Source organism: Zootoca vivipara, chromosome 12, assembly GCF_965207765.1.
Source record: "Zootoca vivipara chromosome 12, rZooViv2.hap1.1, whole genome shotgun sequence".
NCBI classification, from domain to species: domain Eukaryota; kingdom Metazoa; phylum Chordata; class Lepidosauria; order Squamata; family Lacertidae; genus Zootoca; species Zootoca vivipara.
In genome coordinates, this window is record NC_142595.1 from 9,238,440 (window position 1) to 9,309,239 (window position 70,800).

The window sequence follows — 70,800 nt, forward strand, 5'->3', positions numbered from 1 at the left end:
CTTTCCATTACTTTCAATGGGAAAGTTGGCTTCAGGTTAAGTACGCTTCAGGTTAAGTACAGACTTCCGGAACCAATTGTGTACTTAAAACGAGGTACCACTGTTTACAAACTGACTCATGGACCATTCGGCTTCCCAGGTGCATCAATAGCAATTGTAATACTAAATAAATTTGAGTCCTTGGAGAATTGAGAAAATCAGATGAAAAGATTCCAAGAGCTCTGGCCAGGTAGTAGATTAATTTTTTAGAAAGTTTTAAGTTGAGAATGATAAGACAAATTCCAGTAGCAATCCAGTTTTTAGAAATCCAGGACAAGGCCCTGTTTCGGTTTATTCTTCATCAGCTCTAGTTTCATAGTTTCAAGGTCAAAGCGTGCCACTCTTGGAATCTTTTCATTTGATTTTTCTCAATAACAATTGGCCAGGTGCCGCAACAAAGGATGGCATTGCGATTCGGTTGGGAAATGGTCACAAATTGGGTCTTTTTTCCAAATAAAAAATAAAAAAGAGGACAGCAAATCCATTGCCAGAACAAATGAGTGTGAGGATAAGCCAGATGGAGAACAGTCTGTTAAATAGGGAAGAGAACAGTTATGTAAATGATTTTAAAAAAATGTTCTGCTTGATTTTATACTAGTAGGGTTTCCAGTAACAGGAGGAAAGTAGGTAGTTTTGGGATTCTAAATTATCAATTGTATTCAGGGGGTCTTGCTTCCAGATAACTGCAAAGGCCTGGAGCATCAACAGCTTATTTCCTAGTACTGTAGTGGGTTCAAATTTGTTATAAGAAACAGACATTAAAGGCGCCCAATATGAAGATGGCATTCTTCTCATATTTTCCCAATTTGCAAGGATTGTCTCAGTAAGTGGACACATTTTTCCATTATATTTTTCACCCCCCCAAAAAACCCCAAATCATGCCCCCTCCTTATGGAAGTAGAGCACTGGGTGGTCTATATTCAAGGGCCAAACTACATGCTATATACTAACAGCGCAGTGTGCAGCTTTGCCTTCTAATTTCCTTGAATTTCTAGAGGAACAGGGGCATTTGGGAAGGTGCAGCAGAGAAATGGGGTTCATTCCTTCCCATCAACAGCTCCTCCCTGAAATGTCCAGATACCCCAAGCTACAAGTGATGGGGAGGAGACCCTATTCTTGCTCACTCCAGGTCTGACTCCAGTTTCTATTGGAGTGGACAGGATACAGCCTTCAGGAGAGATCTTCAGACTCGGTAACAGAAAGCCAGCACATGCATTTCATAATTCTCCTCTCCTCTTCCCATTCTTTTTAGAGGTATAGTCTGTTAAAAGTACGAGCCGTTGTTTCAAACTAAACTTCCAGTGTTGACAGAAAGACAGTGTTTGTGCAGCATGTGAATTCAGGGAAACCTTTTGTGGCAAGAGATCGTACCTTTGAGGGAAACAGGCCCTCTTGACTTGATGTGATGTGAGTCACTTGGAAAAGATGCTTGTATTTATACCTCCCAACAGCCCTAGTCTTCATCTCTTCGATTCAGTTGCCAGCATAGGAAGTGTAGGCAGTGGAAGCTTTTTTTTCATCCTTTTTTCAAATGAGCACTGGGAGAAATATCAGATTATAACCAACTCTGTTGCAGAGGAGGTGGATTAATCATGCACACTCGCTGAAAGAGACTCTCTTTTTTTCCAGCAAGCCAGAGAACAGCCAGTTGCTGAAATCAGTTTTTTTCTAAAAATGTAATGCCATCGTTACCAAAGAGAGACAAGATAAAGGTGAGTACCCTTGGCATGAGCTTCCTTCATTGTCATTGTGTTGTTGCATTTACTTTCCCATCTAGGGCTGATTTTATCTGGAAGTGTATGGTTAATGTGTATTTTCTTTCTTTCAAATTCCGTCTGATTTTTACCATAAAAGCTTAATGGCAAAGGAGGAAGTCAGTTTGTAACAGGAACATTGTACATTACAGAAATTTGTGTATATGTGTTGTTTCGATTTATGTGCTGAAAAACAGAAGACGAGCAGAGGTGTGCATTTTTTAAATCGAATATCCAAAAATATTGGGCATTTTGGCTGCTTCGAAAGTATATGGAAGTTTTGCAAACTTTCAACTTCAAAGGCTGTCATACGAGTCAGAAAAGAACAACAAAAAAAGAGCAAAGCTTTGAAGCATACATACCCTCAAAAGTCCAGCAGGTTGGGTGGCTGGTTATTTTGTTTTTTGCATTGCTCTCTGTCACTAATGTAGCCAGCAGTACATTTCGTTCTAAGGTCAGAATTGTGTATTTCTTTTCCATTCAAATCTTGGAGCCAATCCTCCACGCTCCCCTGATCTGAAAGATAATCAACAATCTACTGCTTAGAAACACCCATTTTGATAGCCAAATTTTGAAATGGGTTTTTTTGGGGGGTGGATTTGGTTCTGTTATTATTGTCAAGTATTATTCGGTGTTTTGCCTGCTTTCCCTACTCGGATGATGCTGTCCTCAAAGTGGAACGTTCGTGGTGCCTTAGGCATCAGAGTTGGTGGTATTAAAGCATCATCTCCTTACCCACTACAACAGCAACAAAATGGGAAAACAGGGGTTTCCTTGCTCATCATGACCAGTTCCTACGGAGGAGGTGTGCCACATACAGTTGACTGATTGCTGTAATTTGAAGCTTCTTTTATTTGGCCTTCTTTGCTGGCACCTTTAAATGCTAGCTTGCACCTTTAACTAATGAATGGAGCGGCTCATTCACCACAAAAGTATTTCATCCGTTGTCCTGTGCACACTATGAATGTCGTTGTTGTTGTTGTTTAGTCATTTAGTCGTGTCCAACTCTTCGTTGCAGGGACATTAGGGACATTAATGCTGGCTACATTAGTGACAGAGAGCAATACAAAAAACAAAATAACCAACGAAGTTGCAGGGACCCAGGTGGCGCTGTGGTTAAACCACTGAGCCTAGGGCTTGCTGATCAGAAGGTCGGCGGTTCGAATCCCCGCGACGGGGTGAGCTCCCGTTGCTTGGTCCCAGCTCCTGCCAACCTAGCAGTTCGAAAGCACGTCAAAATGCAAGTAGATAAATAGGAACCACTACAGCGGGAAGGTAAACGGTGTTTCCATGTGCTGCTCTGGTTTGCCAGAAGCGGCTTTGTCATGCTGGCCACATGACCTGGAAGCTATACGCCGGCTTCCTCGGCCAATAATGCGAGATGAGCGTGCAACCCCAGAGTTGGTCACGACTGGACCTAATGGTCAGGGGTCCCTTTACCTTTACCTTTAACTCTTCGTGACCCCATGGACCAGAGCACGCCAGGCACTCCTGTCTTCCACTGCCTCCTGCAGTTTGGTCAAATGAATAGATTTCTATGAATAAAAAGGTAAAGGACCCCTGGCAGGTTCAGTCGCAGACAACTCTGGGGTTGCAGTGCTCAACTCGCTTTACAGGCCGAGGGAGTCAGAAATTTGTCCGCAGACAGTTTTCCCGGGCCATGTGGCCAGCATGACTGAGCTGCTTCTGGTGAAACCAGAGCAGCGCACGGAAACGCCGTTTACCTTCCTGCCACAGCAGCACCTATTTATCTACTTGCTTTTTTGGCGTGCTTTTGAACTGCTAGGTGGGACAGAGCAACGGGAGCTCACCCAGTTGTGGGGATTCGAACCCCCAACCCTCTAATTGGCAAGCCCAAGAGGCTCAGTGGTTTAGACCACAGCGCCACCTGTGTCCCCCTTTCTATGATTAGATAACAGCAAGTTGCTCAATATATCAAATCACCTCTGTTAGTGAATTAAACAGTCCCCCCTGCCCCCTCTTTTCACAGATTTGGCTCCGATGTCCTTGGTTTCTTTGGCTTTAAGCCCAACTAGAAGAGATGGATATAAATATCTCTTTACTATCCAATATCTGTTCAGCCACCTTGTCCTTGGTAAAAGTAGCCACCAATCAGACAGAAGCAGGCATTGGATTCCAGCAGGTGGCAATCGGACTGATACTCACATTTATAGATTTGGCAACTCTTTTGGGAAATACAGTGGTGTTTATCTGCCCCTTGGTGGAGAAGAGGCTCCGGACAGTCACCTCTATGTTTATCATGTCCTTAGCAATGGCAGATTTTCTTGTGGCTTGCCTGGTGATGCCATTTAGGTAAGAAATCTGACAAAGGTAAGCTGCTTCCTGGGGTATGGGGTTTAAATAGTTGCACATTGCTATTCCCTGTGCCATTGATACTGAAAGCAAAGAACAGATGGTTAGAAATCAGCTGAAAATACTTTACCATCACACAGCATCAGGAAAGGGCTGGGCATCTTCTAGAATGCCTCCAGCTCACACAAGGTCAACAAAAAATCTGGCCATGTTCCTGTGTGTGCCACTGACCATGTTCCAGAATCCACAGTTAGTATGAAAGCCATTTCTTTGCAGACAAACCAAGGTGGAATGTTTTCCCTGGAGATGGAAAGCTTGAAAATCATTGTCTTGGAAAAAAAAACCCAACTCAATATTTAACTGATTGTAGAGCATGCTGAGAGAACTGGCACAAAAAGGAATGCCATTGGACAGCCCTGATGCTAGTATTCCTGAAGGAGCGTCTCCACCATCGTTCAGCTTGGACACTGAGGTCCAGCGCCGAGGGCCTTCTGGCGGTTCCCTCCCTGCGAGAAGTGAGGCTACAGGGAACCAGGCAGAGTGCCTTCTCAATAGTGGCACCCTCTCATTGATAGTGGCAACCTCAATAGTGGCCCTCCCATCAGACGTCAAGGAAATACAGTCGTACCTTGGAAGTCTAAAGGAATCCGTTCCAGAAGTCCGTTTGACTTCCAAAACGTTCAAAAACAAAAGTGTGGCTTCGGATTGCCTGCAGGAAGCTCCTGCAGCCAATCAGAAGCCACGGAAGCCCCGTCGGATGTTCAGCTTCCAAAAATTGTTCAAAAACCGGAATACTCACATCTGGGTTTCGATCATTCGGGAGCTAAGGCGTTCAAGATCCAAGGTACAACTGTAAACAACTGAAGGAGCGTCTCCACCCCCATCGTTCTGCCCGACACTGAGGTCCAGCGCCGAGGGCCTTCTGGCGGTTCCTTCGCTACGAGAAGCCAAGTTACAGGGAACCAGGCAGAGGGCCTTCTAGGTAGTGGCACCCACCCTGTGGAATGCCCTCCCACTAGAGGTCAAAGAGAACAACAATTACCAGACCTTTAGAAGGCATCTCAAGGCAGCCCTGTTTAGAGAAGCCCTGTTTAATGTTTGATGGATTTCTGTATTTTAATATTTTGTTGGAAGCCACCCAGAGTGGCTGGGGGAACCCAGCCAGATGGGCAGGGTATAAATAATAAACTATTATTATTATTATTATTATTATTATTATCATCATCAGACTTTCAGAAAACATCTGAAGGCAGCCCTGTTTAGGGAAGGTTTTAACGTTTGATGTTTTAGTGTGTTTTTAATATTTTGTTGGGAGCCACCCAGAGTGGCTGGGGAAATCCAACCAGATGGGCGGGGTATGAATAATAAAAAATTATTATTATTATTGGACCTATGTTCGGTATTCTCCCTGCATAGGATGAAGTTGTGATGTGAAGGCTGGGAGGAAAACAGCAAAGCGGCCCCAGCCATTGACTTCATCTCTTTGTCTCTCCTTTCAGCATCGTTTATGAAGTGACCGGCATGTGGATGTTTGGGAAAGAGTTCTGCAAAGTCTGGATCTCATTTGACGTCATGTTCTGCACGGCTTCCATCGTCACCTTGTGTTTCATCAGCCTAGACAGATACTGCTCTGTCGTAACACCCTATCGTTATTCAAAGAGGATGTCGCGGCAAAGGCAAGTAGGTTTTCTTCCCCTTGTTGGAGCAGAGTTGCCGAAGCCTCTTTGGAACATGGACAAAGTTTCCGTTGCAAAACCTGATTTGCAGGTTTTAAGGATTGAGAAATGAAAATGCCATTGTTGCTCTTCCCCGTTTCCCCTTTTTAAATACGTAGTCATAAAGTAAGCCATGGCAGGGCTTTTAAGCATTCGAGAAATATAAGACATACCCCGAAAATAAGCCATACTTCCGCGCCGCGGAAACCAACCCCCACAGGCACCTCCACTCGCAGAGTAAATCCATGCGGCCGGCACTGCAGGAGCGCGATCAGCTGTGAAGCGGCGCTCCAAGAGCTCCGCTTAACAGCTGATTGCGCTCCCGCCTTGCTGGCTACATCCCCGCGCTCCGCCTTCTCATCCACCGTCGTCCCTGCCGCTTCCGTGCTTGCTGCCACCGCAGGGCTCACTGCTTCTTCCTTGCCTGGCCCGGCCAAGGAGCTTGGAGAGCCCTGCAGCAGCGGCGGGCGGAGCGCCTGAGCCAGCGGCCTCCGCCTGGCCCGGCCAAGGACTCCTGCTGCCCTGCCACCCGGAACCGGTGGCTGCTGCAGTGCCGAGCACTCAAGAGAGCCCAGCAGCGCCCTGAGCCAGTGCCCTGAGCTGTAAAAAACGTACCAGTAATAAAAAAAATAAGACATCCCACCGAAAGTAAGCCACCCTGTGTTTTTTTGAGGAAAAGAAGTTATAAGACGGTGTCTTAAAAAAGGGGAAACACGGTTGTAACTCGGGAGGAAGTGAAAACCTGAGAGCCATTTCATTAATATATTTTGGCCTCAAAATATAAGCTGTCGTCAAATATACATATATGTAACTGTTTTATGTATGATGTTGTAAATAGCTTCAGGATTCCTCATGGGATGCATAATAATAATAATAATAATAATAATAATAATAATAATAATAATGTGCAGTCTTATGTCTGAGAGTGAATTGCATATATCTGACCTTCATTGCCAGCTGGAAGCTTGTATGGCCAGCCATGGGATCTTAAAAGGGTTCTGTGGTTGAGAAAAGGAGGCTGCATTATCACATAACTGGTTCAAAAACATTAGATCAGGCACCCTCAAACTGTGGCCCTCCAGATGTTTTGGCCTACAACTCCCATGATCCCTAGCTAACAGGACCAGTGGTCGGGGAAGATGGGAATTGTAGTCCAAAACATCTGGAGGGCCGAAGTTTGGGGATGCCTGCATTAGATCTTCTACAAAAATTGAATCCTAAAGCTAGTGAGCGATCTGCAACCCAAGAAGTTTGTGCTTCGAATCTTTTCTCTTCCGAGAAACAAACAGGTAGCTTCAGACAAACTGCTAAGCCTCAGTCTCCCTTCTGCTATACTTACGCAAAATGGACTCATGTCCAACCGCATATATGTGCAGCAGCAGGAAATATATAGATGCAAACCAGGAAATGGTGGGAAAGCTGCAGAGTCTTTGTGGCTTGCAAGGAGATGACCCCTCCTCCCCCGGAGCTCGAAGAGGACTCCAGGGAGGGCGGAGGAAGCCCCAAAGAGGCGGGAGGCGCAGAGGGGCTTTAGTTTACGCTGCTGAGCTTTCCCTGTCTAGCAAGCAATGTGCGGGGTGACACGACAGAAGCAGTCACTTTTCTGGATGGCCTCCAGGCTAGTTGATAAGTGTTATGTGGAGGGTGGGAAAGCAGGGGGGGGGGATGCGAGTTTAGAGGCTTTTTAGAGGGTGCTCCTCCCATCTCTTTGGGGATTCCTCCATCCTACCTGAAGTCCTCTTCGAGCTCCGGGGGAGGAGGGGTCATCTCCTTTTAGAGGGTGCTCCCCACTTGGGGGAAGGGACACAAGTAGTGCTGTGGGTTAAACCACAGAGCCTAGGGCTTGCTGATCAGAAGGTTGGCGGTTCGAATCCCTGTGACGGGGTGAGCTCCCGTTGCTCGGTCCCAGCTCCTGCCAACCTAGCAGTTCGAAAGCACATTGAAGTGCAAGTAAATAAATAGGTACTGCTACAGCAGGAAGGTAAACAGCGTTTCCGTGTGCTGCTCTGGTTCGCCAGAAGCGGCTTTGTCATGCTGGCCACATGACCTGGAAGCTGTACGCCGTCTCCCTCGGCCAATAATGCGAGATGAGCGCCGCAACCCCAGAGTCAGTCACAACTGGACCTAATGGTCAGGGGTCCCTTTTACCTTTTACCCTACTTGGGGAGATTTTCACTTATGTGCGCAGGGGCCCAGAACGCGACCTCTGCATAAGTGGCGGGACGCCTTGTATAGGATAAGTAAAGGCAGCGACAACTTTACTATGATAATGTGAACAACCTTGAACATTCTAAATCAGTCTGTATATGACAAGTATTCTAATGATAATAAAGCAACATTTTCTTTTTGGCCATCCTGGAGAAGAATGCATCTAAAATCCTGATCTTTCCTCATTTTCCATCCGCAACACGTCCAAAAGAATGGGCTCATCTTCAGCATTTGCACACCAGTTACAGCCAGTGGGATGTAGCAGCAGGTATCCCGAGTATTATTTTCTTTTCATTCACAGGTGCATCATAATGACCTGCGCTGTCTGGATATATTCTTTCCTGATTTCCTTTTTGCCCGTCATGAAAGGCTGGAATGAGATACCCGGCGTGGATTTTGACGCAAGCAGAGAGTGCGTCTTCGTCACCAACTGGGCTTTTGCCATTGTAGCTTCAGCTCTGGCCTTCTTCATCCCCTTTGCCATCATGTGCAGTATGTATGTGTTCATCTACCGTGCGTCGAGGCTCAAGGCCTCCCGCATCGTTTCTCAGACCCTCGACCTTCACTACCACCCACAGAGTAAACGCCAGAACAGCCTGCAGCTGGAAAACAAGGCAACTCGCACCATCAGCATCCTCATATCCGTCTTCATACTGTGTTGGCTGCCGTATTTTGTCTTCAATGTATGGCTAGCCAGCCGAGGGGCCAATTCCACCAGCAAAGTCCTTGTTGCCACCTTCAAGATCATCACCTGGCTGGGCTATTGCAATTCCACAATCAACCCAATGCTCTATGCTTTCCTCAACCGGGACTTTCAGCGGGCTTTGAAGAAAGTGCTGACCTGCAGGCGCAAGTCTCAAGTGGGCACGGGTGAGGACATCGTTTCGATAGTTACATTCGCAAAGACAGCTCAAGACCCCAGAGTTCAAGGGGAAAGAAGATCTGTGTTCTGCAGCTCTGAATAACAAGGGCAGACATGATGGTTGCGCCTCCTGCTGCACCCTTTGCAAGTCTTCGCACATGCAGGTACGAGGAGAGTCGCTGGAATCCTTCACCATCCAGTTCGGGAACCCTAGATATAAAACGGATTTTGGGCTGAACTTGTATTGCAAAATATAAAGCATGGCGAAGTTTTTTTCTTGTGCAGCAGGTGAAGGGGAAATAGCTAGGATATGCCAACAAAAGAATCCATTGATTATTCTAGCCGGGGCTGGATTCAAGCCCTTTCAGTGCCAAATGTAGCAGAGCACCAGTTAGATCCATTAAGCTACAGGCCTGGGTTTTAGCTTTCTATAAGACACAGCAATTTGCCACGACTACTGTTATTCCCTTTGGCTCGGTTTCTCCGCCGCTATTTCTGATGCTGTCTCCAGCTTGAATAACCACTTGAATCAATGGCTAGGTAGAGTTGATATTCCTTTTTGTCTGTTCTTGTTCCTCGCTAGTGTCCTTCTTAAACCTCTAAAGGGACAACTGCAGTAAACTTTGAGAATCGATGGTCTAGGACAGGCATCCCCAAACTGCGGCCCTCCAGATGTTTTGGCCTACAACTCCCATGATCCCTAGCTAACAGGACCAGTGATCAGGGATGATGGGAATTGTAGTCCAAAACATCTGGAGGGCTGAAGTTTGGGGGTGCCTGGTCTAGGATTAACCACAAAAATCAAGACCTTTCTGGTCAACCCCCTGGTCTTAGTAGGCATGGTGGGCGTTCAGCAGAGACCACATAACTTGCATTATACTTCGTAAATGGCAGCAGAAATCAGAATATCCTGTCTAGGATCCAAAAGGTCATGTGTGCTACGGGAATGTTTTCAGTTCTTCTTCCTATTGCAGCCTGCAAAAAAGAGGTAGGTATGGCTTGGGTAACCCTCCAGAGTTAGGTACAATGTGATGGATGCGATTCATCTGTGAGACAGAGAAATATTTGGCAAAGATGCATGGCTCTTTGGATCGCAGCCAATGGAAAACGGCAAAAGGAGTTACACTGGTTATTATTTAAGGGGGGGGGGAAACAACTGCATCTAAATAAAAAAAGGCTTTATTAAATCAGACTTGAAAGAAGTCACAGTAATTAAATGCACCTAACAATTGTTCCAAGTGCATACTGTACACCACCAACCCAAATGGATTGATCTTGCCATTTTATAAATAAAAATTAACATATTTACAGTGAGAAAAGGGTGTTATTAAGCAATAACATCCTAGTAAAGAAATGTGTCAGAATGATTACTACGAGCCTGCAAGGTTACAGTGGATGAGACATCCAGGAAATACAAAAAAAATATGAATAAATGCTTAATTTGTTATTGTTGTAATTCGAACCCAGGTTCAACCAGATTTTTTATTACTAAATCTTCTTCCATCTTCATCTAAACACTTTTCAATAACTTCTACTGTGTAGAAACAAATCACAATTTGCTCTAGAACTGGCTACCAATAGTAAAACTATTATTACTTTATCCTCCAGGGACAAAATATAGAGGTTTTTTTATATTTTAAGCTTGTTTTAAAGGTCTTCATGTCTTAAATGAATGTAATCAGGACCTAGATATCAGAGTTAGAGAGACCACTTGGTTCTATAAAAATACAGAATTTAATTCTATTTACATCACAGGCATCCTTTCCAAATTCCCTAGAAAATATTAACACAATCCAAACACCAAAGGGTGTATCGCAGCTAAGGTAGGCCAAGTTATGGTGTGAAAGTCATCTGAAAAGCGCAAAACAGAAACTATTAGCTTCATCCCATGATAATTTTGTGCATAAAACTGAAATGAGAAAATAAAGCTCTGAGCAGGAATATTCCAGTGACATTGCTCGACGCTGGATTATCCTGCCGGGTGACCACTCTGAGATCTGTCCAGTGTGCTCATAATAATTGTGCCATCTCGTTTACTCCGCTATCTTGAATGCTTCATTCCGGATGTACTCATTGTCCGTGATCTTTGCCTGAGCACTGGTGTTGCTGGGAACTCGAGGTCTTCAAATAAAGGGTTTTCGATGATGTCTGCAGCCTCTGGTCTTTCCGTGGGACTGGGAGACAGCATGTGCTTTACCATTGCGTACTAAATGGAAAAATAGGGAAAATCTGTGAGATTTCAGGCTCTAGTCTGCCTCCCGACTACAAAAGAAATGCAGAGACTCTCTGCACTGCATTTGAGAAGCCATTTGGGCTCATTGTAACCCCAATCTTTTATTTTCAAACTCCAGCGATTAAATACATATTTTACTTATTACTTACTTCTCTTAGAGGTACTAAGACTCCTTTTTTCCTTTGCAAAACTCTTAATACGAGATTTTTTTAAAAGGAAGAATTTTCTCAATGAAATGAATTATAATTAACTTAAGTTTTTGCCCAACAGAATGGTATCTGATATTTCTATCTCTGAAGCTAAGATAGAAAACTTGATAGAAAACTGCTTGTGGAACCCACACAAACTGATTTAATTAATATTAAGGAGAGTTGATGCTTCTAACTTTTGGGTTATTTGGGTGTTGTGTGGACACAGTGGTGCCTAGCCCATGTTAAATTAATATCGTGGATTTCTCCACTTATTTCTATAGGCAGCATTTAAACATATTTTATTTTATTTTATGTCCACTTGCCTTTTTCCTACAGAAGTTTTGTACCTTAAGGTCAACCTGAGTCTACTGAGAATTCCTCTCTTGTGTGTGGCTGGTGCAGTTTGGACTACATAAGCATGTGACTGGGAATACTTAATGGGTAATTAAAATGACTGGATTGCTTGTGCATAGCAAATAAAAGGGCGGGCAAAATACATTCCTTTTAATGTGGTGCCAGTCTTAAATAAACGATTTCACGACACACAGTACTAGCATTAGGAGAGCAAGCATAAACCAGAAATGAATCACAAATAAGATGCAATGGAATCCCTTTCAATATTAATTATCTTATGGACTTCTTTCATTAACATCAATTGGCGTCATGATAAAAATCGTTCCTCTTTGAAATCACAATAAGGCATGTGAATTTTCTAATGAAGTTATGCACCGCCATTATTTCTTTCAGCTTGTTAAAATGTTATCCCCCAAGGGGAAAAAAATTCCACAGCTTAAAACTATAACCCAAGCAAAGCTTGAAAATAAACTACACGACCGGACCAAAGTTATATTAAAACTTACCTCCTGTGGATATTTCTGAATGAAAAGTGGAGGGAAAGTCAAGTTCCTTACTTCGCTCAATGTCTGTTAACAAGAATTTTTTTTTAAAGCCTTTGTATTGTCATTTGAAACAATGTTCTTTACAAGCCATACACTTGCTTTATCTTTAAGCCCTGAACTGTACTTCTTTAGATAACAAAAGCAGAAATCACATTTTCCACAGTGCACAGAATCACGCAGATCCTAAACTATGTAAGCTGCCCCGCATTTCTAGCAGCGCCGAGGGCCTTCTGGCAGTTCCCTTACTGCGAGAAGTGAGGTTACAGGGAACCAGGCAGAGGGCCTTCTCGGTAGTGGCGCCAGCCCTGTGGAATGCCCTCCCATCAGATGTCAAGAAAATAAACAACTATCTGACTTTTTAGAAGACACCTGAAGTTTTTAATGTTTGATGTTTTATTGTGTTTTTAATACCCTGTTGGGAGCCACCCAGAGTGGCTGGGGAGGCCCAGCCAGGTGGGTAGGGTATAAATAATAATAATAATAATAATAATAATAATAATAATAATAATAATAATATAGCACCTCTGTTATTTATCCCATCACACACTAAGTTTTAGATTGAAAACCATCAGAGTAGGGCCTGTCAGTTGGAATTTTGTAATTCTGTGTGCAAAAGGGTCTGCCCTGCTACTGAAATAGCAAATATTTCACAGTATGGAGAAATTATAGAAATCATGAACATTTCTATCTGCATAGTTGTGTTAAAATACTCCAGTTATTTTATGTCTTCCTAGATACACAAAAAAGTAAGGTGGCACCACACTTTGCAGTTCATTTGACCGTCAATAGCTGCCATGGATGCTGTAGTTCAGATTCCTGCATTATAAGGGGTTGGACCAGATGAGCCCTGGGGTGCCCCCAACTCTACAATTCTATGATTCTATGGATGGCCAGCCCAGAAGAGCTGTTTAATGAAGGGGGGGATCCAGACTCTTAATGAAGGTGGATCCAGTCTCTCCCCACCCCCACCCACCAATTTAATGCTTTTGGGTATAGTACACACTTCAGATTCCATGGAAGCTCGTATCCCTTTTATATGTAACATTTGGGGTTTCCCTTTAGTGGGCAAACATATTTTAAAAAGAAGAATTTACAAAATCAAGACCAGCAATTACCAGAGCAAAGGCCCATTGTTATGCTCCTTATTTTGGGGTGGTGATGGTGGAGATATCATTACACATAAGCATTTAAAATGCACCGTGAGGAAAATTATGAAAAGTCACATCTTGCTTCTGATGCAAGAAAGCTTCCCAAAATAGGTATTGCAACCATCATTCCCTTTATATTGTACAAGCTTTCAAAAGTGTGCAAGTCTTAGCATACAAAAAACTGATATGAAAACCAGCCCCAGCTTGGGCTCAGTTTGAGCACTTGGCGTAGTCTACAATCTACATGGCAACATACTTTTACGGGTGTCCCTGGCTACGGTGTCTCCTGAACACCCGAGCTGTATTTCGTTTGCTTCTCCAGCGATATTATAAACCCACAACTCCATGCCAATGATTCTGTAGTATTCTGCACACCCAACCTTTATCTTATTGCTAAGCTAAAATCTACTTTCTCACTGGGAAGCGAGAAGGATAGCTTCTAGCAGGAGGTACCTACCCTGACTCTCTCCATTTGAGTGCTGAAAGGGTAAAGGAGCTCAAATAAGATCAGTCCCAAAGAAAATATATCCACTTTGTGTGAATAAGCGTTTCCATAGACCTAGAGAATTCAAGATAAAAAAAGTGATGGTCAATCAACTGGATCTTTTGAACTCATATAGGCCACAATTATTCCTCTGCCCAAACCCAACAAAATACTGGAGCGAACTGTGTAGCAGCCAAGATCTAATCATTTTTATCTGGTTTTAATCAACGTTAATGGATAATAATTTCATTGTAAGACACCACAATTACTTGAAGAGCCTGAAAATGGTACAGACTTACTATGCCTGTAACTCAAAAATCTACTTCATAATAGCTGCCAACTAATACCTGCCACAAAATTGAGGAATGTGGGAAACCCCTTCACACATATACACCAACCCATAAATGGTGTGTATTTTCGAATAAAATGTTATTCACAACAGTAACCCGTCCCTCCAATAAACTGTAACCAAGTGGCACCAACTGAGAAGAGGTAGGTATAGGGATGTTCAGGGGTATAAGGAGAAGGGGACGACAGAGGATGAGATGGTTGGACAGTGTTCTCGAAGCTATGAACATGAGTCTGACCAAACTGCGGGAGACAGTGGAAGACAGGAGTGCCTGGCGTGCTGTGGTCCATGGGGTCACGAAGAGTCGGACATGACTAAACAACTGTCTGAAAACACGTAATGACACCCAGAAATATTTTAAAACATCATTCTACATCTACAAAAAGTTGAAGTTATATGATTCTCCAGTGCACAGAATTTTCAAAAACCAGCCGCCAATGAATGTAATGAAAGGCATATGTAATATTTAAAGCCTGAAAAAGTTGCACACACACCACACACTCTCTCAGCAATCCTCACTACAACCTTGTAACATGGATCAGAAATATTTATTATTATTATTGAATTTATAGACCTCCTTATACCTAGAGGTCCCTATTCCCACACTGTAGAGGAGTGCTGAGACTGGGGGGAAAAGAGTGGTTTGTCCAATGTCACTTAGTCAGCTTGTACCCAAGACAAGATTTTTTAAAAACGAACTGGTTCACAGTTCATATTTACAGCCAATAAGCTGCTCTAGCATCTATTTTAAAAATTCAAGTGGCATTTATCTCTGCTGATTAAAACCAAGGCATAGAGCGCACCTGTTCTGGGCTCATGTAGAGCTTGGTCCCAACTTGCCCCGTGTGCCTGTCATAAGCTGGCATTGGTGTTAGAACAGAGTTGTCTTCTTCGTCTTGGTCCATTTCAGTCACGAGCCCGAAATCCCCAACTTTTACTATGTCATCCATTGTGAAAAATATGTTGGAGGGCTGGAAGAAAAACAGATCCAGTAAGCACGCGGAGGACCGAGTCAATATATTAAGCAAGACCTAGCTTACTGTCCACATCTAGTAGGTCCTGTTCAATTGTGTCAATACATTTTCCTAATTTGCTGAGCCCTACAACATTTGTGGAAGATAGCCTTTGTTTACCCAAAATGTAAAACACACATGTGATGATCTGAAAGCCTTCCTGAAGATTCTGTTGACTTTGTTGCTGGACAACAGCTTCAAAATAAAATAGAAGGAGTGGTGGCCATACCTGCCAAGTTGCTGTCAGAGAAAAAAGGGACCGGGCGGAAGTAGCAGACCGGAAGTAGCGCTGCCGCCATTTTGGAACTGGGCGGAGCATGCTCAGAAGTGACTTTTGATGCTGCTTTGCCCAGTTCCAAAATGGCCGCCGCGCCAGAAGTCGCACTGCAGCCATTTTGGAACTGGGCAGAGTAGCATCAAAAGTCGCTTCTGAGCATGCTCCGCCCAGTTCCAAAATGGCCACCGCACCAGAATAAACCGGGGGGGGGGAAATCCGTTTTTTCAGCTAGGAACAGCTGGAAAAACGGGGATTTCCCGGGGAGTATGGGAAACTTGGCAGCTATGGTGGTGGCACACTTTACAGGTGTAAAACAGAAGCAGAATGTCCCACAGTGGCAGCATTATGCTAAAGGATAGTATTTTGATGGGGAAGTGATGTGAGAAGCACACACATTTCTCCCTCTTCCTCCTGATTGCCGTTTGCTCTGTGACTGAAACTCCTTGGTTTCATAGGCCAGACTGTTCCTGCGCTAAAGCTCACATAAGTGCAACCAATCCCTCGAAGGAACTTTCCCTTCTCTTTTGAAAGCATATCCGCCACCTTTCTGCATTATGTCAACCCCCAAGGTGGTTCACATGAAGAAGCTGCCACTGCAGCTGGGGGCAGCATGGGGGAGATCAGGGGGAAAGTTATCCGAGTTGCCAAAGCCATTGCTGATCCCTTTGAGATGGCATAGCCGTCTCTTCAGTGGAGGGCAATGTTCCTTGGAGGCAACAGGAAAGGCTGCAGAAACCAAAGGAATCAACAAGGCTCTCAACTGGAGAGTGATTGGATGATCACCGCTGCTCCCTCTTAAGCTGCAGTGTTTTTGGTAGAAGTGTTTTGCCTTGGTTTGCTTTCTGACACCTGAATGCCATCTGCTGCAGTGGGTACATGACGAATGGACAGAAACCAAGAACATGGTGAACTCATCATCACCCTTACACATTCTTAATATTTTCCCCAAGTACTAGATTAAGGCCTTAGTAAGTGCATATGCCATTCCCAGAAATAAATACTCTAGTGCCCAGTAAAATGGGGAACCTGTTATTACAAGTTTTGGGATTATAGTCAACTTAGTTCTACTCAGAGAAGGCCCACCAAGTAAAGGCATGCATTGGATGCGTCGACTCTGAATTTGACTAAGCTCCCTCTTAAATCAGACTGCCTCGAAAATACGCCTTCTCAGATTCTTTTCAGTTTATAGACATGCTAGAGGATGAAGGGGCATGTGAAGATATCAAAGGGGAACAACTGAAAGCTTAATCTGCATGTGTAACACGCATCTACAACTAATGAACAGGAAGGATGCTCTGACGCAGGTACCGGTAGAATGCACAAGAAGAAATAATCATATGGAGAAAGAAATCTGAATTGATGTAACCAACTGCTTAAGATCCTATCAAGCACATTTCAAAGAGAACAATGGTTTCTTAACGTCATGTCAGAACAGCAGTTCCTTGTAAAGCTGTATCTTAAATCAAACGGAGTGAAGTTGCACAAGGAAGATGCAGCAACTACTGTGGGAGCATTGTGTTACGGTTCCCAGTTTGGACTCTGGGTCAGCCACACTAATCCCTCATTTGAGGTGGCGCTGTGGGCTAAACCACTGAGCCTAGGGCTTGCTGATCAGAAGGTCGGCAGTTCGAATCCCTGTGACGGGGTGAGCTCCCGTTGCTCGGTCCCAGCTCCTGCCAACCTAGCTGTTCGAAAGCACATCAAAATGCAAGTAGATAAATAGCAACCGCTATAGCGGGAAGGTAAACGGCGTTTCCACGTGCTGCTCTGGTTTGCCAGAAGCGGCTTTGTCATGCTGGCCACATGACCTGGAAGCTATACGCCGGCTCCCTCGGCCAATAATGCGAGATGAGTGTGCAACCCCAGAGTCGGTCACGACTGGACCTAATGGTCAGGGGTCCCTTTACCTTTACCTTAAAGGGCAAAGAGCAATGAACACAATTCATAGGGTTCCCAAGCATGCACATGCAGACTCCTAACTAGCTTGTGCTAAGGAACTGAAAGTTTATAGTCATGGTGTTGTTTTTTGGTACAAACCTTGAGGTCCCGATGCATTAACCCTTTCCCATGCAGAAACTGAACAGCTTCCGCTATCTGTAGAAAGATCAGCAGGCAATCTGTCCTGTCTCTCTCCTCTATCGTACATCTTCTGTTCATCCAGTCTTTGAGGTTTTCTTTCCTACAGAGCTGCATCTGAATGTAAAGGTACACTTTTGGAGTGGTAGGCACGGCTTTTTGTGCAGAGTTCTTAGAGAAGTCTAAACTTAAGGTCGTTGGTCTTGGTGGAGAAACAGACAAAGGGCTTGCTGAAGATGACTTCCTATTACTGGATCCTTTTGTGTTTGTTGCTTTATCCTCACAGTGGCTATTGTCAAGTGAGTCATCCTTGTCACTTTCTTTACTAGAAGTATTATCACAACCGGAGTCTTCAAAGACAATAGACGAAGAGGTCCTCTCCCTCACTCTCACTGTTGGCATGGCTGGAAGACAAAGTTCAAAGGAGTGTCCAGGATCATTTTCATCAACAGTACTACCCTCCATATCACAGTCGGCAAGGAAGCTGTCTTGCATGTTTGACACAGGATCTGCCAACTGGCTCAGGTCTCCGTTATCAATGGCAGAGAATTCCAAAGGGGAGAACTGGCTCTCTGATGAATCCGATTGGCCACAAGGTATCCCAACAGAAAGCAAGGTCTTCCTTTCTACAGATGTAGTAATAACTTCAATGTGTTCCTTTGCAGAGAATGGCTCAGTTCTAATTTTAAATGATGGCACTTCCATTGGGCTGGGAGAACTGAGTGGCCAATCAGTACTTAATTTAAAAAAAAAGGAGAACAGAACATTACAAAACTTTTGGTCATTTAAAAATGCATTACCTCAAGAACAGTATCAGCATAGCTTTGGGTTTTCTTTCTCAAAATAGAAGTATAAGCAAGTTAAACTAACATAAAGAAAACTGTCACCACCTACTGGGAACCACCATCAAGTATTTTTTTGCCATTGTTTTTTCAACCATCAGTGTTTTACCTTTTTTACCTATGGACAGTGTAACAAGGAATGTCCCTCTGAACGCTTTGGATACTCTCCTGTAAGGTAGCACTCCTACCACCAAATGTTCCGGAAAAGCACATCACTGATTGGGCAGGACACAGTATCAGGTTTCATCCTCGCCCCTTTTCTAATCTCCCCCTATTAAAGAATCTAGGGCAGGTAATTCTTTAACAAGCAATATAATCGAATTTTTAACTTACCTTATGCAAAAACTAATTTGAGGTAGCCCATGTTTGCTTACCCCTGGCCATCAATCTGTTCTAGGTTCCCCCTGGAAGTCAATTCCTCGTGAGCCTTTCCTAAGTCTACAGTGTCCTGTATTCACTTTCTTCCCAAAACTATTGGAAATAAGGTTACTTACCTGTAACGCACATTCTTCAAGTGGCCTTCTGCAAAGGTACACATACAGAAATTGCACCTCCACAGAGTAGCATCTTGGAATTATCTAAAGCTAAAAATGGTGGGAGATTGTTACCCTTCCCCTAGAGAAAGAAGTTCACTACATTACGCCTGTGCCTTGATGGGCAAGTGAGTGCCTTCCCATTCTTGAGTACCCACTTCTGGAGTGTGAAGACCAACTGAAAAAGAGAGCCTGCAGGGGGAAGGAGTAACTGAACAGAAGACAGTCAAGGAATCTTCCTGGCAAGTAAGCAACCTGTCTTGCCTTGTTTGAAGTTTCTTACAGGCACACATATGGGAGAGTAGCTTGCTGGTGGTAAGTGAATACTAATCAGCTGAAAACACTACAGGGACCACCATTCCAAACACATGCATATAGAATGGACCAAAAGGGTGCTGTCTTGCCAAATGTTTGAACGTCCAAAGTGTGGAATGTCCACTCCACATTCATTCTTAGCATCAGAGAAGAACGATTCAAAAAGTGATGCCCAGTTGCACTTGAGCAAAGAGCCTGCAACATTCTGCCAAAATGATAGCAACCAAAAAAGTGGTTTTGTGAGACATAACTGCAGTTCACAGGTAGCCATAGGCTAAAACAGGCAGCTGTAAGTTAAGTCCAAGCTCCGTAAAGGGATGGGCACACGGGAAGGAGAATGGAAGTTACAGAATAATTTCAGAAAATACTTAAGGGATGAGACCAGACTGAGAAGTAATCAACTGAACAGCAATAAGTAGAAAAGTGAAGAGGCAGGGAGGAGACAGCCAGGTCCAGGGCATGTTCCAAAATCAACAGGGATAATGAAAGGCAATGCATCCTGTGCAGCTATATGTGATTTCTGAGTACCTAGCTTCCACAAGGTTCAAAAGTACCATAGTCCGAGTTTAAATAAGGACTGAAAGCTTCCACTGAACAAAGAAGTAGTAGCCCAGGTGCAAATGAGCACCATGAGTTGACATGCAATGTTTTGGTAGGCCAAAGATACTAGCTTTTTTTATATACTTCTTGTTATGTCCAGATGATGGGACCCAGGTGGCGCTGTGGGTTAAACCACTGAGCCTAGGGCTTGCTGATCAGAAGGTCGGCGGTTCGAATCCCTGTGACGGGGTGAGCTCCCGTTACTTGGTCTCAGCTCCTGCCAACCTAGCAGTTCAAAAGCACGGCGAAGTGCAAGTAGATAAATAGGTACCGCTACAGCGGGAAGGTAAACGGCGTTTCCATGTGCTGCTCTGGTTTGCCAGAAGCGGCTTTGTCATGCTGGCCACATGACCTGGAAGCTGTACGCTGGCTCCCTCGGCCAATAATGCGAGATGAGCGCGCAACCCCAGAGTCGGTCACGACTGGACCTAATGGTCAGGGGTCCCTTTACCTTTACCTATGTGCAGATGATGCTACTCGGTAGCTTTGGAGCACTTTGAGATACATGGATCCAAAGTCCCGGTAACCAAGGAAGCAAAAAATGCTCTTAGTGCAAGAAGGAGTATATTCTCCTACATTCAGAGGCATGATGCCCAATGCAGGCATGTCTTAAATATTTTTCCTGTCTTCTCTTTATTAATCATCACTTCATTTGACATTCATTCAATGTTCTTCTTGTCATTCCATCTGCGCTCGGGCTCAGATAGTGTGTTAGTGGGTTGTGCAACTGACTCAGCTTGCCCCTCTCCCTCTGAGTCAGTGTCCAAGCCACTGTCAGTTGTCTAGGTCACAGCTAAGTCCAGGCTTTGACTACATAGTTTTTTTTACAATATTCCTTCAAGCCCAAACAATGCACGGAGCTTACAAGGGTCAATGATGCAGATAAAATTCCCATTTGAGGATGCAGGCTGTGCTGAAGAAGTCTCAGAACCCGGAAGTCCTCAAACCTCAGAAAGCAGAAATGCCAGCATCAGGGTCAGGAGACAATCGCTGTCCAAAAGCCAGCAGATTGTTGGCAAACAGCACATTGCAGGTTTTTAAAGCCCATTTCCACAAAGCAGCTCTAAAGTGCGGGGCACTATTTCATCAAGCCTGCTTAGTAAACTTGAGGCAGAAAATGCACAATACCACCTTCTGCTCCTCTCCCAAGAAGAAAGGCATGTTGTTCCTGGGGATGGAGGACCTTCCATCACACAGCAATGAGAGTTTTAAAAGGTGTCATAGTACATTCAAGGCCAGGCAGTTCTCATGGCTACTGAAGGCTAAGAAATAACTACCGGGGGGGAAAGCCCACAAAAGCTCAAGAGAAAATTCTCCGCGATGCTCCTCCGAAACTTCTCTTAAAGGGAGGGGGGTGTACTTTCTCCCACCTTTTTAAGCTCTAGAAGTGTCTGATTATTGTATTAACATCTCACTTTTCTTCCATCGTGGATTTCAAAGTGGGGGTTCTCAGGTAAACCTCCCACCCAGGAACTAGCTATAAGCAGACCCAAGCCTGCTTAGCTTCTACAGGGGGGCTAAATCATTTGCCTGAGGCCATGTCCTGTTTCCTGTGCAGATGCAGATCCTGTATGTGTACTTGCATAAGGACCATAAAGAAAAAACAGAGGTTTTGAAACAAAGCAGTAAGATGAGCCAGCCGAGAGGCTGTCCAAGTACATGCATGTTATATTTTAAAGCAGGCACCCCCAAACTGCGGCCCTCCAGATGTTTTGGCCTACAACTCCCATGATCCCGAGCTAACAGGACCAGTGGTCAGGGAAGATGGGAATTGTAGTCCAAAACATCTGGAGGGCCGAAGTTTGGGGATGCCTGTTTTAAAAGCTAGTGTGAAACAAATCCAGTACATAGAGACAGCTAAACAAGGACTCATGGAACAATGCACAATTTTTATACAAACCAGAAGTTACAGTGCAGAAATATATAGCTTTCTCATTTCTTGCAGTTCAGGGAAGTACAGTATAATACTTTCCCGAGACTTTCCAGGAACTGAAAGTGATACCTTTCATCTTTTAGCCACAGTTTGTCCATTCTTTCCTGCCAGCTTTCAGGTGGCGCTTCCAGCCATGCATTGAAATACCGAACAATACAAGGGTGTTCAAGTTTTGCTAATGCTTTTACTTCACGCATCACCTTCTCACGAGCCAATTCCCTGAAATTGAGAGAGTCGTAATGTAAAAGAAAGAAGAAGTCAGTTCTCTGTGGGAGATGAACCGGGACAACTTTTAACTGTCATGGTTATTTTAATTTATAAAAGACAAAATTCTGCTTTGAGTTTCATGCTCTGGTGTGTGGGCACCACTTTGTAATCAACAGGTAAGTGCGGCAACTTATTAACAACACAGCTTTTTCTGCTTTGTTGGGATGAGAAAAAGTACCTAAGAAAATGTTCGACAATGCCCTGGGAACTCTTTTGGTATGCAAGACATGTCCTAGGATGAGACCAAGTAGGACTGTCATGTGGACCACAGTGCCACCTAGAGATGCATCACATAAACTAGGAAATAAAAGACATTTACTCACCTATTTGGAAGACGAATTCTTTTAATAGCGTAGTTGCAGTCATCCACTTTATTTCTGGCTTCAAACACTACTCCAAATCCTCCACGGCCTAGACACTGAATTGGCTCAAAGTCGGTTAGATATCTGCAAAAGAAATAAATAAACATGCTTATGGTTAAGATCTGATTATGATGATGATGATTAGCAGTTCATCTAAAATACAGACATACCTCGAGTTGCGTTTGCTTCATGTTGCGGTTTTTCAGGTTACGAACGCAACAAACCTGGAAATGTTTACTTCCAGGTTCGCCGCTTCGCGCATGCGCAGGAGCTATCTGCGCGCTTCGTGTCACGCACAGAAGCAGCGCTCTACTTAATGGACTTTTTGGGGTGCAAATGGCACCCCGGAACGGATCGCGGCCGTACGTAGAGGTATCACTGTACTAGAGACGTATTTTGGTTTACTTTTCCACACAACAGTGGCTTAAGTACATTCAGACAAATATTCCTCTTAAAATATAGGAAGATCCCTTACAACGTATCAGACCATTAGTATGTCCAGCTGGGTACTGTTGAAGGGAGATGAGCGCCGCACCCCATACGGCAGTCACATCTGACTGGACTTAACCGTCCAGGGGTCCTTTACCTTTACCTGCCGACAATGACTCAGAGAACCTCTCCAGGGTTTCATACAGGAGTCCTCCCCAGCCCTAACTGGAGATACCAGGGATTGAATCTGGGACCTTCTGCACACAATGCATGTGCTCTTATCACTGAGCTACAACCTACCACATTGTACTCCAATGTAACACCTTCTGGCAACGAGAGCATTTTATTTATTTATTTAAGGAAACCCTTTTCATGCAAATGGCCTCTCTTAAGTAAGTAAGCCTCCAACAGCACCCACCCCACGTTTCAGAGCCACGACAGCAGAGAGGCATACAACATACACTTTCCCCACTTATTTCCTCTTCAAAACTGTACCTTGTGCTCCGTAGGAGGCTCCTTTAAAAGCTCCCCTGAGTTTGAGGGATGGCTTGTTGAGTTTTCTGGAGAACTGCTTTTGGAAAGAGGGACTCGGAAAGAACGCAAGTCCGTTACACTCTGAACGGCGCACGGAAGAGAGGGGTAGAAAAGTAATTGCTTTTACCTTGACACATATCCAGAGTTCTGAAAGTCACCCCAGCTGTTATCTTTAGCCTGTCCAACAGCAGGTTCATATTTACTGTCGGTCTGACACTGAGTTTCAGACTCCTTCCGCTGCTGAGAGAGGAACAGATTGTTTATAACTGAGGCAGCTCAATACTAACTTTATTGACAAGGATGGAAGGACAAAATTTAACACAAAAAAAATTGGGGGAGGGGAGAGAGAAAGGACATGATTTTCAGAAGCTAACATTCGGAGGGTGTTTTTAGTAACTCCCTGCATGACATGGCAGGGAGTTGCTTTGAGGACAGACAGAGCAATAGTTTGCCAACATCATTTTCCCACACCCTTCTAAGACTAGATGAGCTTTTTCCACTCCGGAGTGACACAGCAGAGGACTGTTGAAGCCTTGAAAGCCTTGAAATAATTAAAAGTAACTAAGCTGCAAGATGGGACAGGCACTGAGGGAGTGGTATCATCTTTCACAATCTCGGGGAATCGTAACTGCACATTGCCATGTGCTTCATGCCTGGAATGACATTACATCATTTATAAAGGTAAAGGGACCCCTGACCATTAGGTCCAGTCGTGACCGACTCTGGGGTTGCGCGCTCATCTCGCGTTATTGGCCGAGGGAGCCGGCGTGCAGCTTCCAGGTCATGTGGCCAGCATGACAAAGCCGCTTCTGGCGAACCAGAGCAGCACACGGAAACGCCATTTACCTTCCCGCTGTAGCGGTTCCTATTTATCTACTTGCATTTTGACGTGCTTTCGAACTGCTAGGTTGGCAGGAGCTGGGACCGAGCAACAGGAGCTCACCCTGTGGCGGGGATTCGAACCGCCGACCTTCTGATCAGCAAGCCCTAGGCTCAGTGGTTTAACCCACAGTGCCACCTGGGTCCCATCATTTACAAACTGCCTCAGACTCTAGATGCTATACAACCATTTGTCGGATAATTAGAAAAGAGGAAGATAAAAAGTTCACTGCATCTAGAACTGCGAAAACATGATCATTGCAAGTCAACTGCAACATGGAAGCTTCAAAGGGAAGATCTGGCTCTAGATAGAACTACCTGGTTGTATAAATTTCTATTAAAAGTAATGATCGGGACAAGTGCCTGAGACAATCTAGTAGTCCGTTCTTACGACAACCTATTGATTTATACGAAACCAAAGCAAGCTTGCATCAAGTTCGCAAGCGCTGCATTTCATTACTTGAATAAAGGTCATCTAAAACACGAAAAGCCTCAAAAGGGAAAACATGCAGCTACACTTCAAGAATCGATTCACTCTTACTTACTCGATTGCGAACCTGCGGGTGGAAAAGTCTACGCACAATAAAAGTGGTGGCCACAATGCATAATATGATGGTGCTAATGATTTCTTTCCACCAGTGGAGAAGTAGAACCGGATCTTTTTTGCGGGTGTTTTGTGGATAGTTCATGTCAGCAAATCTCACGGTGATCTGGGTGCTTCGCCTGTGCCTCTCTCGGGTGTAGTAGGGCAAAAAATAACCGTTATCTGTATTTTTTTAAAAAAATGAACAAAAGGTATAAGAATGTTTTCGTAAATCTACAAACCATCAGGTAGTACTAATCTTTCGATAAATAACATTTCCCCTTTCACGTTGTTGACCAGTGCAAAACCCATGTAGTGGCCAAAGACACTGGCTAGAACCTAAAGAATATGTCCAACTTTAGAATTTTGATATTTTGTCCTTTGAACAGTGACTCTCAGTCTATACCATACTAGAAGATTTTTGAAATCTCATAGAAAGCTACCAAGTCAAGCCATTGGTCCATCTGGCTCAGTATAGTCTACATCAGGCATCCCCAAACTGCGGCCCTCCAGATGTTTTGGCCTACAACTCCCATGATCCCTAGCTAATAGGACCAGTGGTCAGGGAACATGGGAATTGTAGTCCAAAACATCTGGAGGGCTGAAGTTTGGGGGTGCCTGGTCTACATCAAGTGTGGGGAAACTTTGGCTCTCTGTATGTTTCTGAGCTACAACCAGCTAGCATGATGGGAATTGTAGTTCTGCAACATGTGGAGGGCTAACAGTTCCCCACACTTGGTCTACGCTAAACGGCAGCGGCTTTCCAGAATTTCAGGTCTCTCCCAGCCCTAGCTGGAGATACCAGGGATTTAACCTGTGGACTTTCCTCGTGGCTCTCCTTTCGAGGTGGGTTTTGCAATGCAACATGGAGGCTGCTCTTCAAGAACGACGCAGAAAGCCCCCTTGGGCTGAGGTTCTCTATAGGGCAGACAAACTCTTCCAGTATTCAGAAGACAGCCATCTCAATTTATTTAGAGGCTAACCATTGGAGTTCCACAGATACAATGATTTATTTTAACTAGGTTTTGTCACTGTAAGTATAAAAAGGGGCTAGGGTTTTCACCTATCAAAACCATGGATGAAAACAAAGCATAGCTCACACACACCATAGGGATACTGCAGGACGGAAAGGGCACCATTACTGTATTCTTCATGAGAAAACTTGTCATTGCTGAGACATTTATCAAACTCATCTGATCCCACCAGCACAGGAGTTCTAGAAGGAGAATCTAGAAACAAAGCATAATTTTCAGAATGAGTCTGTTTCACACATTACATTTGAATGAGCATTCCTGGATGCATAAAACCAATACAGTGCTTCTAGAAATGGCTACCATCATCTAGAGCAGGGGGGTGAGGAACCTTTTCGGCCTGGTGGGCCAGATCTTCATCTCCCTCCACACTGAGGACCAACTTAGACAGGTACCACATCATGATGACAGGTGACTGACAAGTGGGTGGTCCTTCTCCCCCCCCCCCGGAAAGTTGACCTGATGGTGGAGAGACAGTCAGCTTTGCAGGCACATTCCCCACTGGCAAAATACTAGTAAAGCAGCACCAAGCAGGACTGAACCCCACCAGTCAGCTGACTGATTGACAGGTGGGTGTATTTGGGGGGGTTTTTGGTGGGGGGAGGGAGGGGAATGGCCTTGCAGGCCAAATTTGGATCCCCTGGCAGACAAATATTGGCCTGCCGTCTGGAAGTCCCTTACCCCTGTTCTATAAATTTCAAGTTTTTCGTTTGCTGGGGGGGAAATGTACACCTGGACAATTGTTAAAACGCCTCAGCTGGAAAACTCAATAAGCAGTGATAGTTTTTCCATAGAAAATCTTCCATTTTTAGAAATGCCTTATGTACTAAAATTACTAACCTAATGAATAAATATAATGCCAGCTAAGCTGGCTCTTTGGAATGATCAGTATACAGTCTAATATATATAAAAAATAAAGTTGCAATTAACTTTTTTCAGATGGCTATCGTTAGAATGAATTAACAAATAAATAAATAAACAAATGCAAAGCACAGGTTTGTAGGCATGTTAAAATTCCCAGTACTTTTCCCGTGCTTTCGTTCCCTTCCACCACTCAAAATGTACACAAGGTTAGAAAATATTATGCCATGGTGTGCCATGTCTTAAAATATTTACAAGTATTCCGACAAATGTAGCTTCTATGTAAAGCAAGTGTGGGGAGCATGTGAATCTCTAGATGTTGCTGGACTACAACTCCCATCATTCTTGGCCATTGGCCAAGCTTGCTGGGGCTGATGGGAATTGTCGTAGTAGAGCAATGTCTGGAGGGCCAAAGGTTCCCACACTTGATGTAAAGCTTTGAATTAGTTTCAACGAAACACTTAAACACTTAAATCGGAAATCTGAAGAAGTGTGCATGCACACGAAAGCTCATACCAAAATAAAAACTTAGTTGGTCTTTAAGGTGCTACTGAAGGAATTTTGTTATTTTACTTAAATCGGAGTGCAGTTTCATGACACCCCACCATCAGTAATCAGACACCTCAAGTCAACTATGTTCGAGATATACGTTTGAAAATATTATGGCCTATCACCTTCCAATCTGAAAAAAAAGATAATCCTAGGAACATCACTTACGAATCAATGGTTTCCACTTGATTACAGGCAAAGGGATAACAGCATTATCATTTCTGGACTCCAAAGCTTTAGGGTTGGTTGGGAACTTATCAGAAATTCTTACTGATGACTGAAGGTACAGCTGGCCTTTGTACATTCCTGCATAACAGACCACAGATCATTATTTATCTCAGGAAATACTATTTTATTTGTGTGCACCTTTAAGAATAGAGGGGAAGAGAATACAAATGCCTAAGCCGTGAATTCTAGAGCAATGCAAAAGATGCACTGCCTACATTGTAAGATGATATTATTACATCTACCTACCTAGGAATCTGAAACATGTCCTGTAAATTAAACTAATTAAGAAATGGAATCATTTGCGTAACCTAGCAACTATTTAACATCCTGGCTCTATGCAGCTTTTAAGCAATAAAATCTGCAGAAGTATAAAACTGAAGTAACCTCTGGAGATTCCACTTGCCTTAGTTTGTTAAATCCCCCCCCAAAAAAAAATTCCCACAACTGTAAGCCCCCAAGGTGGGGCCTGTCTTACGTTATCAACATGGGGCGATGCCCCTGTTACCTCAAGTAAAATAGAATGATTCTGCATTGCGAGTACTTTAAACTTCATAAGTTGTCCATTATTTCAGACAACTGCTCCAACGACCAAGTGGCTAAAATCAAATTTGTGAGCAGCAATGAAGAGTTTGCTGGAGATCCTTAGTAAGTCACCCTAGGGATACACATGGCATCGTGTTATTTCTATAGCACTACCTTTCTAGTTCATTCCTTTTGCCCGAGGAGAAATTTGGTGTGGCTCCCCCCCCCCATGCGTAGGGAAGGCAATAAGTTGAAAGAAAGCCCTGCCACCTGAGTCCAACTGGAAGGAACCACCCTATCCAGGATGTCATCCTCTTCCAAAGAACGACAATCGGTGAGCTCACAACTTCATGACTCGTGAGCTCAGAGGATTGGTTCATTAATTAAAAGAAAAGCCAGAGAGAAAAAAACCTTTAAAATACAAGTAAAAACTACTGCAATAGTCCATGGTTCAGCCGAAGGCCAAATGAACTTTGACAGATGGTCAAGAAGTTAGTCACAACAAAATCTAGCAGTCTCATTTATTAATTTTCAGGAATGTCCACATCGTAGTGGAAGGTTGGAAGCACAGACAAATATTTCTGAAATGGGATAACCCACAATTCATCAGAAAGAATGAAAGCCACCCACTGTAGGGGTAGGGGGAACTCTGGAAAATAAGGGCCAGCGAAGGACAGATACTTTATAAGACTTCAAGTCTACGGCAAACATTAAGTCTTATCAGCAATTCACCGACAACAGAGAAAAGGCCTACTCTAATCAAACTACTCTCTATTCGTGGATTTAGTTAAAATCGTACTATTTGTGTATGTAATGGGACAGTACTTTACATTGCTTAGTAACTCCAGCTGCAATAATAAGCTAAGGCAGTACCTCACCCCCAATGCTTACTAGAAATGAGATCCCACTGAATGAAAAAGAATTTACTTCTGAGTAAACATGCACAGGATCAGGATGAAAATGCACTGTTCATATTGATGCATGGCTTTTGTGTCAAGAATAATGCACTGATGCAACAAATATTCCCCTGCCAACGCAAAACACACAATACTTTAGATTTCTACCATGTTGTTCTTTGGCTTTTGCTGAAACGCTTAATTATACCCACCTAAAAAGAAAAGAAAAATCAAGAATCTGCCTACTAAGGTTTGGACAATGCAAAGATTATGTCTCGTGCTGAAAGTTGATGCTGTACCTAAATAGACACTGGACTCTGTAGCTCCTCGAGCAGCTTCCACTATGTCTTCTTCATCTTCTAAGACATCATTATTGGAGGTGTGGCTTGTGTCATCAAAGAGGCTAATTGGAATTACCTTGCCATCCTTAACCAGCCAGGCAGAAGCAACAGGGGTGCAAAACTGCAGATAAAGTATGAATATTAAAAATCACTTCAATGCATTTTCTCTGTAATACCAAATCTTTTAAGAACACAGCTTTTCATGAACTCAAAAAGTAAACATATTTATAAACATTTTTTTAAAAGCCTCAAATTCCAGAAAGATGCAAGGTATTTTTTTTGGCAATGCTGTAATATTTCTAGAAAGTGTCAATATGTTATCATCTTTAGTACCTGGTGTTCCCATTCCAGATGTCCTCCCTGCTTATTAAATGCCATCACCTTCCAGTCAGCTACTGAGACCTTTATCACTGTATCCTTCATTACAGCCTCCTGCTCTTCCACATCTGAAATTATTTTGGAATCTTCTTTGTTTAGATTTGGTTTTAAATTGCCTTCAAGAAATCCCATTCTCTTTTCAGTGTCTGGAACATAGCGCAGTTCAAAGTGACCAACACTAAAATTCCACCTTTAAGTTAAAAAAAAGAGAAGATGACGACTGTGACTGCAAATCAATCCAGTTTTTAAAATATGTAAAAGGAGACAACATTGTATTTCTAAAGTAATGCAAGTCTATTTTGCACTGTAGTAATAAAGCATCTTCTAACACAGTACACAAGCTTTTCACTCCACACACATCTTTCCCACAGACTGGATGGTTGATAAAGAAGGGGAAAGCAGTACTTTTGCGCCAAAGGTAAAGGACCCCTGACAGTTAAGTCCAGTTGTGAACAACTCTGGGATTGCGGCGCTCATCTCACTTTACTGGCCGAGGGAGCCGGCGTTTGTCCGCAGACCGTTTTTCCAGGTCATGTGGGCAGGATGACTAAGCCACTTCCGGCAAAACCAGAGCAGTGCACGGAAATGCTGTTTACCTTCCCACCGGAGCGGTACCTATTTATCTACTTGCACTTTGTGCTTTCGAACTGCCAGGTTGGCAGGAGCAGGGACCGAACAACAGGAGCTCACCCCATAGCGGGTATTCGAACTACCGACCTTCTGATCGGCAAGCCCAAGGTCAAAGCACGTTTGAAAACAAACAGCTTGTCTGCAGAGGGGAAAATGCTTTGTTCACCAGCTTGCCATATTGTGAATAGTTACAGCAACCTCCTTTGACAAGTGTTAGTCACCTGACATCATCATCAAGATTCAGCTCCCTACCCCTGCCTTAGGGCATCTATGTAGGCAGCATATCCCTCCACTTCCTCCCCAGCACCTTCTGCTACAGAAATTTTTTACAAATCTTGTATACTATGCGTGTCCGTACTTCTCATTGCCGCTGCGGGGCCCAACAGCACGAACAGTTTTCTGAGTTCGATGTAAAAGGAGAATATCTTCCTGTTCCATCTCGTCTTCATCCCAGCGACGACAGCCCATTGCAGAACATATGTACTTCACCTGGACAAGAAAGAGAAGTCTTAAAAGGATCAGCCATAGTTTTTCCAATATACCCTTGTATTTATTAATCATGCAAATAGTGTGACTCCACTCCATTTTGCTCTCACCTTCCCATTACAGTGGACGCTCAGGTTGCGAACATGATCCGTGCGGGAGGCACGTTCGCAATCCGCAGCGTTCGCAACCCACGTCTGTGCACGCTCGGGTCGCAATTTAATGCTTCTGCGCATGCGCCGAAACTCGGAAGTAACCCGTTCTAGTACTTCAGGGTTCGGTGCAGAGTGCAACCTGAAAAAACACAACCTGAAGCGGCTGTAACCCGAGGTATGACTGTATATTTGTACCCAGAGATGTACAAATGGATTCCATACACAAAACAATACTGAGGAAAAGTCGCAAACTAATATAAAAATTCACTAAAATAATACTTAGCATTAAAAACATGCTATTATTGTTTATTGTTGCCATGTTTTTAATGCACGGAAGCTGGAGAGAGCTACTATTTTAATGCTATCATTGGGTTTCTATTGTACTGGATGTGCAATGTGCTCTATATGGGGCTGCCCTTGAAGGCAACTCAGAAATTTCAATTGGTCCAAATTGCAACAGCCAATTACTGGCTGGGGTTCCTTTAGATTGCACATAATCCTGTTTAAAAACAGCTGCATTGATTGCCAGCACAATTCAAGGCGCTCAAGCTACCTTTTTAAAGCCCTAAATAATTTAGACCCCAAATATTTGAAAAACTGCCTTCTTCCCTACAGACCCTCTTGGCTGTTAAGATTGGCAGTGGGTGGTTGTAGTCTGGGAGAATGCATTCTCTGTAGTAGCCCTGAGCTTGTGGAGCACCCTGTCGACAGTGGTGTGTCTGGCAACTTCATTGTACAGTTTCAATGAATGCTGAGGACATACCTCTTTTCCCTTGCATTTGAAACCAGTGATGTCAATTTTAAGGAGTCACTATATTTTTCTGGCTGTAGGTCATTTTAAGCTGCTTTTAATGTTGTATTTTAAATTGTTGTAACCTGTCCTGAGGCCCAAGGATGAAAGGCAGGTAATAAATTTAAACAACCATCCTGCCCCCTGGTGGCTTATTGAATTAAAGGGCTGTAAAGAGTTTTAGTAAAATAAAATAATAATAATAATAATAATAATAATAATAATAATAATAATAATAATACAGCTTGGAAGCAGAATAGAAATTTGTAAAAATAAGCCAACCTCTGTAAGCCCTACGGTAGAAAACTTGCAAGGTGGGCCAATGTTATTACTCTATATTACACTTACAGGTGAAACTCGGAAATTTAGAATATCATCAAAAAGTGCATTTATTTCAGTAATGCAACTTAAAAGGTGAAACCAATATATGATAGATGCATGACATGCAAAGCAAGATATGTCAAGCCTTTATTTGTTGTAACTGTAATTATTTGTCGTTAGGCGGGTCAATTATAAACGGAATGTAATTAATGAAATGTCATAGCGATGTTTATTTTTGTATTATTGTAACTATTTGTTTTATTACTGTGGAATTTTCCCAAAGAAAGCATTTGTAAAAAATTAAAAGAAAAAGAAAAAATAATAAATTGCATTACTGAAATAAATGCACTTTTCGACGATATTCTAATTTTCCGAGTTTCACCTGCAGTGCTGAAATTCAGAGAGAGAATAGCTTGCCTAAATCCACCTAGTATGTGAGATTAAAACTGAGGCCTTATGTGAAATATGAAAAGAGTAAGTTGGATCCAGACATCTGCCAGCAAAAGGAGGTGTAAGCCGGCTTTCCCACCTCCTCTTGCCTTCTCCCTCAACTCCTGCTGAGTGGAGTGAGCTGTGGTACTGTACAGGGAAACTGCTCAACCCCACTTCCTTGTGCAAGATCCCTGAGCAAGATCCAGCCACTCAGCCCTCCTCTCCTGCTCAGAGGATTCTGGTGGGAGCCCTGCCTGGTATGATACTAGGGAAGCACAAGGGCAAGAAATGCTACTACAATAACCCTGGTTCCATACAGGTTACTCCATAAGAAATTATGTAATCAATCATCTTTAAGCAGTAACTAAGCAAGTGCATAAGTAGCCTCATCAATTTCAGTGAAGCTTACTTTGCTCAATCTGGGCTAAGGGAGAGTGTCTTTCTGGGAAATTGGTAAATTTCCATATAAATACAGCTTCTATTAGAGTATGCAGCTGATAGCCAGAAGTAAAATGGGTCAGTGCTATCTGGCGCTGAGCGCATGATGTATTTTGATGTCCTCTCTTGCAAATATGTAAAAAAAAGCCTATCGTCAGTAAGAACCTTTTTACCTTTCCTGAATATGAGCTCAGCCCATATGTTGTCAAGGACTTTCCTCCAACCAGGACAACATCATCTCCAAATTTGTAGGATGATTCGAGAAGAGATTCCACAGTGAAAGGGACAGCTTCCATGCTTTCTCTGTCACGATCCCATTGAAAAAGGTCTCCATCCAAGGAGGGAATTATCATCTTATTCCCAAATACCTACAAAGCATTAGAACAGAAATACATATAATGGCAACCAGGACACAAACATACTTTGTATCAAACGGGGGGCACAATCCAATAATAATTTGTAGCTTAATCTTCATAGTTTGTCTTTTATATGTCTACTGCAAATGTCTACTATACATTTTACATGTCTACTGTAAATAGTGAATATTTATTTTTAGCTACTGTACTTCCTCCACCTTTAGCTTGGCATGGATGGAAATGCCAGTTTGTGTGTTGTGGACTAGAATCTGCAACAGCTTTAAATGCATAGTTATTCTCAAAATTTATTTAGATACCACTCAACAAGTGTTCTTTAGGCAGTTTGCAGTAACAGTTAACACTATGTAGCAAACAAATAAAGCAAACATAAAATCTAAAGCAGAATAAATAAAAAAAGCAACAGAATAAAACCAATGGAAAACTAGAAATGGAAAAAACGATAGAGCAGAATCACAATGCCCTAAACATCTTTTAGGACTGAAAAGCCCACCCACAAGACAAAATAGGTGCTAGGTGACCCTCTCTGTCACCATTCATTTTGCAGAGGCACCCAGAGGAGGAGGGAATATGTATTTATTTATATTTATTTATTTATTGAGTCCCCGTTGATGGGACTCAAGGCAGCTTAAGAAGAATCCCTAAAGGTTTTCTTAGGAACAGCAGAGTCCAATGTCATATCATGCGGCTTTTGAAAGGCGAATGACCAGCTTGCCGTTTCCCTAAAGGAAGGAATCACTCTTCTCTCACTTCCTTCCCTGCAAACGTAAGTGCAGTGCTGCAAAAAAACCCAAGCCTAAGTGAATTCACAGGCTGACATGTAGACAGTAGACAGGAAGAGCGATCCCTAATTACAGTTAAATTTGTAGGTTATAAATAAATGCGAATAACTATACAGAAAAGTGACCTAATTCATCAGAGTACTCTGTGGGCAAGACAGGGTTAAAGTTTCAAAATCTAAGGTAGCAGGAGTTAGGGTTGTTCTGACCACTTATTTTCTGTACCTTTGCAAACTAGATATCAGGTGATCTACTTATTTGGCATTTTTGGCCACAAACCAATGAATCAGCAGGTGTACATTAACCAACTAAATCAACATTCCAGCACTAGACAATGTTTATCCCCAAGTGGAAAAATCAATGTCTTCTAAAGAAGCAGTGTAGGAGAACTGGAATTCTGTAGATGAAACCAAGAAAGAAGAAGCTAAGGAGTTTCAGTTGGGATATGCCCAATGCCCATCTTGGACTATTTATAGGGTTTATGCCTAAAAGCAGTCAAGAACACACTGATTATACATACTGTACTCCATGTTAGGCTGCCTATGCATAGCCTGCACATAAAGACAGCAGTCTGCTTATAGTTGCCACTGCAGATCATGTTCAAAGCTTTCTGTAGCATTCAGTAACAGGAAGTGTATCTGTATGGTATTCTGGGATGGCAGATACGAAACAGCTGTACAGATATTACAGCTAAGAGTATATAAATAGAAATTAGTGAAAAATCACATTATGCATGAGAACAAAGAACCAACACTTTTTGAGAATACAGTGGCACCTCTGGTTGTGAGCGGGATCCGTTCCGGAGGCCCGTCCGCAACATGAAAAGGCCGCATCCTGAAGCACCAAATCTGCACACGCGCGTGACGCAACTTGGCGCTTCTGCGCAAAGCGCAATTTAGCATTTCTGCACATGCGTGCACACCAAACCCGGAAGTAACCCGTTCCGGGACTTCCAGGTTCGGCACAGGACGCAACCTGAAAAGACGTATAGAAATTAAAAAAAAACTGCTTATACTGCTTTAGAACATTCTAAATAGGGATATTCCTGCCATGTATAATTTTAAAAGTTCACCTGGAATCTCCCAGCTGAGAACCCAGATTATTAAACTGGAGGGCTCAAAGGTCTTGAGGAAGGATTGTGCTAGCAGAAATCAATGCCAGTGGAGACAATTCAGTGTTCAAGAAGTAAAGTGAAGTTAAAACCAGACTCTTCTGGTTGATGTATGCATAAGTCAAGTGATGAGATCACCACATGCTCCAGAAAGATTGGGAGCATGGGCTCCCAGTGGAATTAGGAAGAGGTTCAACTAATGTGTACTATCATGCGGAAGTAGAAAGGGAAATTTCATGGGAGGCAGTAAGAATCAGCAAAGGCATGTAAGTTAGGTAAAGAAATGACATCACCCCCCTCTTCCTTTTTGCTTAAAGCATTATCTCATCTAATGCAAGAATGAGTCATCCAGGCAGTCATGTCCAATTATCTTGATACAAAGGATGTAGGGTATCACAAGGTACTTACACATGCCTTGTGAACTGTCAAGTTAAGTCATCATTTGTTCAACTTCACTGAACAGAAATCATTATAATTCTGTCTTATATTTTATGCAGATAGTCAAGTGCCTTTCTGTTTTGATATGAAATGAGGCTGCCCCAAAATAAGAAAGCTGTTCTACATACTCAGGGAATTCTTTGTGCATGCACAATGATAAATATTTGTCTTTGGTTTTTAAAATCTGAAGATCCAAGAACGTAGATGGCAGTTTAAGCAGAGATTTTAAAAAGTCACTCACACCACTATCTAAGATACGTAGATGGAACTTCCCAGTTCCTTTAGTAGCCAGTCCCGAGCAGCATGGCCAGTTTAGAGGGATGATGGAAACTGTAGCCCAGCAACTTCAAGAGGGCACCACCTTGGCTACCCCTGCTTTAAACACTGTTAACAATTGCTGGAAGAGGCCACGATCAGTGTCAGAAACTCTGATATATAAGCTAATTGGCAAATGGTGCCTTAAACCTTGGTTACAGTCGCTACAATGGAATGCCTAGGAGCCTTTACTGCAGCAAACTTTATTATTAAACCTCAAAGCAGTTTACAAACACTTTAAAACATCAAATAAAACAATACAGAACAAATTCAAGCTTCAAGGAAAATATTTCAGATGCTTCTCTAAGTGAGATTTTGCTTTCCCCATATTTATTTACCTACTGAATTTATATAGCTGCCCCATAGCAGAAGGACTCCAGGAAGGCAGTGTGGTGTAGTGGTTAGTGTGTCAGACTAGAACCTGGCAGATCAACATTCAAACCCCTACTCACTCATGAAGATCATAGGGTGATGTTGGGCCAGTCACAGCCCCCTAACCTACCTAGCCTCCAGAGCAGGAGAAAACAAGTATGTTCCATCCTCCATGTGACAGCCCTTTAGATATTTGATGACTATCTTATCTCTGCTCAGTCTCCTCTTTCCCCTCAACTGTGCCTCATAAGGCTTGATTTCCAGATTCTTGATCATCTTGGTTGCTCTCCTCTGCACACATCCTAGCTTGTCAATATCCTTCTTAAATAGTGCTGCCCAGAACTGGACACAGTGCTCCAGGTGTGGTCGGACCATGGCAGAATAGAGGACTATTATTTTCCTTGTTCAATACACTATTGAACTGCAGCTTAGAATAGCATTAGTTTTGTTTTGTTGGGTTCTTGTTTGTTGTTTTGTTTTGTTGGGTTCTTGTTGTTTGCTGCTGCACCACACTGTTAACTTGTTTTAAGCTTGTTGTCTACTAAGACCCTTAGATCCTTTACACATGTACTACTGGGCAAACCAGGGGTCCTCCATGTTACATTTGTGCAGTGGGTTCTTCTTCCCTATGTGCAGAACCTTATATTTGTCCCTATTTAAATTTGTTTTGTTAGTTTGAGAGCAGTTCTCCAATCTGTTATGGCAGGGGTCCCCAGACTACGGCCCAGGGGTCACATACGGCCCCCGAGACTCTTTTATGCGGCCCCCAGGGACCCCCGCCACCCGCTGCCGCCGCCCGCTCTTACCGGCGCGGTGTATTTCCGGATCGGAGGAGGCTTCTGCACATGCGCACAAACTATTTCCGGCGCTTTCCAGGTCAGGAGTGTACCAGAAATAGTGTTCGCGCATGCGCATGGGCACGCACAGCAGCGCGCTCCCGCGCCCCCCACCCTCTGGCCCACCACGCAATTAATGCGGCGGGCATCCGGCCCAAAGCCAGGTAAGTTTGGGGACCCCTGTGTTATGGTCATATTGAATGCTGATCCTGTCTTCAGTGGCATTGACTACCCCTCCCAGTTTGGTGCCATCTGCAAATTTGACGAGCATCCTCAATACATTCATCAGTGTCATTTATAAAGATGTTGAACAATAATGGGTCCCTGCCGCACCCCATGTGTCACATTTCCCCCAGGATGATGAGGAACTGTTACTGAGCACTCTTTGGGTTTGGTCAGTCAACCAGCTACAAATGCACCTAAGAGTTATCTCGTCCAGTCCACATTTTACCAGCTTCTCCGCAAGAATAATACCCCACTACTCACCAGTTTAAAAGGCCATGGGTTATTTAATTAGCCAAAGGCTTGGGAGAAGAGGAATGTTTTCATCTGGTGCCTAAAGATATGTAAGGAAGGCACCAGGTGAGCCTCCCTGGGGAAAATATGCTACAAATCGAGAGCCACCACAGAAAAGGAGCAGCAACAAAGGGCAGAAACGCGTATAGAAAACAAGTAACGCAATCCCAGTGAACCAAAGTCTACAATAACTCTTTGTTAGAAATGTATTTCAAGCACTTGCAACCGTCTTTCACCTCTACTCCAGCTGGAGTAAATAAAACAATGAACAGAAAGAGGTGTGGCAATACAGGAAGATGTAATAGTCTGTAGCTATAGTATCTATGATAAGATAACTAGTCTGAACAAGCAAGGATTCAGAATTAAAAACAAGGTTTGGAAGGTGAGAACGCAACTCACTTTCCCACTTTGATCTGCAAAATGTTGCAATCACTAACTGAAGGTCTTTTACCTCATTATCAACTAATCTTAACTGAAAGATTAAGTACAAGAATTATTAATAATTTTTTAAGGTGTGGGAATAAGAATTAAGCAAAGGAAAAATTCTTCTCTCCCTTTCTTTAAGTTCAGACCAGCTGTAATAAACTTGGGTAATTATTTTGATATACTGTAGTACAACTTCATATGACTGCATTTCTAATCAAAAGTTAAACTAAAGTTGCATTTCAGCTGACTGAACAACCTTTAAGAAAATGCTCAGAGGGAAATACCACTGATTTCAATACAACTCCCATGTAAAAATATATGGTCCTGCAAGAATATTTTATAGTCAAAATTCGAAGACATGAAGTGTTTTGGGAGTACATATTTTGACTGTTTCTTTGCTGCCAAATGGGTATAGGAATGCAGCCTAAAGATATTCCCTTCCATAGGACTCTCAATGCTACTCAAATTAAGATACTAACTAGCTTATTGGAGGATTGTCAACCAGTGTGACTTTCAGTCCTGACAGTCTCTTAATGTTCAGGACCCTAGAGAGGCACAGGGAAAAGCACTTTGACCTTTTTAATGCTGCCATTAATGGCCCTATTTGTTCTATTAATGGTCAGAAAAGGGAAGATTTGCAAAAGCAACTGAAGGAACTGCCACATTGGCATTCTATCTAAGGAAGAAAAGTATTCTTTATTCATTTATACGCTGCCTTTTGGTCAAGAAACCCAACAGATTTACAATTTAAAGTATCAGAGTCAACAAGTAATATCCCCCCATGTCAACTTTAGGAATTGATGGAACAGGCTCTCTCCCCTAGAGTTCCTCACAGTCTTACTCAGAAGTAAGTCCAACACAATTCATTGGTGCTTACTTCCATGTATTTTTGTAAAAAAATTATTGGATATAAAATAAAAGAGTCAGATTAGGACAGGATCAAATCCATAATATCCCCACATTCTGTGTTTGGTACCAGAAAAACAATGCAAGTATTTAATATATGAGTTTATATGGACATATTTGTGTGGAAAAGAGTACTATAGTTTTAAAAATTAGAACACTGATATCCAAGTAAATGCTAGTGAAGTTGATAACGTTTTTTTCTGGTTTAAGAGTCCTTACAACAGATGCAAGAGTCAAGAGAGCTTTTTACAAATCTTAACTTAAATGAAAACAAAAAAAAGATATTAAACTAGTAATAAACAAACTAACATTTTAGAATCATGCAACAATGTATTTATCTTACCTCTGGTTTACTGAGGCTAGATGAGACAAGAGAACCTGATCCCACATCCAGATCCCACTGCTTTCTACCACTGTTCTCTGGGTCTAGAGCAGCAATCCGTCCATCCAAAGTGCTTATGATTATTAATGATCTGTAAATGGAAAACACATTCACAAGACAGAACCAGAAATTACACTATTTCAGGGTTCATGTTTTTAAGACCCCAGACCCACGTAATGCCAACTTGTGACAGGAAACCAATATCAACCCCCCCCCCCAAAAAAGAACCAAAAATAGTTTGACCCACTCTTAATAGCGCTCCCTTTTTGACCATTCCCCTCTTGGCTTATTAAAACATGCTGGTAATGACTAGTTGGGTCCTATGTGGGATCAATGTATTCTTGTGTGAGGGACTGGTCTCAGGAATCTTGGACAGGCAGCAATAGGACTACTACTGAAGAAACCGACCTTGGAGCTGTTGCTTTGTGGCAACTATTGCCCAGTCATAAACACCCAATTTGAGGGGAAGATAATTAAGAGGATCATGGCAGGAAAGTTACAAGCACTCTTGGATCAAACAGATTACCCAGACCAATTTAAGTCTGAGTTGAAGTCTGGTTATGGAACTGTATCAGATTTGGTCTCTCCGAGAGGTGTCCTTTATCAGGACGACAGCAGGAATGTGACCCTATTATGTCATCTTGGCTGCAAGTCCTTGAAGATCTGCTCCCTGTCTTGCTAGCCTTTCCCCAACTAACCTGGGAGGGTGGAGCCCTGACTGACTCCAGCTACAAAAGCTGTTGGACACTCTTGGGCTGTTTTAGAGTGTTTTGCTGAGGGGAGGGGGTGTTGTTGATATAATTTTTTGTAACTTTATATCTTCTTATGATTTATGTTGAAATTGTTTCAATTTGGTTGTCTACTTTTTAATGTGTTTTATCTATTGCCTGTGGCTTTTGTTATGTTTGCAGTTAGGTAACTATTGTCATGTTTTAACCATGTAAAGGGAGCATACAAATAAAATTACTATTATGATAGCTCAGCCACTTTTGATACCACTGCCCATGGTATCTTGATGAACCGGCTCTGTGATGGGTACCGAGGGCACAGTTTTACCATGATTTCAACTTCAGGGTTGGTGTAATAGAATGTCGCTAGGTATTCAGCCCTCTAACAGTTGTGCTGTGGGGTGCCAATTTAGTACCTAAATAAAACCATTGGGAGGAATCATTAATTTCCACTTTTTCTGCAACAAGGAGAGGAGCTGTGCAAGACCTGGGTCAGTTTCTGAAGTCTGATGACTAGATGAAGGCCAATGCAGTTTGAATCCTGGCAAGACAAAGGAGCTGTGGGTGAGCAGTTTCTTAATCTATTCTCGATAATTGGTCAAGTCCCTGCTTCAGTACTCCCACTGAAGGAGCAGGTTGGTAGTCTGGGGGTTCCCATGGTTTCATTTCTATCACTACAGTCCCAGGTGATGAGAGTGCCTTGGAGTGCCCTTTTCAGCTTTGGCTGGGTCATTTCTGGACTGTAATAGCCTGGACACTGCAATATGTGTCATGTGGTGCTCCCTCCAAAGCTTGCCTGGAAGCCGCAGTTCAACTCTTCACTGGGGAAGGTATTGCCATCTTGTTATGCTGCTGCTGAAAAACTCCGCTAGCTGCCAATTAGCTACCAGACCTCCTACAGGTACTCTTACATCAGGAGGTTTATTCTATGTACCACGTAGAACTTGGTGTGTGGCAACACCTACCCTTTGGAACTCTCTTGTGTTGCATATCAGGCAGCTGCTGTCTCTACCAACTTTTCAGCAGCTATTGCAGACCTTTCTCTAACAAGATTTTTAAGTTGAGATTTTTATCCAAGCCTGCACAAGCACTGGATTAGAAATGGTTTTTCTTGTTAAAATTGGCTTAGGACATTTCATAGGAAGCAATTCTTAAATGAAGTCAAATAATAAATAAACATTTCCTTCCCCATTCGCGACATATTTGTATTGGCACTGGAATAATCTCTTGTCTTTTCAAACCCTGGGGAGCGGGGACAAGAGCAAAGGCACAGCAAGATTAGTAGCAAGACTGCAACCAAAGTAAAGTGGTACCTCTACTTACGAATAACTATACTTACGAATGCTTCTACTTACGAATGGAGCTCTGCCCGCCATCTTGGATGCGGTTTAGATAGGATTTTTTCTACTTACGAATTTTTAGATAGGGTTGCTTCTACTAACGAATTTTTTCTCCCAATGCATTCCTATGGGATTCGACTTACAATTTTTTTCGACTTACAAATGTGTGTTTGGAACGCATTAAATTCGTAAGTAGAGGTACCACTGTAGGATATAAGGTACTTTCACAGTACAATGCGAGTGGAACTACAGTAGATCCAGAGCCTCACAATTGTTAAGCAGTTGCCATGTACCTTACACAAAGCACGTCCTGAATCTCACTGCTGCATGACATCCCTTCAACAAATGAGCCCAACTCACAAGCAGAGTTTCATCTCAGCTAAATTTTAGAGTTTTAGACAAAGTTTCTTATTTTTAAAAGATAACTTTTAATTATATCCCTGAACTCCAGTGTGTTCATAGTCCTCTTGAGCATCTCTCTGGAAAACTCTCACTAGTTTAATATTAGTGAAATTTCTTTCATAAGCCATACCTTTAGACAAACAATTCTTTCCAGAGTCAAAAGGTAGTGCTTTTGTTTGAACAATTATAGTCACAAGACAAGCCCAGCCTTATCATGTTCAAGGCTGATGCCATGTTTATTCAGAACAGAAATAACTACCTCAAGCAGGAGTTAATTATTGCTATGTATTGTACACTGGTTTCATATTAAGAATGTCAAACAGATATAGGAAGCTGGAACACATTAATAGCTGTATTATAGCGATTCTACACCACGACCCCATAATACTAAAAAATTACTAAATTGTGTATTGTGTACAGTTGTACCATGGTTCTCGAATGGAATCTGTTCCAGAAGTCCATTCGAGTTCCGAAAACGTTCAAAAACCAAGGTGCGGCTTCCGATTGGCTGCAGGAGCTTCCTGCACTGAATCGGAAGCCGCGCCGGACGTTCGGCTTCCAAAAAACGTTCACAAACCGAAACACTCACTTCTGGGTTTGCAGCATTTGGGATCCAAAACGTTCGAGTAACAAGGCGTTCGAGAACCAAGGTATGACTGTACACATCTCAGATGTTAACAAACAGGGTGAGTGAAGTATTTCAGATCTGACAATATATAATCTTATCTACGGATTCCAAATACTTGCAGATATTTGCCTACTTGGACTTTATAAGGCATTTGACATTTGTTACCTATCAGTTTTCAGACATGTTTTTTCTAATATTATCACTGTACTATTATATTTTTACTATTTCTACACCACCTTGTATTTCTTATGTAAGTGCCATTTATAAATATTTAAATATAATACACATATTCAATGTGCATTTCTGCACCTAGAGGGTACTGCCATCTTAATGAATAGACTATACAGGGCCATCATTTATTATGAACTCCAGCCTCCCCTCTTTCTATGACCTCTCATGCAGTTAAGAGATACTGACCTGCCCCCTCCCTTGTAGTCAGCCTTTTCACCTCAGATGACTACAGCACAAACATCCTGCTGCAAAACAGCATTATATACATATCTACTCAGAAGTCCCATTGCCTTCAAAAAGACTTACTGTACGAGGTTGCAGCCTAAGCCTTTCATATGGTTGAAGCTGCAATCCTATGCTTACTTACCCAAGAGTGAGCTCCACTAAACAAACGATATAATATTTATGAGTAAACATGCACAGGATTCCATGAAGCAAGCTGGTGTGGAGCGTCACCCTGAAAGGAGGAGAAGCTAGCGGCAATACAAGTGATGTTGGTTGGGGGCTGCATCTCCTGCTGCCTGACCCCCAACAGCAGCCACCACTCACCGCACCATCATGCCTCCCCACACTCAGGTGGAGCTGGTGCCCCCACAGCCACTTCCTGCTCAGCAGCCAGCAACCACTGCCAGGGGCTTACTGCTCACCACTGCAGACACTTGCTGCCTCCTGCTCCTCAATCCAAGCAGCTGCAGCAGAGCACTTATGTGTGGTAGTTCACTCCCCTACTCCCCCCCCCCCGGGTCATCTTCCTCCTCCTTGCCCTTTTCAGGGCAGCCCAGGGGTGAGTAGAGGAGTGTGCCACTGCAGACAGGGCCGAGGAGCAGGAGGCAGCAAACACCCAGCAACAGTGATGAGTGCCCAGTGCTGAGCAGCAGCAAGGAGCAGGAGGTGGTGGGCAGCGCCAGGGGTTTTGCTAATAGGATTGTTTTATAAATGTCATGAATATGCAATATGGTACAGTTTTCTGTGTTAAGGTATACAGTGGTACCTCGACTTACGAAGACGATCCGTTCCACGGCCGTCTTCGAAGTCAAAGTCTTTGGTTGCCAAAGTGCCGCTTCTGCGCATGCGCAGGCGCAGAACGCACACATGGCGAAAAGACTTCCGGGGTTGTCGACTTCGGAAGTCGAAACCTTCGGAAGTCGAATTGTTGTCGAGGTACCACTGTAAATAATTTTAATGCCTGTTAAAGCCATAAAATAAGATTAAGTCTGACCAGCAAGTATTGTTTGTACAGCACTTTGATTTTTCACAAACCACTTTTTCTGTGGCTTCAAATTTTATAAAAATGTTATATCTCTAGCCTTAGCTGGTTTGTGGAGCCAGCAGAGTCACCAGGCTACTACTAAAGCCCAGGGGATGCCTCTGACCCAGAGTTCATGCTGGGCTTGCTGGGGGTAAAAAAGCTAATGCATAGGAGACTGAGGCCCTTGGGTTGAGAAATCTCAAGTACCTTAAAATCAATTATGGTATAGCACAGGGGCAGGGTGTGTGTGTCAGGCCTCCAGAACACTCATTTCCCCTTGCCCCCTTAAACTTCTCTCAACCCTATTGCTTTCACCACATCTGCTTTTGGGTCTGTCCCACTGTCCTATCTTTTGGCCACTGAATTCACTTTCAAAGTGCTTTGTGGGTGTTCAATGGTGTGGATGGTAATGTTGTACAAATGTAAGGAAATGGAGCTTTGGGATGGGAAAGGGTTAAATTTGATTTTTGGACATACTGAACTTAAGACAAAGAAGAATCCAAGCAGATCAAAAGAAGCAGATGTGAGTGCCAGATTGTGCAGTATGAATAATATTCTGAGACAGAGAGGTGGACAGCATATATGCTGTACTGAAAGCAGATGGATGACAATTTAATGGTAGTTGCTTCAAACGTAATTCTGCATAGGAATGAGCTATAAGGACTTTTTAGTGGCTGCGCAGTGGCTTCCATACACAAGATTCTTCAAATCACAGCACTACCAGAGGCATGCAAATATTACAGTCACAGAGGACTGTGATCATGGTTTAAACATTTTAATGCCTCTGGAAGTTTCAGCACAAGCATGGACTTTCCAAAGTCTACCTTTGGGCTAAGTGATGGTTAAAGTAACATTAACTTCAACTTCAACTCATTTGCCATCACCCTCATTTGCCATCACCCTACTGGGAAACTATTCACTTAACACTTTCGTTACTGGTGTGATCAAATGTATAGTTTGCCAAATATAACATAAAACATAAGGAATGTACCAATACAGGGCATGAAGGAACAATCTACTACTGGTAAACTATAAAAGTTCTCAGAAACAGGAAGACAATGCATTGAATGCTATAAGGCATCACACAGACTTTTGCATCTTTGCAAATAGGTCCACATAAGAAGGCAGATTTGTCTCCTAACACACACAGAAGTAGGTAGGTAATCTGAAAAATGAAAAATACCACCCTTCAAGATTACAATACTTAGAGAAAATTATATCTATCCCTGAACACAACATGTGGGCAAGCAACAGCCCATGCTGCCCCAATTGCCAAAATTTGGTGTGACTGCAATAAGAAAAGTGCATTCAAAGGGCACTTCTTTTCCTGCTGGAGAGGGCCACAGGCCTGCTAGCCTCCACCCCCAGCAAGGAAAAACCATGTTTTTGTGTGTATATGGCCAATTGTGTACATGTCCAAGCCACGCTCACAATCACCTCAGGTCACACCCACTGGGCATGCAACCCCAAACACCTATCCCACTGTTCAAGGGCCAAAAAACCTGTGACTTTCCAGCAGTGGTTCACACAGAAACAACCACCAACAGAAGAGGGGAGATGAAGCCCCCAAACCCTATCAAGTTGCAGCGCAGTGAGAACAGGATGGTGGAGTTTTCATGTGTTGAGTGATGGTGGAGTTTCATGAGTTTTAAGTTGTTTGAACTTAAAACAAATAATAAAAAGGATGGTGGACTAGCAGCAGGCTGTTCTTATACTCAGGGTGACTGAATTGCTGGTGAGTCAGGCCAGTTTCAAACAAGGGAAGGGCTACTGAGATGAATACCTCGGGCCAGTCCACCTCACTTCGCCCACCTCAATGGGGTGTTAAGTGCAGGAACACAAAAACGAGGTTGGGGGGGGGTGCAGAAGAACCATGTGTGGAAGGGTCAGGGGGGGTTCTTGCTTCCTTTTGTTGTTCTTATGCATTTCGTGTTTTTATATTGCGGATGAAGGGCTACATACAAATTTAATAAATAATGATAATAATAACAATAATAATAATAATTCTTGGATACAGGTAGGTAGCCGTGTTGGTCTGACACAGTCAAAACAAAATAAAAAATCCTTCCAGTAGCACCTTAGAGACCAACTAAGTTTGTCATTGGTATGAGCTTTCGTGTGCATGCACAATTCTTCAGATAGTGTGCATGCACACGAAAGCTCATACCTATGACAGACTTAGTTGGTCTCTAAGGTGCTACTGGAAGGATTTTTTATTTTTATTTTGAATAATTCTTGGAGGGAGAGAAGGGGAGGTGATTTAAAAAAAAACCAAGACATTAAAAAGCCCCTCTTCTAGCTGGATTCCTGCATCATGAAGGGCGCTTGGGACAAGAGCGAGACGATCGTCGTCAACAACAACAACAACAACAGATTGGCCCGTGGCTAGCGATGGAAAGAGAAGGGATCGCGGAAGCAAGGCAACCGGATCCAGGCATCTGCCAAGGTCCCCGGCGCGCTCCGGTGCCTCACCTGCAGCTGCCGCCCCGAGCGGGCGTTTCCGCCCCTTCATCCTCCTGCTCCCCGGAGGTGAAGGCCGCCGCTTGGGCCACTTCGCCGCCGGCCTCATCGTCCTCCACCGTCACGTCGGCCGCCAACGGGAGCGCAGCAGCGGCAGCCCCACCGATCCCTAGCCCGGGCCGGCTGTCCTCATCCCGGAACGCCGCTGCCGCCCCCCTCACGGGGACGCAGAGCGGCAGCAGCCACAGGAGCACCAGGGCGGCGGCGGCGGCGGGAGAAAGAGGCCGAGCGCTCGGGCCTCGCGGCCCTGGCATGGAGCGGCCCTCCCCGCTCCGGTCGCCTCAGCAGCACCGTTATGCTTCGGGCATAGGAAGCCAGACCCGCCGCCGAAAAGGGCTCGGTCGGTTTTGCCACAGAAGCCGGAGCTCGCCACTGCGCACGCGCGAGCTCGAGCGACGCAACTCAACTTGCCTACACACACATACGCGCGAGCAAGCCTTTAACCAATCCCCGCCTCTTCCTTGGCCACGTTACCAGCGCGCTTTGTTTCACAGAAACCGAGCTCGCTTCCCCCTGCCCCAGCCTTCGGTTTCATTAGTGAGGAAATCTGTCGTTTTTGCGAGCCCGTCCAATGGGAAGTGTGGACGCCTTTTGGTCCCGCCCTCACACCGGAATAGGAGAAGCGACGCGCGATGTTTTGTCAACACGGTTCAATCCGGGACGAGCCCACAAATCGCTCCCGCCAATTAAAAGAGCTCCCTTTCCCATTTCCCCCTATGGTTGGTTTAAGTAACATGACCGCCTCGCCCCCTCTGCTATTGGCTTTCCGCTCTCTGATTGGAGTGCGGTGGCGGTTGGTGGAGCTCAGCGATTGGCTGCTGCTTTTTTCCCGCCCCTTCCTGATTGGGCAACGCCAATGCTTCCTACGTGGCCGATTCTGAATGTGGACCACGCTCCCCAGTGCCGAGGGCATCAAGGGAGTTCGCGTCTTAAAGGGGCCGCCGCAGTAGAGCGCTTAGCCATGCTGGTTTTTGCAAAGGGTAAAGTAAAGCATCGCGAATGTGCCGTGTGGAAGCTGAATGCTTCTTTCGCACGGGCTCAATGCGGCAGCTGAGAGTATATAATAAATAATAATAACAATGATAATGTGCTTCGTTACATGAACATTAATCCCAGCAGCAAAAATAATAAAAATTAAGTGCCCTGTTTTATAATTAGGCCAGGTAGAATGAGGCTTTGGGGACTCCTAAATGCACAATGTGGGGGGTGGCCTGCACTTTGGAACTCCCTGCCTATTGAGACAAGCAGGCGTCTTACTGAAAACAATCCTGTTTAGACAAGCGAAATTTGAGAAGAAAGAATAAAAGCTTTTAGAGGAGTGTTATGCTTGTTGCGGGAGGGAGGCAGTAAAATAAATAAATGAAAACCCATCAACTCTGCCTCGAGTTGCACAGTCGGCTCTATACCTAGTATTCCGCCGCAGTCGAATGTATAAACTCAGTCCTGCATTCCTAAATTTCCACAGGTCGCCTTGTTCTGCTTTCGTCTGCTTAGCTGCCAGCGACACAGATCTAGGCAGAAACAGCCTCTCCATAAAGAAGTTCCGTTGGAAAACTGCCCCGAGATGTAAAATAATAAATAACAAATAAAGTTTTTTAAAAAACACAACCAGCACAAAAATAACCAGCACAAAACTTCCATCTAGCAAGTCTGAATCATACGAGCGTTGTCATGGGAGGGGTGTTTCTAGGATCAAGGGCAAACTGTCAAGCCCCCCACCCACCCCCGCTACTATTTTGCTATTGCCAGGAGGTGCAAAGTTGTCAGTGTAATGAAAGGCGGCATATAACTTAACTTAATTAAAATAAAATAAAATATGGCGCGACATTATTATAATATAATATAATATAATATAATATAATATAATATAATATAATATAATATAATATAATATAATATAATATAATATAATATAATATAATATAATATAATATAATATAATATAATAAATGCCACTGCAAGGACAGGATACTGGACTAGACAGGCCTTCGACGTCTCCTGTTCTTAACATGAGGCCCTCGCGCGCGCCGGGGTGCATTGTGGGTGCTGTAGTTCCCCGGCCGCCTGGCGCAGGCTCTCCGCGTCACGGCGGCACTACAAGCCCCATGCGGCCGCGGGGAGGAGGAGGCGCTCAGGTGAGGAGGGAGAGGCCGGCTTCCCTCACCCCCGGAGCAGCCAGCCCCGAGGTCGCTTCCATGGGGCCGGCAGGCAGAGGCAGGCGGAGCTGAAAGGGGGCAGCCGCGCGGGCGGGGCGGAGGGCAGGCAATGCGGAACCGGGGGGAGTGCGCCGCCCTTCTCTGCAGGAGGCTAGTTGGGGCGGAGGGGACGCGGCACGTGCACAAACGCGCCCAGCGTTGCAGCAGCAAAAGCATTAGCAGCAAAAGCAACAAGATGACCGAGGAGGCGAAGAAGCTGGCCGCCTGGGCTGCGGTGAATAACCACGTGCAGGTGGGGAACCTCCTTTTGGCTTTGGCTTTTTGCAAAGTTCCCGAAGTTACCAGCAGGCTGGGGGAGCCAGGCGCGTTTGCTTGCACCAGAAATGTAGGATCCCATCTAAAATGTTGGGGGTGTGGGTTTTGTGTACATTTCCTCGGCTGTGATTTTGGAGGACAGCGGTTGTAGGACTACTGCGACGTGTGTGTGTGTGTGGAGAGAGAGAGAGATACGCACGCTCAAAAGTTTCATCCTAGAATTCATAGAATTTCATCCCATAGAATTGTAGAGTTGGAAGGGACTCCGAGGGTCACATGCATGCCCTTGTATTTCATAAAATTGATTTGCCACTTCATTATGGTTCTGTTTAGACTCTTAAGCCCCACGTTGGAGGAAAAGATTGCTGCATTGCACGGGGTTGGACTAGATGACCGTGGGGGGTCCCTTCCAACTCTACAACTCTATGATTCTGTTATTGGAACAAATCAAACAAACAAACAAAACCCTCAAAGCAGTATGAAAAGATGCAAGAAAACTCAGAAAAATCAGCAACCACGCTTTAAAGAGTACAAAAGTTAAAATGCTAAAATGGATTAAAATGCACCTCGACTTTCTAAGCATCTGTGTAAACAAGAGTGTTTTAGAAGGTGCTTAAAAGAATGCAGTGCCTGAGGGCATTTGCTTGATCTCAGTCTTGTTAATATCCCAGGAATTGTATGTTTGGCTTGGACCTAAAGCAGTAAAGCACTCAAAAGTTTTGTTTGTTCACAGCTAGGAACTTTTGCAATGCATGTTGGCTAAGTCCTGCTGAACTTCATGGTTACACTTTCAGGTATTTCATAATGCTGTTAAATACACACTTGAAACAGGTAATTCAAAATATATACCATACGGACAGTCATCAGATAAGTAGCAGAATTATGTATTAAATACAATGGTGAAGTACAGTATTTAACAGTACATGCTAGTTTTTAATGTAAGGAAATTAATAAATATGACTTCATACTTTTTTCCATCTGCTTAGTTTTTAACATAGAAGGGTGCTTTTTAGCTTTTAAATCAAAGCATGTTTTATTTTACTGGGGCCTATCTTACATGGGATGTCTTTCTGCCTCCTTAAAACCAATACCATGGTTCAAGGATTGGGAACCTCTAGTCCAGCCCTCTGTATGTGGCCCTGCTACTTGGTTTGATGGGAGTTGGGAGTCCAGCCGTACCTGGAAGGATACAGGGTCCACACCTGTGCCATAGATTATCAAGTTTTCTAAAAGTTGCCACTTTTTGCGTATGCTAAATACTCTCTAGTAAAATCAAGCCATGTGGTTTCTAAGTTGACTAAATAAGAACAAAATATCTGTCCTTTTTCTTTAGAATAATCAAGTCCTTGGAATTGGAAGTGGGTCTACAATTGTTCACGCTGTGCAGAAATTGGGTATGCATTTCCGCTATTCTTTTTGTCAGAAATTACGTTTCACTTATTTAAACTTCCAGAGTCTGTTCTAAACAAGTGTACCTAGTTCTACCTGCCAAACAGCTAGCCCGGTATATGGTATATGTGTGTAACACAGTTTTCTTCAGTCTGGTGATCTCCAGAGGCTTGAGTTATTTATTAAATTTGTATACCGCCCTTCATCTGAAGATCACAACACAAAAACACAAGAGCACAAAATACATAATAAAAGAAACCAGTAACTCCCACAAACACAGTTAAAAGGGCACCCAGCTCTACCTCTCTTTTAAATCAGAACCAGTGAAGGTGGTGAAGGTCCTGGGTGAGTGTCTGGAGGCGGTTGGAGGGTGGATGGCAGCTAACAGATTGAGGTTGAATCCTGACAAGACAGAAGTACTGTTTTGGGGGAACGGGGCAGGCGGGTATGGGGGACTCCCTGGTCCTGAATAGGGTCACTGTACCCCTGAAGGACCAGGTGCGCAGCCTGGGAGTCATTTTGGACTCACAGCCGTCCATGGAGGCACAGGTCAATTCTGTCTCCAGGGCAGCTGTCTACCAGCTCCTTCTGGTACGCAGGCTGAGATCCTACCTCCCGCAGACTGTCTCGCCAGAGTGGTGCATGCTCTGGTTATCTCCTGCTTGGACTACTGCAATGCGCTCTACGTGGGGCTACCTTTGAAGGTGACTCGGAAACTACAACTAATCTAGGATGCGGCAGCTGGACTGATGGCTGGGAGTGGCCGCCAGGACCATCTAACACTGGTCCTGAGAGATCTGCATTGGCTCCCAGTACATTTCTGAGCACAATTCAAAGTGCTGGTGCTGACCTTTAAAGCCCTAGGTCCAGTATACCCGAAGGAGCGTCTCCACCCCCATTGTTCTGCCCGGACACGGAGGTCCAGCGCCGAGGGCCTTCTAGCGGTTCCCTTATTGAAAGAAGTGAGGTTACAGGGAACCAGGCAGAGGGCCTTCTCGGTAGTGGCGCCCGCCCTGTGGAACGCCCTCCCATCAAATGTCAAGGAAATAAGCAGCTATCCTATTTTTAAAAGACATCTGAAGGCAGCCCTGTTTAGGGAAGTTTTTAATATTTAATGCTGTATTGTTTTTAACACTCGATTGGGAGCCGCCCAGTGTGGCTGGGGAAACTCAGCTAGATGGGCGGGGTATAAATAAATAATTTATTATTATTATTATCATCATCATCATCAGACAAAGGCCTGGTTATAGAAAAACGTTTTTGCCTGGCTCCTAAAGATATGTAATGAAGGTACCAGCTGAGTCTCTCTGGGGAGGGTGTTCAACAGCAAAGGATCCAGAAGTAGCCCTAAGCTGCGTACCTTCTCCTTCAGAGGGCGTGTAACCCCATCAAGAGCAGGCCACTTCTCACCCATCCAGTCTAGGGAATTGCCCACTAACAGTGCCTCGGTCTAATCTGGATAGAGCTTCAGCTCTTTGGCTCTCATCCAGTCCATTACTGAAGCAAGGCACTCCCACTGCCTCACCTGCGGACGTAAAGGAGAAATAGAGCTGACTGTCTTCAGCATATAGCAGACAGCGCACTCCGAAATTTCGGATAGCCCCACTCAGCAGTTTCATGTAGCTCTTAAGCAGCACAGGGGATAAAATTTGGAACACAACTCCCATCAGCCGGCCATCAGGACACCTTTACCGGCTGGGGCGGATGATAGGTGTGATATGTGATTATCTAGTGAGGTAGCTGCATGCACAAAGCTTCTGGAGCCAGTGTGGTATAGTGGTTAAGAGCGGTAGACTCCTAATCTGGGGAACCGGGTTCGCGGCTCCGCACCTCCACATGCAGCTGCTGGGTGACCTTGGGCTAGTCACACTTCTCTGAAGTCTCTCAGCCTCACTCACCTCACAGAGTTTGTTGTGGGGGAGGAAGGGAAAGGAGAATGTTAGCCGCTTTGAGACTCCTTCGGGTAGTGATAAAGCGGGATATCAAATCCAAACTCTTCTTCTTCTTCTAGAGCAGCCTAGCGTCCTTCAGATGTTTTGGATTACAACAATTGTCAGCCTCAGCCAGGTTGCAAAGGCTGCCGTATGTTGTTAATTTAGAGGACTTTCGAAAAGGTGACGATGAGTTTACATAAATGATACACAGCTGAAATATAGAGGTTCCCCCGACACTGTTTCCACAAGGACCGATAAGTGCAAAGGATTAAGGTCCCAGCTGTGGATAAGATTCCAGGATGATTATGTTAAACTTTCATAAAGCACGGTTATCGTATCGTTTCCATGTGAAGCGGCTGCCAAACTGCAAGTTGCACGGTTGTGACTTGAATCAAATCTCTGTGTGGTCTGCTGAGGCCTCTGGGTTGTGATCCTGGATAGAAGCTAGTTGAATCTTGAGATATGGTACGCTTCCTGATGTTTCTCTGGTTAACAGAACATGCTAAGAGCTGAAGAGATGTAGCCTTCAAGGAAACTGCTCAGGAATACTTGGAACAGATGTACGATTCTGAGAGGTTGGAGGGCTCAAAATGCTGCAGCACCACCCCAATGAATGCAGTGCCCTTGTATTGCCCTCATGACAACTGGAAGGGAGCAGCAGGAACCTGCACAATTGGGGCTAAATACCTGGCAGTCCTAATTCAAGTGGTATATGGCTTTTCTGCCCAAGCATGCATGGAAGGAACCTCCTCTAGCAGGTCCAATTCCTCGGTTCCTTGAAATAAAGCAATACCTTTGAATGACCGAACCCAAAGGGTGCTCATCAATGACTCCTCTTCATCCTGGAGAGAAGTGACTAGTAGGGTGCCACAGGGTTCTGTCTTGGGCCCAGTCTTATTCAGCATCTTTATCAACGACTTGGATGATGGGCTTGAGGGCATCCTGAGCAAGTTTGCAGATGGCATCGAATTGGGAGGGGTGGCTAATACCCCAGAGGACAGGATCCAACTTCAAAATGACCTTAACAGATTAGACAACTGGGCCAAAGCAAACAAGATGAATTTTAACAGGGAGAAATGTAAAGTACTACACTTGGGCAAAAAAAATAATGAAAGGCACAAATACAGGATGGGTGACACCTGGCTTGAGAGCAGTAGAAGTGAAAAGGATCTAGGAGTCTTGGTAGACCACAAACTTGACATGTCAACAGTGTGATGCAGCAGCTAAAAAGCCAATGCAATTCTGGGCTGCATCAATAGGCGTATAGCATCTAGATCAAGGGAAGTAATAGTACCACTGTATTCTGCTCTGGTCAGACCTCACCTGGAGTACTGTGTCCAGTTCTGGACACCACAGTTCAAGAAGGATACTGACAAGCTGGAACGTGTCCAGAAGAGGGCAACCAAAATGGTCAAAGGCCTGGAAATGATGCCGTATGAGGAACGGCTTAGGGAGCTGGGTATGTTTAGCCTGGAGAAGAGAAGGTTAAGGGGTGATATGATAACCATGTTCAAATATATAAAAGGATGTCATATAGAGGAGGGAGAAAGGTTGTTTTCTGCTGCTCCAGAGAAGCGGACACGGAGCAACGGATTCAAACTACAAGAAAGAAAATTCCACCTAAACATTAGGAAGAACTTCCTGACAGTAAGAGCTGTTCAGCAGTGGAATTTGCTGCCAAGGAGTGTGGTGGAATCTCCTTCTTTGGAGGTCTTTAAGCGGAGGCTTGACAGCCATATGTCAGGAATGCTTTGATGGTGTTTCCTGCTTGGCAGGGGGTTGGACTGGATGGCCCTTGTGGTCTCTTCCAACTCTATGATTCTGTGACCTCTGGATTGGGATTGGCTGAGCAGTACAGAGAGCTGATTGGCAGAAATATCTCCAGAGCGTCTCTGGAGTTCAAATGGTAGTATAACATGTATGTGGGACAGGAAAGAGCATGTGGCCTTGAAATTTGGGTGCTCTTTTGTTTTGTTTGTCCTTGGGAGTCCTGTTCCCCGGTAGCCCTGGTTGGAAGAGTCAACTGCTGCTTTAGCTGAGTAGTGATGAATGTTAACACCAAATGACAAAGCTCATGGGTGAGAAAAGGGCCATCTTCAGAAGAACAGCAATGCTAGCTAGCTTTTCCATGATTGCTGCTAACCAGAGTGGTCAGAAAATTTCTTCTTATTTCTTGATGGCTATCCTCCATCAGTTGTATCACCTTCAAGATGGTTTTCTCAATCTGTAGCAAGTTGTTTGAAGAATCTTTTCTGAACTTGTGAGTAAGGTAGTAGCTTCACTTGCAATTTGTTCAAGGTAGGAGCTGTAAAAACTGGTATGTTCACTAAACTTTGCGGCATTAGCTAACTGCTAACATGCTGCTAACTGGAAATACCTTTTGCTTCATTTGCTGTGCAGAAATGACACGGGTAATTAGACTTTTCATCAGAAATTGGAAGTGGGAATTTTTCTCCATTTGGCAGAAACCGTAAATTTCAGGGGCCAAAACGTTCGAGAGCTAAGCTGTTCGAAAACCAAGCTTTTGGCCCCCGAAGAAAATTTCTGACCATTCTGGTTAGCAATGGCCATTTCCTTCCTGCTTCCTTTTGCAAGCGGAATGAAACACAATACAGTCGTACCTTGGAAGCTGAACGGAATCCGTTCCGGAAATACGTTCGACTTCCAAAACATTCCAAAAATAGTTCGCAAACCGGAACAGTCACTTCTGGGTTCGCGGCGTTCGTGGGCGAAAACGTTCGAGAGCTAAGCTGTTCGAAAACCAAGGTACGATTGTAACTGAAAAATAAATGAATGAATTAACTAGTTTAAGCAGGAATATTTTAATATGGGTGCATGACTCTTTCTGGTCTGAGTATGCATTTAACAAAGCAATTTCCCCCCACAGCTGAGAGAGTGAAGCAAGAGAATCTCAACATAGTCTGTATACCTTCGTCTTTCCAGGTAAAATCTTCCCCTTGACATCTCCGTTTTTTAAAGAGCCAGATCTTCTGTTTACATCTTGATCAGCCACTCAACAGCTACGAGGCTGTTTTCCAGTATGTAAGCAGCTGAATTAAGGTTATTTGTACGATAGCTTTCTGAACTGATCTCGTGTGCACCTATATCCCAGGTCCCGTTAGGACTCCACTTCTGACTTCCTTACGAAAATCTATATGCCATTACAGAGGTAGTAACAATATCCCTTGTGGTGTCTTGACCACGGGGAAACTGTCTTGTCTCCCAACAGTGAGTTGTACTTGTCAGTCATCAAGGCAGTGCGCTGGAAAGGCATTGCTATAATTTGCTTTGTTTCTTTTTTCCATTAATTGCTGAAAGGATGCTACATCTTAATGCCCCTCCCGAGATTAGAGCTCTGAACATGACACAGCAGCGCTACTTGCAACCCTGACCATTTTTTAACTGTGCGCTGAACTCACCTGAGGTCACAGCCTAGCAACTGTTGGTTTCTTAGCAACTAATACCAAATTGCCTTCGTGTCTGGAGTCCGAATTTCCAGATCATTAGACGGTTGGTGCAGTAAGGCTACATTCAGCTGGGCGACATAATAATGTTCTTTAATGTTCATTCCCATAATAACGTTCATTTCCATGTGTGAATAGGATGTTTGAATGGCCACCTTAGGTGTTCCTTTTGGGACTGGAAGGTGGGGTTTGAGTAAATATCCAAGTTCTGTTTATTCAAAAGATCTAGCATGCATTTACATGCTTCGTTATCCTGTTGAAACAGGTAATCTGATGGGTGAGACCTGCAAGGCGGCTAAACACTGGAATATCAGTTTTGAAATGTGGCTGTGTATCTAGTACAGAGCAGGCTTTCTTGGTTCATGGGGTTATATGGCTAGTTGTAAGAATCAACTGACAATATTTGGTTCTCCCAGCAATGGAATTTGCTTCGAAGGAGTGTGGTGGAGTCTCCTCCTTTGGAGGTCCTTAAGCAGAGGCTTGACAGACATATGTCAAGAATGCTTTGATGGTGTTTCCTGCTTGGCAGGGGGTTGGACTGGATGGCCCTTGTGGTCTCTTCCAACTCTATGATTCAATATTAAGCAATTTCGTACTGGGAAAGGTAGCCTGTAAAAATATCTTTCAACTGCATTAAGCCTTGATTTTACAAGAGTGTTTCCTGGGGCTGGAGTTACTAGGAGCAACAGGTAGCACCCCACACCCTCCAGATGTTTTGGGACTACAATTCCCACCATCCCTGACCACTGGTCCTGTTAGCTAGGGATGATGGGAGTTGTAGTCCCAAAACATCTGGAGGGCCAAGTTTGGCCATGCCTGGATTAGGTGCTGCCCAGGTTGCTTTTGTTAAATATGGCATAGCTGTCAAAAAAAGATGTGCTCAGAGGAGCATCTCCAACTGTTGCTTATATTATATTATTGCATTTTAATACTTCTGTTGTAAGCCGCCCAGAGTGGCTGGGGAAACCCAGCCAGATGGGCGGGGTATAAATAAAAAAATATTATTATTATTATTATTATTGTCAGGGTTGTTGCGACTACTCTTGAGTAACGACCCTCCGCATGCTTGTCTTTCAGAAGTTTTTATTAGTGCATATTATTTACAGTGAAGTGAGCTGCTGCTTTCATGTCTCATCAGTCCGGATCAGAATCTGGCACTGCCCCCTTTCGTGATCTGGACCAACATAAGAGTCGTGGGACTGCGAACCTCCTCCCCTTTCTCCTCCTCCTTAATTCCGGTGTCGGGGGGGGGGGAAGGTCTCCGGCCCGTCTGAGTCCCCTCCTCTCTTTCCCCCTCCCTCTCTTCCTGCCTGTGGAGCAGGGGCTCTTGGATGTTGCCAGAGCCTGAGCACTCCCTTTCCGTCTCCTAACTTTCCTCATCCGCCCCTTCGCTTTCCTGACTGCTTGGAGATGGGCTGCTTCTGATGGGGGGGGGCTGTTCTCTATAAGCCCTTCCCCTTACAATTATTATTATTATTATTATTATTATTATTATTACACTCAAAATGTACTGCTGGTATGCAGAGTTACAGGTATACATGCCACAGTGCATTAATACCGGAGTCCAGCAAATCATTTTAAGAAATCCCGGCCTTTTCTAATCCTCATGGAATATGACCTTGCTTGCAGAGGGGATGGGGCCAAACCTAATAAATACACAGGTTTAGGATTACAGCTGCCATTCAGTTGCATTGATGCGAACCTTGTGCAACACTTTTAATGCAAGTATCTTTCATAGTCTGTTGAAATACTAAATGGGTATTCCAAGTCAGACCATTCGTCTGTCTAGCTCAGTATTGCCTGCACTGGTTTGGTAGCATCTCCAGGGTTTCAGGCAAAGTTACGGCAGATTAAATTTGGGAAATTTTGCATGCAACGCATGGGCTCTGCTATTACATTTGTGCTGGTTTGACGTCAGAGATTCCATGTTCGTGTTGTTTCTGAGAGGGCTGTTCTGATCTCTTACAGAATTTGGTGGGTTTTATATCTGCCTGGCTTGTTAATGAAGACGAGAACTTGAGGGTGCAAAGGCTTTAACACTCCTTCATTGTGGGAGAAATGAGTCTTTTCTTGGTTGAAAACCCGCTTTTGTTGGATCAAAATAGCATGCTCCTGAAAGACTAACATTCGCTCAATTATAGCACAGTTTCTTAACCACTAATTTGTATCACAGCTGCTAATGAACATGTCAAAATGACTCTGATTCCTCCCCTATAAAATCTGGGAAACAATTTTGGCTTTTACTTTCCGTTTAGGCACGTCAGTTGATTCTGCAGAACGGCTTAACCTTAAGTGACTTGGATCGACACCCTGAGGTAAAAGATTTGGATTTTTTCCTGTGCTCTTCAGCAACTGTTCCTGTTCAGTTCCCATGCAACACTGCTCTTCGTCTTCTCAGTGCAGTGGGAACCTTGGTTCTCAAACTTAATCCATTCCAGAAGTCCGTTCGACTCCCGAAACCGTTCGAGAGCCAAGGCGCGGCTTCCGATTGGCTGCAGGAGCTTCCTGCACTCAAGCAGAAGTTGGACATTTGGCTTCCAAAAAAGTTTGAAAACCGGAACTCTTAATTCCGGGTTTGGGGCGTTCAGAATTTTGTCCGGATTTGAAATATGGCAACCCTAGTCCTTGAGTCTTGAGCTGTTTATAAGACTTTGTAGGTCAAAACCAGCACTTTCAATTGGGCCCAGTGCTGTTGGGCCAAGATTGGATTGATGTCCTCAAACCGTCTTGCCCCGCTGAGCAACCTGGCCGCTGAATTCTGCCCCGGCTGAAGTTTCTGAACCATCTTTCAGAGGCAGCCCCACGTATAACATATTGCGGTAATTTAACCTGGAGGTTACGAGAGCACAGACGGCAGAAGTTAGGCTATCCCTCTCCAGATAGGGCCGTAGCTGATGGAAGGCAGTCCGCACCACAGAGGCCACCCTGATCCTCATGCCTCAAATAGCACACCAGGGACACAAGAAACGATACTTCTCTTTTATGAAGCAAGGGCCCCTTTCTTTGAGGAAGGGCGGGTTGCTGTGTCCAAGTGTCCCTGTCTTTCTTTCTCTTGAACCGTTTTCTTGATTCGGGCAATAAAGGTACCTCTGGGAAAGTAATAGGCTGTTAGCAAAGTCTCTAATCCTACAAGAGAGCCTCCCAAAACTATGTCCTCCCATAAGAAGGAACTGTATTGAGGAATTGCCCTCCTGTGTTAGAGATCCACCTGTGTTTGTAGTAGCTTTTACTACTGGCATAGTTTTTACGCCAATCCTTTCCAGGATCTCAGACCTGTTTACTTGCCTAGCAACCAGTGTTCCTCATAGTAAGGAAAAGGAGCAAAGGATGAGGGCCTTCTCGGTAGTGGCACCCACTCTGTGGAACACCCTTCCACCAGATGTTAAGGAGATTAGTAACTATTTAACCTTTGGAAGACATCTGAAGGCAGCCCTGTATAGGGAAGCTTAATGTTTAATATTTTATTATGTTTATGTCGGAAGTTGCCCAGAGTGGCTGGGGCAACCCAGCCACATGGGTGGGGTAAGAAGGAAGGAAGGTCCTGAAAGCAAGAGGGCCAAGAATGAATGAGTGTTCAGAGGAGAGCAGAAGCCAAGACAGTTGCCCCTCTCTATGATTTGGGCCACTTGCCATCAATTGCTAGGTCCCAGAAGACAGCCATAAATAATTCTACATATCCCTAATATATTGGAACTTCTTGTGGGTTTGCAATTTTTAACCTGCTTTGGGAGCCCACCTTGACTAAAAAGCAATGTATAAATGTATCGTGGTAACCAGCCTTGCAGGCGTTTCCCCTATTTGCAACCCTGGGTATTTATGTAGAAGCCTGAGATTCCTGAGATAAGGAACGGCTTAGGGAGCTGGGCATGTTTAGCCTGGAGAAGAGAAGGTTAAGGGGTGATATGATAGCCATGTTCAAATATATAAAAGGATGTCATATAGAGGAGGGTGAAAGGTTGTTTTCTGCTGCTCCAGAGAAGCGGACACGGAGCAACGGTTTCAAACTACAAGAAAGAAGATTCCACCTAAACATTAGGAAGAACTTCCTGACAGTAAGAGCTGTTCGACAGTGGAATTTGCTGCCAAGAAGTGTGGTGGAGTCTCCTTCTTTGGAGGTCTTTAAGCGGAGGATTGACAGCCATATGTCAAGAATGCTTTGATGGTGTTTCCTGCTTGGCAGGGGGTTGGACTGGATGGCCCTTGTGGTCTCTTCCAACTCTATGATTCTATGATTAATTGCTCAACCTTGTGGTTACGTCAAGCTGCATCCCACTTTCTCTGTCTCCAGAGTTGCTGACCCCTTGCCCTTGCGCCGTGATCCAGTCTCAGAGCTGCATGGGTGCCGTTGTCACTCCAGGGGCTTCTCCTTGGAGATGTTGACCCAGACTGCCCTTTCTTTATGAATGGGATTAGTTTTGAGGTGCCAGAGATTTACACCTGGAAAGAAAGATTATGGAGGGAGCTTGTTGGCTGACTTGCGAGTCCAGCCTAGGTGGGATTCTGTTCAGCAGATGGTGCTTCTGAGTCACTGGGATTTGGGTTATAGTTTTAGTTGTTTCCTGAAATAGACTCAAGGAAGGCTTTGGGAAGCAACAGCAGGAGCGAGTCCAAGTTCGTAGGAAGAGATAACGCTTGATCTAAAAGGCCCTGCGTGGTGTGGCCACAGACATCTACTAAAACTCCAAGGTTGGTGGTTTGAATCCCTGCGACGGGGTGAGCTCCCGTTGCTCTGTCCCAGCTCCTGCCAACCTAGTACCCTGTTTCCCCTATTTTAAGACGTAGTCATAAAATAAGCCATAGCAGGATTTTTAAGCATTCAAGGAATATGAGCCATATCCTGAAAATAAGACATAGTGATAGGCGCAGCAACAATGCCGGCCGCAGCAGGAGGAGGAAAAAAATTTAAAAATCCCCTGATAATAAGCCATAGTGTGTGTTTTTGAGGGAAAATAAATATAAGACGGTGTCTTGTTTTCAGAGAAACATAGTAGTTTGAAAGCATGCCAGTGCAAGTAGATAAATAGGTACCGCTGTGGCAGGAAGGTAAATGTCATTTCCTTGTGCTCTGGTTTCCATCACGTTGTCCCGTTGCACCAGAAGCGGTTTAGTCCTGCTGGCCACATGACCCGGAAAGCTGTCTGTGGACGAACGCTGGCTCCCTCGGCCTGAAAGCGAGATGAGTGCCACAACCCCATAGTCGCGTTTGACCGGACTTAACCACCCAGGGATCGTTTACCTTTTACCTTTACTAAAACTCCTGCCATTCAGCAGGCAACAGTCAGTATTAAAAATTCCCCAGGTGCCAGGCATATTTTGCATCTAGTGCAGGTCCAACTGCGACCACGTGGAGATCTCTGCATGCAAGGTTGGCGACGGGCAGAATTCAAAGTGCTGGCTATGACCTACATAGCACTAAATATCTTAGGCACAAGCTATCTGAAAGACTGCAGTCCCTCATACAAACCTGCCTGGGTTCTGAGGCCCTTCTCTTGGACCCGCCACCCTCCCAGTCATGCTTGGTGGGGGCATGGGACAGGGCCTTCTCAGTGGCTGCTCCCAGACTCTGGAACTCCCTCCTTAGAGAAGTGAGACTGGCTTCCTCCTTGCAGTTCTTCCGCTGGCAGGAGAAGACCTTCTGGAACCTGGCTGCTTTTAATGAAAGGGCTGGTGCTGTGCTGTTTTACTGTAAATCCTTGCTGTGCTTTAAGCAGATTTAATATATGCACATTGTTTTAATTTTGCCGATGTTTAATTGTTTTTAATTATTGATTTTTCTAGTAGTTCTTGCCTTCATCAGTAAGAAGCCATGAGTCCTTTCAGGGGAAAAGGTTGGGTATAAATAAACATAAATTATGGCTTAGGCCCCAGAGACTTGAAGGGGCTCTGTTTCTGTCTACCCACACATTAAAGCAGCATTTCCCAGTTGGTGGTCCCCAGACCCCAGGGGGTCTGCACAGTGTTCACATAACAAAAACTACCATAGAGATACCATTTTTTTCAAAAGGAGGGGGCCCATGGGACGCAGGTGGCGCTGTGGGATAAACCACAGATCCTAGGGCTTGCTGATCAGAAGGTCGGTGGTTCAAATCCCCGCGACAGGGTGAGCTCCCGTTGCTCGGTCCCAGCTCCTGCCAACCCAGCAGTTTGAAAGCACCTCAAAGTGCAAGTAGATAAATAGGGACCGCTACAGCAGGAAGGTAAACGGCATTTCCGTGTGTTGCTCTGGTTCACCAGAAGCGGCTTTGTCATGCTGGCCACATGACTGGAAACTGTATGCTGGCTCCCTCAGCCAATAATATGAGATGAGCGCGCAACCCCAGAGTCAGTCACGACTGGACCTAATGGTCAGGGGTCCCTTTACCTTTAGGGGGCCCATGGCTTGGCTTTAGTAAAACAGGGTCTGCACTACTTACGTAGCTAATTGGGAACCCCAATTTATGGCTCTTTTACAGCCACTTTTTCAATATCACCTGACTTGTGTTTTTGGCTATTGTTGCCCCATCATAACGCAGCTATTGCTGTTCTTTATGGGTGGGTTTTTTGTTTTGTTTTTATTTGCTGAATTGTTATTTGTAGGTTTGTAAGTGTCACCCTCAAAGAGCATGGTGTCCAAAATGCAGGCAATAAACACACTAAGGTTACCAGATATTTTTCAATGAATCTGGGGATCCTTTTCAACTTCAATGGATTTTGTATGGGGGCTGATGTGTAAATCCGGGAACTGTCCCCGGGAAATGGGGACATCTGGTTACCTTACTCTAAATCCCTTTCCTAAAGGATATTTATGTATGCAACAAGTGCAGCCCATGTTTTGTTAGCCCCAAAATGGAAAACGGGCGAGGTCCCAACCAAAGAAGAATGGCAACTTAAGTTGACAGAATATGCACAACTTTCAGACTTAGCGAAAACAAGAAGAACATATGTTTAAAGAAGATTGGAAAACATTTACTGAATATATGGAAAGTAATTACTGTATGTACAGCTTGAAAACGCTGGCAGCATTAAGATAAATTCAACAGTGTAAATAATTTTTGATGGATGTACGGTAATAGTGGAAAACCAATTGGTATAGTTTTTGTAAAACATGCAGAGATATAAGATATGCAAAAATGAACCATGGAAAGAGAAGGAGGGAAGTCATTGATATCTTAAGGATGTAAAATGTTTATCTGAAATTGTAAAAGAGAAAAATTAATAAAAATCATATTTTTTAAAAAAAAAAATCTTTTCTTTCCTGAAGTTGAATGTTGCCATTGATGGTGCCGATGAAGTCGACTTGGACCTCAATCTTATCAAAGGAGGAGGGTAAGAAATAATGCCTAATTAATTTACTTGCAGGTGAAAGGGCTGAGAATAAGGGTGGCAACCCTGGCTGGACCCAGTAGCTGGTAGGCTGGTGACCAGGCAAGGCTATGGAAAGCAATCATTCCCCTCCTCCAGCTTAATTATTTCTAGGCCTGCTTTTCAAAAAATTGAAACACTAGAATACCAGTTGCTGGAAAACCACAGGAGGCTGATTTGCACAGAAGCAGGGCTGGGCATTCACAGAACAGAAAAATAATTTTAATTGCTTATACAAATGCAGATGGAGATTTTAAAAATGAACAAACAAACAGCAAAAATGCCCTTGCCCTGGTGTTTGCTATGGGAATGTGTTTTTTCTGCCTGGAGGTGAGTGAGAGAGACCTTCAGGCCACAGCAATAGTTTTTGCTCAAGGTTGGCTGAGCAATGGAAAGAGCTGATTGACAGAAACGGTTACAGCAGTTCTAATGGAAGACTAGGGAGTGCTCAGGAAGAGCAGGAAATAGTGTGGTTTTCTTGGTGGGGGGGTTATATTTGGGGGGGATTTTGCAATGGGACAGTGCCCCAGTTGTCCTAAGCTGACCAGCCTCCACTGGCCTGGATTAAATAACTGCATTGATATCTAGGGCTCCCGGATTCTATAGATAGACTTCCTTCCTAAGCCTTCAGTTGCTAAATCCTTAGTTGACTTCTGATCAGTCTGGGCAACTGGGTTTGTGTTCTGCTCTCTTTTTTCCTCCAGGGGCTGCCTGACGCAGGAGAAGATAGTCGCTGGCTATGCAAAAAGCTTCATTGTCATTGCTGATTATAGGTAAAATATGCTGGCGACTGACTGTTTGGTGCTTTTTCCAGGAGAGGGAGAGAGAGAGAGAGCTATATTCAGTCCTAACATACAGTGGTGCCTCGCAAGACGAATTTAATTCGTCCCACGAGTCAATTCGTTTTGCGAAAAATTTGTCTTGCAAATCGCGGTTTCCCATAGGAATGCATTGAAATTTCTTTTTTTTGCCCATAGGAACGCATTAATTAAATTTCAATGCATTCCTATGGGAAACCGCGATTCACAAGACGAATTTTTCACCAAACGAATTCGTCTTGTGAGTCACCATCAGATCACCATCAGATCGCAAAACACATTCGTCTTGCGAAAAATTCGTCTTGCAGGGCATTCGTCTTGCGAGGTACCACCGTACCTGAAAGACTGTCTCACCCAATCAACCATTGCACATTGCAGGGGAGGACCTCCCGCAAGTTTATCAATAAGGCCCGTTCGGTAACATATTGGAATCGGGGGTGTTAGTGTCGTGACACCTATCCTTTTGTATACTGTCCCATTAAATATTATAGGGGCACTGTCTCTTGTTCCTTCTGCACTGTACTTTTAAAGCGGTGTCATACCACTTTAAGAAGTCATTGCTCGCTCACACACACACACTGTAAAAAAAAAAGGAACCTTGGGAACTGTAGTTTAAGGGTGCTGAGAGTTGTTGAGAGAGCCGTATTCCCTTCACAAAGCTATAATTCCCAGAATGGTTCATCAACCAGTCCCTCTTTTCAGGGAACTCTTCCTGTGCAACCATCTGCAAAAGAAGGGTGCATTTGTGCAATGGGTTAATTCCAGTTTTGCTTTAAACCATGTTCCTGTAGGAAAAAGTCTGAACGCCTCGGAGAGCAGTGGAAGAAAGGTATTCCTATTGAAGTCATCCCAATGGCCTATGTTCCAATTTCCAGAGCTCTGGCCAAGAGGTTTGGGGGTGTTGCAGAGCTGAGGATGGCTGTGAATAAGGCGGTAAGTATTAATTGCTGGGCAAAATTGCACCTTCTAGAGTGGTTCGCCAGAAGCAGCTTTGTCATGCTGGCCACATGACCCGGAAGCTGTCTGCGGACAAACGCCGGCTCCCTCGGCCTATAGAGCGAGATGAGCGCCGCAACCCCAGAGTTGGACACGACTGGACCTGATGGTCAGGGGCCCCTTTACCTTTACCTTTATGCATTAAATTAGGGAGTCATTATCACATGTGAATATGGTGTCTTTTCTTCTTTCAGTCCAGCAGTCCATAATTCCATATATGATGATTCCGTTTTAGAGTGCTTAAGTTTTCATTTGGACGTTGGGCTTTGTTTTCTTTCTGTTTCACTCATTTTGATTTTTGTTTCTTAAAAAAACAAATCTCTACCTATTCTCTTCGCTGCTAGGGCCCTGTCGTGACTGACAATGGGAACTTCTTATTGGACTGGAAATTTGATAATGTCCATAACTGGCGTGAAGCGAATGTGGCAATCAAGATGATACCAGGTAGGTAGTCTTGCAACAGAAGCATATTTCATGAGCGGTTGTTGTTTTTTTAAAATCACTTGTAGCTGGCATACTAACAGCTGTATAGCTGTGGAACTAAAATCCTAAAAAGTTACTCATTTGAGAGTCCAGTCCTCTTCTTTATAAATGAGGGAAAATATATGCCTAATGCCTGAATAACACTAGAGCAGAATTAAGTGCTTTGGAACTTATTTTTGCCCTTGACCGTACATCGTCCTAGTACAGTGATAAATATGAATTCTTAGAAAATATTTCTTTTACCAAAAGCCTAGTTAATGCTGTATTTGCAACTGTTAGACAGCAGGTGGCGCCATTGGTGTAGATTGCTCTATATGTGGTTATCTCAGTTCAGGGGTCAGCAAACTTTTTCAGCAGGGGGCCGGTCCACTGTCCTTCAGACGTTGTGGGGGGCCGAACTATTTTTTGGGGGGGGGGAATGAACGAATTCCTATGCCCCACAAATAGCCCAGAGATGCATTTTAAATAAAAGCACATATTCTATTCATGCAAAAACACCAGGCAGGCCCCACAAATAACCCAGAGATGCATTTTAAATAAAAGTACACATTCTACTCATGTAAAAAAACGCTGATTCCCGACCGTCTGCAGGTAGGATTTAGAAGGCGATTGGACCAGATTCGGCCCCCGGGCCTTAGTTTGCCTACCATGTTGTTCTCACATCACCTGTGTTAAGATATACAGTAGCATCATTTATTTTATTTTACTGTACTTTTTGTACCTTTATTAAGAGTTTCAATACGAATATTTTGTAAATACAGTAACAGAAAAACAACCTTTAGGCGTAGGACAAGGGCACATGTTGATAACATTGTTTTACCATGATATAAAGCAGTGATTCTCAAACTGCTTCTCTGGACCACACTTTCAGGGGGAAAATTTGTTCGTGCCACACCAAGTTTTATTTTTATTGATAGGAAATACATTGGGAAAGAAGCAGCTCCTAGCAGTGCTTGCTTCATAACATAGAATGCAACTGCTTTATAATATGAACACGAGTCATCCAGAAAGTATATAACAAAAATCATTCCCAAAATATAATTTATGAATGAGCCTCTTACATATATTTAAGTATGTATATGTACCTTAATCATAGCTGCCAAGTTATCCCTTTTTTTAAGGGATTTTCCCTTATGCTGAATAGGCTTCCTCGCGAGAAAAGGGAAAACTTGGCAGCTATGACCTTAATTGTGTATGCCAGTGATGGCCAAACCTGGCCCTCCAGCTGTTTTGGGACTACAACTCCCATCATCCCTAGCTAACAGGACCAGTGGTCAGGGATGATGGGAATTGTGGTCCCAAAACAGCTGGAGGGCCAGGTTTGGCCATCAGTGGTATATGCAAACTCAACAAAAGTTGTGAGCTCGCAGTATCACTTGATGCTCATGCCCTCATTTTGAAAAGTATTCTGCAAATAATAAAAAATGTTTCAACACTATGGTACACTATACTGCCCTGAAATGTTTTAAATGTTCCTTTGGTTGTCCTTGAATCTTCCTGCCACGCTTGTCACCCTCTCCTGCCATACACTTTGAGAACTACCAATATAAAGGATCAGTATGATAAACCAGTGTTTAGCACAATGTGCATTTCTGGTCTCATTTTTAGTTTTTAGTTTTTTAAATTAAAATATAAACAGGCCCAGCACAGGTCAGCAATTCCTTCTGCCCCCAGTGGGATGAAATTACAAACCTATGACTTGTATCTTACAAGTCCAATATTTTCAATGGTTATTAATGCTTCTATTGCATTCAGCCGTGATTTTGCTTTTCTGTTCTAGGAGTGGTGGAAACAGGCCTCTTTATCGACATGGCAGAGCGGGTTTACTTTGGCATGGAAGATGGTTCTGTCAGTGTCCGGGAGAAGCCAGTCCACTGACCAGCATCCAGCCCCCAAATCTGCTCTGCCTTCAGCCCATTGCATACAGTTTATCACTTTGGTGCCAATCTTGCCTTAAAAGCCTGTCTGTCCAGATCTTGGTGAATGAAACCAAAGGTCCAGCAGATCTCACTAATAATGGAAATGAATGTTGTTTTAAATTATATATATATTTTACTTTTTCCATGTAAATCATTTAAAAAAAACAAAAACAAAATGTGATCAATCATTTTGAGCATTTTCAACTTTTTTTTCACTTTGGTTTTTATACAAAAGATTTTACCAAAACGAATATTTTATACAGTACTTGAACCATCTGGTTGCTCAGAGTGTGTCTAGCAGGGGGAGAAAATAGAAGATGCAATTTGTGGTATTTGCATAAACACCCCCCCAAAAAAATAAAATGCATTGACGCAGAAGGGTTGTGCCCAGTTGGTACTCACAGATGCCTTATTGGAATCTCTTTCGGTTCTATAATTTATGCCTTTCAATGATTTTTACCATAACTGTTTTTGACAGAGAATGTTTAGTCTCAGTATAGAAAATTTGCTGATAATTTGTGCAGTTGGCCTCCGTGGAATTTGTATGGCATGGGATCAGCCACAGCGCCTATTCCACGCAAAAAAATGCGTACCTTTAAAATAATATATGGAATGATATACTTTGGAAATGTTTCAGCCCTCCCCCAATAATGGATGGCTGAAATTCGAGGCTGCCCAGGCATCTATCTGTACAGGTGAACATGCTCTGGGCTAATGCCCAGTTTTAACCAATTTGGGCCCAGTTGGAGTTTCGGAGAGTTCCTAGCCCTCCCTTTGCATGATTTTCACAGAATGTTGCCTCGAAACGCATCCAAAGAATGAGCCTTACTGGGAGGATTGTATTAATGTAGCAAGAGACAGGCACTTTAAAAATATATATATAAAATGTGTTGTGTCTCATCTCTTAAGTGCTTCGCATGATAACCGTTTCAGAAATGTACGACTCGTCTTTTTTGTTTTAGGCACTGAAATAAAGAGCTGTAACGCCAGCCATTTGTGCGTTCGTGTTTGTTCTTAAACACCTTCCTGATCTGCCCTTTGGTCAAGGTGCCCTGTGCTGCCCCACGCTTAACAGGATCCAATCCTGTGCCCTGTTGCTTCAGGGGGCAGAAAGGAGGATAGGCCTGGCAGAAAAGGCATCCCTCTACCTTCTCCCACAAAGATTATTACTATTATTATTTTATTTCTTCTTCTTTGGCGATCACTCATAGCCGAGTAAGATTGTCTTCCATTTTAACAATGAGTCCGTAAGTGACAGTGGAGGCCAATTCTGGATCCACACATCCTTCCACAGTGGGGACATAGGTTTCCGGGCGGGAGTTGATCATCGTGAGGGTTTGCCAAGCGTGCCTTCCTCTTAGCACGTTTCTCCCTTGCGTCCTGAGTTCGAGTGCCTTCAAAGCCCATGACACCTTTGGTAAAGGCTGTTCTCCAACCAGAGCGCTCGCAGGCCAGTGTTTCCCAATTGTTGGTGTTTATACTACAGTGGAATCTCGGTTTATGAACACCTCGGTTTACGAATTTTCGGTTTACGAACGTCGCGGACCCATCTGGAATGGATTAATTCACTTTCCATTACTTTCAATGGGAAGGTTCGCTTCAGTTTATGAACAGACTTCCGGAACCAATTGTGTTCATAAACCGAGGTACCACTGTACATTTTTAAAAAAAATTGCCTTGAGACACTCTTTAAACCTCTTTTGTTGACCACCAGCATTACGCTTTCCATTTTTAAGTTCAGAATAGAGTAGTTGCTTTGGAAGACGATAATCAGGTATCCGCACAACATGACCAGTCCAACGAAGTTGATGTTGAAGAATCATTGCTTCGACACTGGCGATCTTTGCTGCTTCCGGTACACTGGTATTAGTTCGCCTGTCTTTCCAACTGATGTGTAAAAAAAATCAGAGACACCGTGGATGGAATCTTTCGAGGAGTTTGAGGTGGCATTTATAAGTGGTCCATGTTTCACAAGCATATAGTAAGGTTGGTAGTACAATAGCTTTGTAAACAAGCACTTTGGTTTCCCTGCGAATGTCCCAGACACTTTTTGTGGTCTGTCTGTCTTGTTCATGGCTGCCTCGCCTCTGCTTGATGCCCCAACTCAGTGCAACTCAAGATCCACTCAAACAATGCGCAGATCCCTCCACAAATAGGTTCAATTTGGGCCTGGGTTCCCCTGGGTTAGGGACCCAGGTGGCGCTGTGGTTAAACCACAGAGCCTAGGGCTTGCCGATCAGAAGGTCGGCGGTTTGAATCCCCACGACGGGGTGAGCTCCTGTTGCTTGGTCCCAGCTCCTGCCAACCTAGCAGTTCGAAAGCACGTCAAAATGCAAGTAGATAAATAGGAACCGCTACAGCGGGAAGGTAAACGGCGTTTCCATGTGCTGCTCTGGTTTGCCAGAAGCGGCTTTTGTCATGCTGGCCACATGACCTGGAAGCTGTACGCCGGCTCCCTCGGCCAATAATGCGAGATGAGCGCGCAACCCCAGAGTCGGTCATGACTGGACCTAATGGTCAGGGGTCCCTTTACCTTTACCTCCCCTGGGTTATCTCAGCCTGGCTCCTGACCCTTTGATAATCTCAAAAGACCGCAAGAGGGAGCTCCAAGCTAACCTATTCCTAGTCCAAAAGCCTGCAACAGCTCAGTGACGGGGCAGATCATTTCATTCTCGTTTTAAGGAAAAGGGGAGAGATGCTTCTGCAGAGTGATGCTGTTTGAAATGAAAACTCGCAGCTAGTCCTGCTCCTCCCAAAGCTTGCTAATCTGAATTCCTATGAATGCAGAGTAATAATGCTTTTGAAAAACATAACACAGTTTTTCATTTGAATTTATGTTGAAAGGTAATTGTGTGTACAGTATGTGGTCGTAACCAAGATGACTGGTTACTTCAAAGAACCCTACATTCTGTAGACTTGTGGAATATGTTCTCAGAGCAAAGAGTTTATCTTTTCAACATCTGACAAGGCTACTACTGCTAGCAAACTCTTTACCTTGCAAGGTGATAAAACTATTTTTAATTCTTTTGTTTGTGGGTGGTATGTAGATTCCCTCCTCTCTATTATGTGAGCTGCTAGCTTTGGTTACCACACAGCTTGAATACAATGGGCCTCCTGCACACAAACTCCCCACTTCCTCAGAGCGCGGTGTGTGGCTTCATTTCCAGTTTTGAACATACTGTACCTTCTTTATATTAAAAAAACCCAATGCTTCCAGAAAGATGTTTTTACAAGAACCATAAGTTTAATCTGTGTGAAAGTGCGCTTTCTAAAAAATGAATGAAATTAGCCAAAGATAAATAACATAAAGGAATACTGCCATATAGCAAGTTGGAAGATGCACTTTTTATCATTACTTTCCTAGAAGCTGAACCTAATAATAATAATAATAATAATACCGTATAGTTAAAGCTATGGTTTCCCAGTAGTGATGTATGGAAGTGAGAGCTGGACAATAAAGAAGGCTGATCACCAAAGAATTGATGCTTTTGAATTATGGTGCTGGAGGAGACTCTTGAGAGTCCCATGGACTGCAAGAA

General features: G+C 43.8%; 3 protein-coding genes across 6 annotated transcripts; 2 read left to right on the top strand and 1 right to left on the bottom strand.

Annotated features, from left to right (window-relative positions):
* Positions 1–3,834: 3,834 nt before the first annotated feature.
* LOC118094558 (histamine H2 receptor-like) lies at positions 3,835–9,860 on the top strand. Its single transcript, XM_035135076.2, has 3 exons — positions 3,835–4,106; positions 5,606–5,782; positions 8,331–9,860. The coding sequence occupies exons 1-3, from the start codon at positions 3,835–3,837 to the stop codon at positions 8,992–8,994; spliced, it is 1,113 nt and encodes a 370-aa protein (XP_034990967.2). The 3' UTR covers positions 8,995–9,860.
* Positions 9,861–10,052: 192 nt separating this feature from the next.
* EIF2AK3 (eukaryotic translation initiation factor 2 alpha kinase 3) lies at positions 10,053–47,230 on the bottom strand. 2 transcript variants are annotated; one of them, XM_035134679.3, is made up of 17 exons: positions 46,399–47,230; positions 39,310–39,439; positions 33,067–33,261; positions 30,633–30,763; positions 29,600–29,834; positions 29,225–29,387; positions 27,448–27,585; positions 25,945–26,067; positions 24,801–25,021; positions 23,504–23,616; positions 22,375–22,497; positions 21,854–22,003; positions 17,523–18,297; positions 14,999–15,166; positions 13,820–13,921; positions 12,176–12,238; positions 10,053–11,097 (listed from the first exon to the last, which is right to left on the bottom strand). In XM_035134679.3, exons 1-17 carry the CDS (start codon positions 46,698–46,700, stop codon positions 10,933–10,935), a joined length of 3,297 nt encoding a protein of 1,098 aa, XP_034990570.2. In that variant the 5' UTR covers positions 46,701–47,230; the 3' UTR covers positions 10,053–10,932. The 2 variants fall into 2 exon arrangements, with proteins under 2 accessions (XP_034990570.2, XP_034990571.2); XM_035134680.3 differs by having other exon boundaries at positions 23,504–23,613; positions 46,399–46,861.
* Positions 47,231–48,569: 1,339 nt separating this feature from the next.
* RPIA (ribose 5-phosphate isomerase A) lies at positions 48,570–68,250 on the top strand. Of its 3 annotated transcripts, none has more exons than XM_035134677.3 (9): positions 48,570–48,987; positions 50,251–50,311; positions 55,128–55,183; positions 57,960–58,019; positions 62,945–63,009; positions 63,750–63,818; positions 64,655–64,796; positions 65,204–65,303; positions 67,123–68,250. In XM_035134677.3, the coding sequence occupies exons 1-9, from the start codon at positions 48,712–48,714 to the stop codon at positions 67,218–67,220; spliced, it is 927 nt and encodes a 308-aa protein (XP_034990568.2). In that variant the 5' UTR covers positions 48,570–48,711; the 3' UTR covers positions 67,221–68,250. The 3 variants fall into 3 exon arrangements, with proteins under 3 accessions (XP_034990568.2, XP_034990569.2, XP_088512229.1); XM_035134678.3 differs by having other exon boundaries at positions 48,570–48,894; XM_088656103.1 differs by lacking the exons at positions 50,251–50,311; positions 55,128–55,183 and having other exon boundaries at positions 48,570–48,894.
* The last annotated feature ends 2,550 nt before the right edge of the window (positions 68,251–70,800 follow it).

Coding starts and splice junctions, on each gene's coding strand:
- LOC118094558 (XM_035135076.2), top strand. CDS start 3,835: ATGGATATAAATATCTCTTTACTATCCAATATCTGTTCAGCCACCTTG. Junction 4,107..5,605: donor TGCCTGGTGATGCCATTTAG/GTAAGAAATCTG, acceptor CTCTCCTTTCAG/CATCGTTTATGAAGTGACCG. Junction 5,783..8,330: donor AAGAGGATGTCGCGGCAAAG/GCAAGTAGGTTT, acceptor TTTCATTCACAG/GTGCATCATAATGACCTGCG.
- RPIA (XM_035134677.3), top strand. CDS start 48,712: ATGCGGAACCGGGGGGAGTGCGCCGCCCTTCTCTGCAGGAGGCTAGTT. Junction 50,312..55,127: donor TCACGCTGTGCAGAAATTGG/GTATGCATTTCC, acceptor TTCCCCCCACAG/CTGAGAGAGTGAAGCAAGAG. Junction 63,010..63,749: donor AATCTTATCAAAGGAGGAGG/GTAAGAAATAAT, acceptor TTTTTCCTCCAG/GGGCTGCCTGACGCAGGAGA.
- EIF2AK3 (XM_035134679.3), bottom strand. CDS start 46,700: ATGCCAGGGCCGCGAGGCCCGAGCGCTCGGCCTCTTTCTCCCGCCGCC. Junction 33,262..39,309: donor CTAGCCTCAGTAAACCAGAG/GTAAGATAAATA, acceptor AATGCTTTGTAG/GTATTTGGGAATAAGATGAT. Junction 13,922..14,998: donor TCTACATGAGCCCAGAACAG/GTGCGCTCTATG, acceptor TGAATTCTCTAG/GTCTATGGAAACGCTTATTC.